Source organism: Sesamum indicum, linkage group LG8 (assembly GCF_026168435.1).
Source record: "Sesamum indicum cultivar Baizhima isolate 11 linkage group LG8, ASM2616843v1, whole genome shotgun sequence".
Taxonomy (NCBI): domain Eukaryota; kingdom Viridiplantae; phylum Streptophyta; class Magnoliopsida; order Lamiales; family Pedaliaceae; genus Sesamum; species Sesamum indicum.
In genome coordinates, this window is record NC_142664.1 from 16,931,527 (window position 1) to 17,003,615 (window position 72,089).

General features: G+C 34.8%; 2 protein-coding genes, 1 long non-coding RNA gene and 1 pseudogene across 10 annotated transcripts; 2 read left to right on the top strand and 2 right to left on the bottom strand.

Moving 5' to 3' along the window:
- The first annotated feature begins 1,918 nt into the window (after window positions 1-1,918).
- On the top strand, window positions 1,919-2,634 carry LOC105167828 (uncharacterized). Its single transcript, XR_848286.3, has 3 exons — window positions 1,919-2,008; window positions 2,165-2,274; window positions 2,495-2,634. It is a non-coding gene; the product is annotated as an uncharacterized LOC105167828 (long non-coding RNA).
- A 22,025-nt stretch (window positions 2,635-24,659) lies between these two features.
- Window positions 24,660-27,505, bottom strand: LOC105168566 (UDP-glycosyltransferase 90A1 pseudogene; annotated as a pseudogene).
- Window positions 27,506-39,095: 11,590 nt separating this feature from the next.
- On the bottom strand, window positions 39,096-47,544 carry LOC105168567 (DTW domain-containing protein). 2 transcript variants are annotated; one of them, XM_088884158.1, is made up of 8 exons: window positions 47,153-47,543; window positions 46,171-46,311; window positions 45,887-45,979; window positions 45,212-45,338; window positions 43,819-43,904; window positions 40,217-40,297; window positions 39,681-39,760; window positions 39,096-39,551 (listed from the first exon to the last, which is right to left on the bottom strand). In XM_088884158.1, exons 1-8 carry the CDS (start codon window positions 47,477-47,479, stop codon window positions 39,332-39,334), a joined length of 1,155 nt encoding a protein of 384 aa, XP_088740284.1. In that variant the 5' UTR covers window positions 47,480-47,543; the 3' UTR covers window positions 39,096-39,331. The 2 variants fall into 2 exon arrangements, with proteins under 2 accessions (XP_088740284.1, XP_020551340.1); XM_020695681.2 differs by having other exon boundaries at window positions 39,409-39,573; window positions 47,153-47,544.
- Window positions 47,545-55,887: 8,343 nt separating this feature from the next.
- Window positions 55,888-60,659, top strand: LOC105167829 (folic acid binding / transferase). 7 transcript variants are annotated; one of them, XM_088883981.1, is made up of 5 exons: window positions 55,899-56,022; window positions 56,330-56,530; window positions 58,400-58,821; window positions 59,425-59,982; window positions 60,150-60,659. In XM_088883981.1, the coding sequence occupies exons 3-4, from the start codon at window positions 58,437-58,439 to the stop codon at window positions 59,940-59,942; spliced, it is 903 nt and encodes a 300-aa protein (XP_088740107.1). In that variant the 5' UTR covers window positions 55,899-56,022; window positions 56,330-56,530; window positions 58,400-58,436; the 3' UTR covers window positions 59,943-59,982; window positions 60,150-60,659. The 7 variants fall into 7 exon arrangements, with proteins under 7 accessions (XP_011085953.1, XP_011085950.1, XP_088740107.1 ...); XM_011087648.3 differs by lacking the exon at window positions 60,150-60,659 and having other exon boundaries at window positions 55,894-56,022; window positions 59,425-60,064; XM_020696089.2 differs by lacking the exon at window positions 60,150-60,659 and having other exon boundaries at window positions 57,671-58,821; window positions 59,425-60,064.
- The last annotated feature ends 11,430 nt before the right edge of the window (window positions 60,660-72,089 follow it).

Genomic DNA, 72,089 nt, shown 5'->3' on the forward strand with positions numbered 1-72,089 from the left:
AAATAAATTTAAATTTTTTAAAAATAAGTAAAATTATAATACATAGTTCACAAGGATGTTTTAATCAGTTCACTCAAAAAAATGAATGAAAAACTAACAGATGAAGCTAATTGGTAGATGACTATTAAAATAAAAAAAATTGGATACAAACTTGTATAACTTTAGTTTTTAATTATGTTTGATTATAGGGTTAGGTCCTCCTTCGCCTGATATATGTTGAAGCACGTGTCCACCTACTAGTTTAATCACTTGATACTCAATCATCTTTCGAGCATACAAATTAAATTGAACACTACAAGAAAACAGGGTATTAGAGACCAAAATTTAGAGACGGAACAAAATCCGTCTTTATCATAGACGGATTTAGAGACGGAAATCCTTTTTATGATAAATTACTAATAATTTTTATTTTAGAGACGGATTTATAATTTCGCTATGTTCCGTCTCTATTTCCGTCTCTGATACTGTTAAATGATTGCTTAAAAATTGAGATTGCTGAGACTTGGTTATTTCCGTCTCTGTTTCCGTAGTTAATTTTTTTTTAATTTAGCCACGGAAATTTCCATCTCTGATGGTGTAAATAGGAATTTTTTTATTTATTAAAATATTAAAACACAAAAATAAGAAATTTTTTATTTATGTAATAATAATTAAGTTGTAATTATATAACATGATAATATATATATTTGTATAATTATAATGTATTTTTATTTTTAATTAATTACAATAAAACTAAAAGTAAACTTTTTATTATTTTTTTATTTTGTACATATTTTTATTTTTGAATTTTTTATATATTTTATTTTATATTTAATATTTGATAAATTTTATAATCAAAATTGACCATATATATAATTATTAATCAATATCATATATTTTATTTTGGATAATAATAAATTATGGTACTTTTATTTATACATTTAATCTTTATATAAAAATAAATTTAATCAACAACTTAGTAAATTATATTTTTTTATAATTAAAATTATTATTTAATATGACATATATAAACTTTATGTTATATTTTAATATATATTTGTATTACGTTATATTTTTCTTAAATTAACAAGTAATTCATTTATAATTTTTTATTATTTATAAATTTATGTCAAAATTTAATAATTTCTATGAATTAATCAAAAAATTATAATAATAATAATAATAACAACAACAATAATAATAATGATGATGATGATGATAGTTGACAATTCTAATTATTATTTTATTTTATATATAATGAGATTAAAAAGTTTAATCAATAATTACGATATCTTAAAATCGGGGCACCTGATTCAAACGAAATTTAAATATATACAAGACTATGTCCATTAGATCATATCGATATATACAAGACTATGTCCATTAGATCATATCGGACGGTATTATTTAAAATCACATGGTCTGATTTAACGATACACCTTCTTGAATGATTACTCTTCTGTTTCGAGTACGATATCTCGACATCCGTATATCCAATAAGTCTAAAACTTTACCAAATGTATTTTTTTGTAAGTTTTATCATACCTAACGGTCTGATCTGAATTTTGATGGCTAGATTAACCCATGTTGTTCAACAATATAAGATGATAGTTATATCAATGTTATACTAACATTTCTAAATATATATAAATTTTGCAGATTGTGAACATATATTAATTTCAACTATATCTATGTAAAAATTTTATGATTTATGTCTCATAATTTAAAATAATAATAATAATACTAACAACAATAATAATAATATAATAACAACAACAACAATAATAATAATGGTAATAATAATACTAACACTAATAATAATAGTAGTAGTAGTAGTAATAATAATATAATAATAATAATACTAATATAATAATAATAATAATAATATAATAATAATAATAATAATAATAATAATAATAATAATAATAAAAAATAATTATGATTATTTGGTTCATTTTTCATATAGGGCCAAGACATATACAAGTCTAAACAAGTGAGAGATAAGCAAATTGTCCGCATACTCGGGAAGGTGGTGTTTCTTCCTTCACTTATATTGACAGTTATAATACTGGTTCATGTCTAGGATGTGCATCTTTTGTATATTTCTGCGTCTTTCGTAATATCATACAGCTGGTCATGAGTTTTGGTGGCATCAGTACTAAGAGTCTAGTAATTATATCTGCAGGCGCCTACAATTGCTGCAGCCGCTTACTTGAGAATGGCTGGAAGGCCACCTGTTCTTCCATCCAGCAACCTCTCATACTCAGAGAACTTCTTATATATGCTTGATTCATTGTAAGTGCTGTACTTTTGTTAGAGATAATTTTTGCCGACAAGATCAAATTTGTGTAAATGCTAGTTTAAGTGGATTTACTTTTTGTTTCCACTTATATTTTCAAGTTTGCAGGATATTGGTTTTAAGTAACTGCAGCATAAAACTACACTAGCAAGTGTATTTTCTCTTTGAAACTTATCCGCTTAATCTAACCAAGGGTTTTGATCATGGAACAAACAGGGGCAACAGGTCTTATAAACCTAATCCACGGCTTGCTCGTGCTCTTGATATTCTTTTCATATTACATGCAGAACATGAAATGAATTGCTCCACTGCAGCTGCAAGGCACCTTGCTTCAAGGTTGTATCTTATTGTCTTCGTGAACATGGGAAAAAAAATTTTTGGTTTGTAACTCATGCAAATTGTTGTGTGCAGTGGTGTTAATGTGTATACAGCCCTCGCTGGTGTAGTTGGAGCCCGTATGGCCCTCTTCATGGTGGAGCCAATGAGGTACTTGCATTTACTGTTTGTGAAGCTGCCAGGAAAATTTTGGTATTCAAATGGGATGAACGAAGTACTTACTAAAGACAAACATAGTACTTATGCTATCCTTACAAGCCACATTAAGTCTGACAGTGTTTCTTTTCTTGTATATTTTGTAGGCCGTGCTTAAGATGCTGAGTGAGATAGGAAGCATCGACAATATACCAGATTTCATTGAAGAGGCTCCGAAGAGGGAGGCATACCTACAAGAACTAATTCGAAAATTACTTCAAGATGTGGGATACACAAACCATCAATTTGTTGGTAGGTCGGGACAACAGGAGCAACACATTCCAGGAAAGATAATTAGTTTATTTTTTCTGTTGGTTGTTTATCACTTAGTGTATGTTGATTTGGGTTGTACTTTGACATATGTTTGTTGACTTGGGAGTCGAAATTGATATTATTTGGTAGTATTTGGATGATGACATTAATTATATTAGTGTTGTATTATGAGTATCTTTTTTGTTAATATTTGTTGTTCTTGTTTGGAAAATTCAGATTTTGGCATTAATGGAATGTATATTTGATGCTATAATGACTCGGATATTAATTTGGGTACAGAAATTAAAAATCTGCCCAAAAAAAACCAAAAAAATTAGAGATGGATTAGAGACGAAAAATTTTGAAAATTTAGAGGCTGAATCAGAGACGGATTAGAGATGGAAATTTGTAAGGTTTTAGAGCTGGATTAGCGACGGAATATTTTCTTCATTTCAGAGACGGAATTAGAGACGGAAATTATTTTACCTTTATCGACGGAATCAGAGACGGATTACAGTTAAATTTTCTTCTCTTTTGGCGACAGAATCAGCGACCGACGTTTCGGTCTCAGATTTCGCGACGGAATATTTCCGTCGCTAAATTATTAGCGACGCGGCCTTCTGCGACGGACTTCCGCGACGAAATTTTCCGTCTCTAATTTGTTTTAGAGACGGAAATCCTACTTTCAGAGACGGAAATTTCCGTCTCTGATGCCCTGTTTTCTTGTAGTGGAATAAATAAGGATTAAATATAATTTTCGTCGTGTAACTATAGCCCAATCTCATTTTAATTCTTTATCTTTCTAGGGTTTGGATTTGGTCCTCTATGTAATTGAATTGCGCAATTTTAGTCCTATTTTGGCCGGAAAAATACCAAGGCTGCCGGAAATTTACACGTGGCTCCTACATGGACATTTAAATTAGGGCTGAGATCTCATTGGTTGAAATTTAAATGACTTGGCAATTTTCGAATTTTGAAAAAAAAAAAATTACATGGCCGTCGCGAAATCACATTCCGTCGTTGTTTTCTCCTCCATCACGCTGACCCACGATCGCAAACTGGTACCGTTAGATTCGCCTGCTCATTGCGGTTCTAATGGTACTAGTTTCAACAATTTTCATCAACTAGGAGAAAAGATACATCCACTTGAAGCTCTCGATCATCGTCCGCCGCAAAAACCATATTCCGCCGCCGTTTTCTCCGTCGTCACGCCGACCCACGGTCACGGACTGGTACCGTTGGATTCGCCTGCTCATTACGGTTCTAATGGTATTAGTTTCATCAATTTTCATCAACTAGGCGAAAAGATACATCCACTTAAAGCTCTCGATCGTCGTCCGCCGCCGTTTTCTCCGTCTTCACGCCGGCCCACGGTCGCGGACCACCACTATTCGCTTCCTCTCGTCGTTGCGAGTTGTTTGAGACCAGTCCCTTCGTTTTTCATCAATTGTGTGCAAAGATCTTGTAATTTTCATCTTCTCGCCGACATTGTCCGTCGCGCCGCCGTCCGCCGGCCGTTTGCTGAGTGTTTGGCAATGTAAACTTTTTTTTTTTAAATTCGAAAATTGCCAAGTCATCTAAATCTCAACCAATGAAATCTCAGCCCCAATTTAAATATCCACGTAGGAGCCACGTGTAAATTTCGGCAACCTTGGTATTTTTCCGGCCAAAATAGGACTAAAATTGAGCAATTCAATTACACAGAGAACCAAATCAAAACTCTATAAAGATAAATGACTAAAATGAGATTGGGCTATAGTTACACCACAAAAATTGCGTTTACTCCGAGTAAATAATGCCATGAAGGAAGTATTCAATCCGTGGAAATTTCATGGAAAGCTCTGAAATGCGATATGCGAACTCAATGTATATCTTCAACATTTTATCTCTCTAAAACTATATAGACCTGCTGTCTCCTCTTTACATCTTTCAAAGAACATTGATCATCAATTCCTCTAAAAATCTTTGTCTCCTCCACGCCATCAATTGTTAAGCAACGCATATACGCGATTCAGTGCACAGTTCCATGCTGCTCCATTCACTGCAACACTCGATGGTTTTTTGGCCTTTCCCATGTACTCTTTTCCGGGAACATACCCAGCTGTTTTCACCACGGTCTCTCATCTTGTCCACCTCAATGCCGATGTTTTTCATCAGGGCTTTTCCTTGGTCATTCCTGTACTATTGGCCTTCCTGCAGCTGAAGTATCAGGGCAATCAAGAAACTCCATTCTCAACTCACCCCAAGACGACAGGACTTGCGGTTTCCGCTTTTCTTTTGCACTACTTAGCCTACCGCGTGCAGCTGCGGCCTTGGGCTCGTCGTTTTTCGCCTGCCTGTGTTGGTGTTCTTCGGCATTGCATGGAGGGGTTTGGTGACCTGTCAATGGCGTCCATGGCATCGCTTCTCTTTGCTGATTCCATCAGGCCTTTTCTGTATCTGTTGTTTCTTTGCCGGCCAGCAGTTGAGCTCCTGTGGTGGCTGTACCTCAAGTTGTTTGTGGAGGGAAATGAATTTGAGGTTTGCATACGGCAGATTCGAGTCATTCGACGGTTCGTCGGGAATTTGTGTGGGATTACTGTTAGTTCTTCTTCGAACCCGCGATACATACTCCCCAGGTGAATCTAAAACGGAAGCTTTATAATTAATTAATTTGAAAGAATTTACTAAAATTTTACATGTAAGTATATCAAGTCTTTAATTTTTTTAAAAAAGTTTGTTATTAAGTTTATATATCATCTTATTTGTAGAGTTAATAAAATTTTTTTCCAAAAGAATTACGAAGCCCTTTGTAATATTTAAAGAGTTTATAAGTTCCCTTCATGCTTGACCACCGTCTTAGTCTAATGGTTAAAGTAAAGATTTCATAATTGAGCTCGAGGCCATGAGTTCTAGTCCCATCTAATTAATTATGTATATTTGTATCATTTTTTGTGAGTTTATTGGAATTGATTCCATTATATTTTTCATTGTATTGATGTATTTATCGATGTATTTGGTTAAATGTCATATTTGTTGTAGAGGGTGTAGTATCTACAAAAGCCTAAGTAGGTTGCATGAAATTTTATATCTTGCTTCAATTTGATTTTTTTCCCCACTACTCACATTGATTTTGTTTAATTGTAAGGAATAGTATTTATTTAGCATAATTTTTAAATTCTTTTTGTAGTAATTATCATTAAATATGTTGTCCTAAAAAAATGAAGAATGTTCCTGACGGAAATTTTGGTCGTAGTTCTTTCTCCATGCTGCACCGATGTAGTGATTATCATTGCATATATGGTCGTAAAATCTAAATGTACCATCTATTTCAAACACATATTTAATCACTTAACAGGTGTTTGCAATATAAAATAATAATATATGAAAAATGAGAGTTTTTTTTGTCAATTTGCCAAATTCAAAATAATCCTAAGATTGTTTTCATTGAAATAATGTAAGTTTTATCAAACATATTTTTAAACTAGGGAAGATATTTTACGGATTAAATATAATTTACTTCAAATTATCTCCTTTATTTTGAAAAATAATATAAATTACCTTCATATCAACAGTTTAGACATGAATTTTTTTTCTTCATTTTTCAAAATTTAGAAGGTATTTTACTATTTTTTTTATAGAGTAAAATACTCTTTTCTCATTATAAGAAGAGTGTAAATTGATTTTACCTAGTAATTTACTATCCAAATTATACACATTTTTGTATTTTAACACTTAAATATTTTTCTTTTTTTGTTTTTTGTAATACTTTCTTGTATGTACTGAGAACACCTTAATTTTGGGTAATATGTTACAAAACTAACAAACATCTATTCTTCATTGGGAATAATTTTAGTTTCTATTAGCACTTGTGTGCTTTACCGCTTATGGCGGATTTCTTGGCCTGTCGAGAAAACCGCTTAGATTAAGCAAGATTTATTGTACTATTATATTTTTTTACTTAATGAAATTTACCTTTACCGAAAAAAATAATTTTAGTTTTTGTATCCAAAATATACTCTTTTTCAGTTTTAATACTCCAGATTTTCAAATCATTAGACTTGGTATCCAAAATTTTTAATTTTTATTCGCCTGAGCACCCTCCATTAGATTGATCATTAAAACAAATGGTCAATCCAATTTTGGAGGAAAAATTAGACGGGATCTTGTCTATATTAGAACATATTTGGCTGTCATTTTATTCAACACACCAAATATTTTTATTTTTATTTTTGTTTTATTATTGAGGACAATAATGTAAAAAAAAAAAACCTAGATTCTATTAAAATAAATACTAAATCGTGATGGAAATACCAATTCAAATGTAGAGATAGTCGTCTAATAATAATTTAAGAAAACTAAGAAAATCTTATGTTCAATCACTAATATTGTTTCCGAAAAATAAACAAAGAAAAATTGAATAAACTACTCAAAGGATGATAATGTACTTTTGAGTGAAATAAAATTGCATATCCATACTTTGATATATTATAGCGTTGTTTGTGCACAAAATAAAAAATATATTTTAATTATTATTTTTGGCTGAGAAAATTTTGTTTATAAATTTATTAAAAAGTCACAAGAAAAGCCAAAAATAAAAAACATTCGTTAGAATAATTAAAAGAAATATATGAAAAATTATAGCATAAACCCTCGATAAATTAGAGTATGACAACATTTGCGTTGTGGCCAAGCAACAAGAAAAAAGAAAAAAAATGCTTTTTCAGTAAAATTGGTATTTTTTTAAAAAAATTAGATTAAATATGTAATTTTTTAAAATTATTTTCATAAATTATAAGATTGAAATTGAAAAGAATTAAAATAGAATTTTTTTTGTGTGTTGAATAAACAGCCTTATATAGATAAATTCCAGTCTAATTCTACCTCCAAAATTAGATTGATTGTTAGTATTAACGGCCAACTTAACGGAAGCCAGAGGGTACTCAGGTGGATGGCCATTAAAAACTTCAGGTACTAAGTTTGCTGACTTGAAAATTTGGGATACTAAAACTAAAAAATGAGTATAATTTGGGTATGAAAAGTGAAATAATTCCATTCTTCAATAATTAAACATTTACTAGAACCCAATATATTTATTAAAATAAAATAAAATGTAAAAGGGGTTCACATCAACTTTTTGGGGGCTTAATTATTTTAGTATTATAAAAAAAATTATATAAATATAATTTATATATAATATATTATAAAAGTATATTGCCTCGCGAATGTTGACATTAAAAATATATATTTTTCTTAAAATGTGCATGTCGTGGATCTCATCCACGACATGGATTCAATTGAATTCATGAACTCAATATTTTTATATTTTTATTTAAATTTATTTTTTATAAATTAATTATATTTAATTAATTTATAAAAATATATTAAAATTTAAAAAATCATAATATTAAAATTATATTAATTTTAAAAATATAATGAACTATACAAATATAATAGTGTATATTTTTTTTGTACAGTCCTAAAAAAAAATACGCTACTACTTATTAACAATATAAATTACATGAAAACTCAAAACTTAGGTATCAAGTCAATTTCATTAAGACCCATGAATTTAATTTCATGAACGTGTGGGACATTCCAAGAAAATGCCGACATAAATAGGGCAAATTGTAATTTTCGTCCAGTTTTTTAGGGGCGGTGGTGTTTCCAGTCCAGGTCGTTTTCAAAATAGAATTGTAGAACAGTAATTAAAAAAAATGGCAATTTTAGGATAAATTACCCTAAATCAGTCGGAATTGTGCACGTTTGGGGCACGTGAGTGTTTGAAAATTGGGGGAAGCATACGTGGCCGGTTAAATAGATTACGTGTAAAAAAAAGGGAGGGCGACATGACGTGGCAAGCTGACGTGGAAAAAAGGCCACGTCAGCTTGCCAATGTGGAAAGTGTTGGAGGAAAAACAGAGGGCACGTCTTTCTCACGTGCCGTCGTCTTCTCACCTCTTTTACAGAGTAAGGTAAAGAAAGAGGGGTAAATTTCCCCAGCCAAATCCCTAAATTGTAAAGAAAGAAAAAAGAGTAAAAACGAAATTACTGGACTTTAGCACGAAGGAAAAGGAGTTTTCACTGCTGTAGAATCGATTGTGGGAAGATGGTCGTCATTCGCGCAGACAGGCATGTGAATATGCCATCGCCTGCTTATCGTAAGTGGTTCCTCCATTTTTTTTGTTATTTTACTTGCATTGTGCTTAGTGCTCTCAAAATAGTATTTAAAGTAAATAAAATTGGTATTCTGAAAAGGGGAAACATGGTCCCCTGAAGATGACTGTTCTTTGTTGTTTTGTGTGTGTGTGTCTGTTTATTTATTTATTTTTTTTTGTATTGCTATTTTGTAAAGGGGAAACGTGGTCCCCCATTAAATTGCTATTATAATATTGGTATTGGTATGGTGTGTTGTTTTCTATGTTGCTTAGGTTTCTCTTTTTTGTATGCTCTTTTTACAGATCCTGAAACAGAATCTATAACAGTAGCTGTGTTCTATGGGGGTGAACTTAGAAACATGCCTGTTGCAGCTTGCATTGGGGGGAAATTACAGAAATTTGATTATGTGAATGTGACACATATGAACAGGCAAAATCTTGAACTGTTTGTTGAAAAATGTGGGGTTTCTGGGGAAGGAATGAGGTTTTACATAATTAAAAATGGTGGCTTTAAACTATTGTTCAGTGATGAAGACATACTAGAACAGGCTTTAGATCACATGCAAACCAGAGAATTTACAGTATATATTGAACATACGCCTCCAGAACCTAATGAGGTTGCTGTTGAAACTGGTCCAGTGAGGGGGAAAAAGGGTAAAACAAAGGCAAAGGGGAAGGGGAAGGGGAAGGGGAAGGTGATGGAGAAGGAGAAGGGGAAAACTAAAGTAGCGGAGGATGATGACATAGTATTTTTGGGAGTTGTAGGAGGAAATAACATGAATGCTGAAACAGGGGGTGAGGAGGATGATGAAACAGGAGGAAATGACATGAATGATGAAAATGATATAGGAAATGACATGAATGACGAAAATGATGAAAATGATGCTGAGGAAGACAACTCTGAAAATGAATCAATTGATATGGTGGCTAGTGAGAATGATCTCGATGAACATAGACAGTCAGATGATGAGGAGAATGGGCCTAATTTTGTTGCATTCAATCCAGATCAAATGTATGATCCTGCACTTGAGTTGGGAATGATATTTAGTTCTAAGAAAGAGTTCAAAAAAGCAGTGCAATCACATGCAATAAAAAATAAAAGAACTGTCAAATTCACTAAGAATGATTCCTTCAGAGTCTATGCTGTGTGTTCTGGGGAGGGATGTGAGTGGAAAATACATGCAACAAAATTGAAGAATGAACAAACTTTCCAGGTTAATCTGTACAAGGATGAGCACACATGCCCCTAAGTGAGTGGAGTAAGTCACATTTTACTGAATTGCCAAAATGTGATATGTTACTTAATAATTATTGTGATAGCTTCAATGCAAACATAATGGATGCAAGAGATAAGCCTATTCTTACAATGCTAGAATGGATAAGGGAATATCTAATGCGAAGATTGCAAGAAAACAGGGAAAAAGCATCCAAGCAGTGGAAAGGAAATCTGTGCCCCAAAATTAAAAGGTTGCTGCAGAAACACATTGATAAAATTGGTGACTGCATCCCTATTAAGGCCAATGATAGATACTATCAAATTTCATGTTATGATGGGAGTCAATTCTCAATGGATTTGGAGAGGAGAACATGTACATGTAGATTGTGGCAGTTGTCAGGAATCCCTTGCAAGCATGCATGCAGTGCAATTTTTAATCAAAATTTGCAGCCTGAAGAGATGGTTCACTCTTACTACAATGTGGATACATACAAGTCAGTGTATGATCCTGCTATACCCAGTGGTGAAATGTTGTGGGCTGAGACAGACTTCATTCCTCCGTTGCCTCCAAACTTTGGAAGGGGTCCTGGAAGACCTGCTGGAGCAAGAAATAGAGAGCCTGATGAAGGTAAAGAAAAAGATGGAAAGAAAAAGCAGAAGAAACAGATTAAACTGAGAAGGCAACATGTCAAACATCACTGCAAGATATGTGGTGAAGAGGGGCATAATGCAAAGTATGTGCCTTATATAAGGACATGCAAGAACCTGGGCTTGATAAGATTGAAATGAATGCTTTATTTTCAAAGGTGACTCAATATTCACTTTTATTTTTATACACGATCTGTTGTATACATATAAACTAATGTACTCTTTTGTATATTAATTTTCATTTTCAGGTAGGTTCATCATCCACAAGCACTACAAGGAAGAGGAAACATTCTGTCTATGAAGATCCAAATAGGGTAAGTATGCTTACTTTTTTACGGGTGTTTAATCATATTGTACAAATTGGTTGACCGTGTGTTCAATGATATTGAATTAGGTGACTATGCCTGCTAGTGATAGTGGAGTAAATGATCAACCACCAATTTTACCTCCAATTGTGGAACTACATGAGCCAATGCAGCATGATGTGGAGCCAGAAATACTGACAGAACCTGGCCCTACACCCACTCCACCATGTGTTCAAGGGCCTACAATGTACGAACAACTGCAGATGGCCAACACAAACATGTCATTCCGACCCCAAGTGACATTGCAACCGAGACTCAACATCAGGGCACCTCCTCCAATGACTGGTACCAGTTTCATGCCTTCTTTTTCAAGCAGCCCGACAGCTCCTATTTCCAAGACAATAGTGAAGGAGCATGGGAGAAAGTGGGTTGACACCTCTAGCTGGCCTTCCCAAAGTTCTGAGGATCACGGGCAAAAGTAGTTTTTGTGCACTTGCTTTTGTGAATCAGTTTTTGTGTTGGGGTGGTAGGAATGGAGTTTTTGTGGATAGTGTGTTGTGAATTAGTTTTTGTGAATGGAGTTTTTGTGGATAGTGTTTGTGAATCAGTTTTTGTGAATGGAGTTTTTGTGGATAGTGTTTTTTGGTTGTGCAAGTGTAGTGAAATGTCATGAAGTCAAATACATTGCAATGTAAGAATTCTTGGCAGAAATTATGATATGCAGAAATTATGAGTTATGTTTTCTGTTTGCAGAAATTATGAGTTATGAGTTATCTATTACTTTTCTGTTTGCAGAAATTATGAGTTACGTTTTCTGTTTGCATTGGTTGCATTGTGCAAGTGAAGTCAAATGCCATGAAGCAGGGGTATTTAAGTGTTCTATTTTTCTTTGCATTGTTGAAGTTTTGGTGTGCAGAAATTTTGCCAGAAAGTATGTATATTACAGTCCAAATGGTAACATATGAATTTTTGGTTTGGTTTGCAGGAAATATTGAAGTTTTGGTTTGCAGGAAAAGTAATGTGCAGAAACAGGATTACACATAACCAAATGGTAGCATATGAATTTGTAATACAATTAATTGAAAGATGAAACTAAATACTAAATACTAAATACAATACAATACATTGAAACAGGGGAAAATTCCATTACATATAACCAGTGATACAAGTATTTCAAAAATACCAAATACAATACATTCAAAGCCTAACCATCTTCTTCATCTTTTACACCCTACTAAGCCTAACCATCTTCTTCATCTTCTACACCCTACATTTTTCTTGTTGCTTCTTCGAACACAATCCAACACTCACCCAAATGCACATTATGTAAACAACCAACAAAACAACTGTCAGTCTCCAAAGTCTTCCATGTCTGAAATTTAGTTTCAAAATTTCAGCTTCCATTTCATTCTTCTTGCGCAATAAACCTGGGATAATTGTACGCGCCCTTCTACACATTGGAGGGTTCTCCGAATAAAAAAAACCACACCCACCCATCTACAATCAGTTAAGAAAATAAAAAAAATATAATGAGGAGAAAATTCAGCAAAGTGGAGATGAACAAAAAAGAAAAACAAACTTACATTGTAGTTTTTACATGAATGGAATCTCCTTCCAGGATTGATCTCAGTCCATGAGGTCCGAAGCACTGCCCTCTTTCCACAATAGCAAGCGACAAGAGATGAAACACTGCTCATTTCAATTCCTTGCTCAATTTCTCCCTAAATCGTGCCTTGGGAGCGAATTTTTTCTTGCGTGCCAAAGATTGGGGGTAAGCGAACTAGGGTTCTTGCAAAGATCAGGGGTAAGCTGTGAATGCGTTTTCCAGAGCAAAAAGAGCGATTTTAATAGGCAAGCTGACGTGGCCTTTTTTCCACGTTAGCTTGCCACGTCATGTTCCTCCCCCCCCTCCCTTTTTTTTTTTACACGTAATCTATTTAACCGGCCACGTATGCTTCCCCCAATTTTCAGACGCTCACGTGCCCCAAACGTGCACAATTCCGGCTGATTTAGGGTAATTTGTCCTAAAATTGACAATTTTTTTTAATTACTGTTCTACAATTCTATTTTGGAAACGACCTGGACTGGAAACGCCACCGCCCCTAAGAAACTGGACGAAAATTGCAATTTGCCCACATAAATATTTTCAAATTTGGGTATGCTGGTCCCCTCCACACATTCCACTTTCCAGCTGGAGTTATTAGAATCTAACCTAATATAATGATAATGTATTATCTTGGTTAGTTTTTTTGTTTTTCAAATAAAAAAATATCTCTATTTTCTAAAACGCTCATACGATTGGAATTCAACCTGCTGTCTGCTCTTTACATCTTTCAAACAACACTGATCATCAATTCCTCTTAAAATCTTTGTCTCCTCCACGCCATCAATGGCTAGTAATGGCAAGCAACGCATATACGCGATTCCATGCACAGTTCCATGCTGCTCCATTCACTGCAACACTTGACGTTTTTTTGGCCTTTCCCATGTACTCTTTTCCGGGTACATACCCAGCTGTTTTCACCACGGTCTCTCATCTTGTCCACCTCTACACCAATGTTTTTCATCAGGGTTTTTCCTTCTTCATTCCTGTACTATTGGCGTTCCTGCAGCTCAAGTATTAGGGCAATAAAGGAACTCCGTTTGCAACTCACCCCAAGAGGACGGGACTTGCGGTTTCCGCTTTTCTTTTGCACTACTTAGCATACCGCGCCCAGCTTCGGCCTTGGGCTCGTCGTTTTTCGCCTGCCTGTGTTGGTGTTCTTCGGCATTGCATGGAGGGGTTTGTCGACCTGTCAATGGCATCCATGGCATTGCTTCTCTCTGCTGATTCCATTAGGCCTTTTCTGTATGTGTTGTTTCTTTGGCTGCCAGCAGAGGTGAGCTCCTGTATTGGCTGTACCGCAAGTTGTTTGTGGAGGGAAACGATGAATTTGAGGTTTACACGCGGCAGATTCGAGTCATTCGACGGTTCTTGAGGAATTTGTGTGGGATTGGTGTTGGTTCTTCTTCGAACCCGCTATATATACTCCCCAGGTGAATCTAAAACGGAAGCTTTATAATTAATTAATTTGAAAGAATATACTAAGATCTTACATATAAGTATAGCAACTCTTTAGTTTTTTTAAAATGTTTATTATTAAGTTTATATATCTTCTTATTTTTAGAGTTAATAAAATATTTTTTTAAAAAATTTAGGAATCACTTATTAGTATTTTAAAGAGTACTATAAGTTCACCTTGCACTGAGCACTGTCTTAGCCTAATGGTTAAGGTAGAGATTCCATGATTGAGTTTGAGGCCTTGAGTTCTAATCCCATCTTATTAATTATGTATATTTGTATTATTTTTTGTGAGTTTATTGGAATTGGTTCCATTATATTTTTCGTTGTATTGATGCATTTATCGATGTATTTGGTTAAATATTGAGATATTGATCCAATCATATACTTATTCAAAAACAAAAGCAACTTTGAAAATTGAGATTTGATGTAATTATGTACTTATCATTTAAAAAAAAAAGACAATAAAAAGTCAGATGGTTGTCAAAGGTAAATTATTATGTTAATTAATTTTGAAGTTATGACTGATTATCCAGAAATCTGAAGTCATGAAAATCAGTAATCTATAGATTGTGAATCTTAGAGCTCGCTCTCGCGCCTTTTATTATAATAAATTCTAATATTATAATGATCAGTAATTAATTAAATGCTTGACACCTTTTATTATTATAAATTGATTCACCCTTCCATCTTTGGATCACTTCTAGTCAACCGAATCCTTTAATCAATAAAAACAATAGGAGACGAAATGAAAAAAGAGAACAAATTAATCTTGAGTTTGGTTTAATTGCTTTTGGCCTAGCACAATTAAATTAATTTAATTTGATTCGATTTAATTATTTAATTGAGTGATTTAATTAATACAATTGGGCTTTTTAGTTTATTTAATTAGATTAAATTAAACTAATGGGTTTTTGTCGGGTTTTAAAATAATAAGGAGAAGTTTAAAATATTCATTGAAAATTTATTGAGCTTTAATTAATTTAATGGTTAAATTGAAATAAATTCGAGGCAATTTAAATAGAGCCTAGCTGATTTTGAAGAAAACATGATAAAGAGGAGTTGAAACTCCTCATGGTGGAGGAGATTGAGGCCGAGTTAGTCTCTTGGGGAGCTCCACTCAGAAATAAGAGGTTTATATACATTAATTGTGTATTAATTTTATAACTATACAATTTTGTCTTCGATATAATTTAACTTTTGAAGAATTAGATTTTTCTCTCATCTCTCTCCTCTAGCAAGAATCATTCCCTTCTTCTCGCCCAACCCTCCATACAAATTCTTTGTAAGAATAATTAGGTGGCCCAAATCACTGAGGCCCAGTCCATCACTCTTGGAAGGCTGATCCCTTTAAAGGTTGCCTGACCCAAATGCTGTTATCCACTTCCCTTGCCCAACCATCCACCCAACCCGTTTTTACTTGGTTTGATCGTATATCAATCCGCCCCCTCATTTCTCTGTGTCAAGCCCTAATTCCCTCAGTTCTCTCTCTCGCCTCTTTTCCTCTCCATTCCCTGCCTTCTGGTTTTTTTCCCTTTGTGGTCTTGTGTTATAACCTTTGTAGTTGATCTTGTGCCTTTGTTGCCTCTGTTATCTTGGCTTAGTGGCTGATCTTAATAGCCTTATTGGCTATAGCCTTTGTCTTGGGTTGCTGGCCTTAGTGGGCTTTTGGGTTCCCTCTTTTGGATTTGATTTCAGAGCCTTCTTTTATTTTTTGTAATATTTTAACTACTGTAATCTTTTGTTCAGATCTGTAACTTATTAGTATTCTGTAAAGGTTTTTAATTTAAGAGTTTCAAACCCATTTTTTTATTTCTGTAATAGTTTTGATAGGTTCTTTACATGGGCATGATCTTGAAGTTTGATACCCAATAGTGGTATCAGAGCTATTGTCGCTTGGTAAGTTCGTTCCTTTCAGCAGCTTTTATTTTTTGTTAAATTTTCTTCTATTCAAACCTAGACCAAACCCTTGCTATTTCCCTCACCTAGCCGAGCCTTTGAGGCTGCGGGTGTTTAACTTGAGGAATAGCTAAGGCACCCTCTTTATCTACAGTTCTTTTTAATTTGATAAATTCTTCTGCTTGCTTATTATTCTGTGTTTGTGATTATTTTCTGAATAAATATGGCTGGCTATAATTTGCAATCGTTTGACGGTGAATTTGATTTTTCAATATGGCAACAAAAATGAAAGGAATTTTAATTCAGTAAAAAGTTTTTAAAACTAGTGATGGAAAATATTTGATACTGTTTCTGATGATAAAAAACTTAAAAATGATGAATATGCTTACTCTTCTATTATTCTCAATTTGTCTGATGTTGTAATAAGAAAAGTAGGAAAATAAAATTCTGCTAAAGAATTATCGAAAAAACTTGAAGAACTTTATACTGAAACTTTTCTTTCTTGTAAACTTTTTAACTAGAAAAGTTTTTTAGATATAAGCTTGACCTATCTAAAAATATTAAATAAAATCTTAATGGTTTCACTAATTTAATTCAAGACATTAAGTTAACATATGATCACAAACCTTCACTACCCATTTTCAAAAATCTGTGGTCCCCCCTCGCTAGGCCTACCATTTCTATCTTCATTGGGAAAGTTCTCCATAACTGGATACCAGTTGACAGCAGACTCAAACAAAAGGGCATCTATCTCGCCTGTAGATGTGTTTGGCATTTGATGGACGAGGAGACTATCCCTCACTTTTTCCTTCATAACAAGATTTTCCTTGAAGTCTGGAGCTTCTTTGCCTCCAAATTTCAACTCAATATTCCTGTTATAGACAATTTTTTCATGACCCTTCAAGTTTGGAGAAGCAATATTTCTAATTAGCTTCACATCAGAGATATTCTTCTCCCGCTTATCATGTGGAACACTTGGATTTGCAAGGATGCTGCCATATTTGAGGGGACTTCTTTCGAAGCTAATCGTATTATCTCACAAACCCTCAATTATCTTCATCTTCTTGGTAAAACTAACCTTATGAGAGCTACACACTGAAAAGGGAACATATCTGTTGCATCTATTTTTAAAATTTCACTCCCCCCTCATAAGATATCATCCAAAATCTCAATTGTTATGTGGATTAAGCCAGATAGGGGATGGTTCAAATTGAACAAGGATGGGGCCACAAAAGGAAATCCAGCCGTTGTAAGGGCAGGTGGTATCATCAAGAATCATCTAGGTCAGACTGTCCTCGCATTTCAGGAGCATATTGGCCTCATCTCCAACACAGCAACAGAACTGAAAGCTATCTATAGAGGTGTTAAATTGTGCATTGATAGCAACATTAGGAAAATTTAGGTGGAAACAGATGCCAACATCACCCTCAAACTCATGTTGTCTCCCCCCAAGGGCCATAGCACCTTCAAAATCTGTTGCAACAAATTAGAAATCTTCTATTCCAAATTGAGTTCAAGATATCACATATTTTTAGAAAGGATAACCAAGTGGTCGATTATTTTGCTAATTAAGCATGTTTCAATCAACATCTCACCATTCTATCCCTTGATAATATCACAGGTATTCCTAGATGTTTGATTAGACTCGACGCTTGCTCCTTGACTGCTATTAGAATCAGAAGTACTAGTACCTCTAATTTCAATTAAAATATTTTTCATGAAATTAGGGGTACTTCATTACTGATTGGTTCTTTGCTGATGCTTGTTGTCCTATCTGAGCTTTTTCTGTGATATTTATGTGATTGTATCTGTATGGATTCCTTGGAGGTTACTCATTCATATGGTTGACATTGTGGCCAATGTTTGTCTGGATACCTTCTGATTTTGTTACTTTTGTTGTGCTCGCTTATCTGATTTTTTGTTGTGTCTTTTGCAGGTCTTATGAACCCCTTTCACAGGTTCCAGGACTGTCAGCCATACAAACATGATCTCCACACTAATACTAATTTTTATTTATTTATGTTTTTGGAACATTAGATACATTTTGGCTTAGCTCTTTTGCATAGATTTATTTGCAGGTGTTGTGCAATCCACGATATGGTAGGATAACAAAAACCCTTTTGACTCGCCATATTTTTTCTAGTACACCTGTTCTTGTCTTTTGTTGTTTAATGTTGCTCTATTTGTAAGGGAGTAATACTCTTGTTCATGGCTTTTGTAGAAATTCTAGAAAGGTAGCTCTCCCCACTGTAATTATTTTTGTCAGTTTTAATATAGAAGGACTGAGGACTCCAAAAAGCTCTCCCCACCTCTAGGTGGTTTTTGTTGGGAAGAAAAAAAAAAGCTATGATGTGAAGAAAATTGAAATAAGAGTTGATGAATGAGTGAGTTCTTATGAAAAGTAGAACAATTGTTACCTTCGACTGGGTGGGTGGGTGGGGGGGGGGGCGGCAACCTGCCTTTATAATTACTACAAGAAAATATAATATAAGTGATAATTTTAAAGTTATCGTTAATAATATATATTAAGTGATAATTATTTTGATCTTGTCACTAAATAATTATCAATGATACAAAATGTGTATAAAGTTGTCAATAAATTAATGACAAATCTATAGTGACAACTTAGTGACCTACATAAATAGTGACTAACTATTATTTGTTGCCATTAGATTGTCACTATATATGAGTCACTAATTGTATTTAGTAATAATTTTGTGGATATTTTTTTTGTCATTATTCATGTTAATAATAATTTTTATAAAATAATAGTTATTATTAAAATCATGAAATTTCTTATTGTGACAAAGTAAATAATCCTGTCGTTAAATATATAATTAGTGACAATATTAAGATTGTCACTTGGTTTTTGTTATCACTAATCTTCTATTTTCTTGTAGTGAGTTGAAGTTCTCCAACAAGGGAGAAGTCTTGCCCCCCAGGGAGTCGAAGAGATGGTTCATGAGGATAGGCTTCCTCAGAATGTTGGGGTTGGTTAGAGGATCTTGAGGGAGTCTTGCTTGGTTGGGAGAGATCATGGTAGGATAGGAAGTCATCCATATCTCGACTTCTTGGGAAAGGTTGGCCACATACGAGGCCTCGTCAAGTCCTTGTCATACTCCACGTGTGCACCTATATCATTCTGGTCCGAGTAATTTGCTGTTATCTAGGAGGGTGTCCTTCTAGTGTCCACGGTGACATTGGGAATCCTACCCTCTTCATGTCACCAAATTTCATCCCCAAGCCCCTGTCCTCTTAGGCCGAAGTTGAATGGGAGCTCTAGGGGTGCTTTCCAGCCTCACGCTTGGTTGGATTCTTTAATTTGTGTTGGGCTCTAGTATGTAGGCTGTGAATTGGGCCAGTCATTTTTGGCCATATCAATATTATGATAAGATATGAAAACAAAATGATGTTTTTTATTTGACAAATAAAAATCTTTTGAAAATATATTAGGGTAAATTACAACGACATTACATGAGATTTGACATAATTACGAATTAAAAAATTACAAACCCCCTAACTTAAGGGTCTTCTAACAATTAGCCCAATCCGTAAAATAATGATGGATATTCGTAATTATGTCAAATTTCAGAAAAAAAATATTGTAATTTACCCAATATATTATGGTTAATTACACCTGCTTCCCCTAGTAGCATTAGAATATACAAATTTCCATTCTTACTGTCAAAATTACATAATCTCCCCTTGTTAGTTTGTACCCCTTACCAATCCACTATGTTAGTCAAACTAAGGAATGTTGTTGATGTTAAAAAATTATGTAAGTTGCGTATTTTGGCTTTGAGGTAGGATTTTTATATGTTGTGCTAACTATAATATAGGTTTAAGGATGAATTCGTAATAATTATAACTAAAAAGGAGGCTATTTTACCCAGTTGATATATGATGTATATGATTGCTAATCATCCTTCCAATGTCTGAAAGCAAAGGTAGAGAAGGTTGGCGGAAAATGGGCAGATGAGCTCCTAAGCATGCTCTGGGGGTATCGACATCAACTGCGGACAACCCTTGCAACTTGACCTATCCGTGATTCCGACTGAGGTGGGAATAGAGAAGTTTGAAGAAACCTGATTCCTAGTTGAAGAAGATAGGCAATGAGCTCACATGGAGCGATACAATCAACATTGTTGGAGCATATATATAATCGCAAACTGAAAATTAGAGAGTTCCAAGTCAGAGACCTCATTCTCAAAAGAGAGGACATCCATCCTGAACCCAGCCCATGTTCTTAATTTTAAGTATATATACATCAAATATTCTTGATACGTCGTACAAGATCCCTATCTAAATACTTGTAGCAGGTTGTCATCCAAGTCCATGTGCATCCCCACTCAAAAGACACTAAGCTGACTGAATCAGCCCTCTCACGACCTCCAGAACGCATACTAGCCTCCTGGCCGCTTAGATCACTTGATAAAATTCAGTACCTCACTAGAAAACCCTACCTGCACCACCCCTACCTATAATTTATTCCATACAATGATTATTTGTTTTAAGTTCACCTTGGAAGTATGTATTTCCTATCCGGAGAGGCTCTTGCGGTAATCCTAGATAAATTGTTCAAGAACCGTCGAATGTGCCGTATGTCAACCTCATATTTGTCACTTCCTTCCACAAACAACTTGAGGTACGGCCAATACAGGAGCTCACCTGCTGGCCGCAAAAGAAATAACACATACAGAAATGGCCTAACGGAGTCAGCAAAGAAAACCGACGCAACGGATGCAACCGACAGGTCATGCAACGCCGAAGAACACCAACACAGGCAGGCGAAAAACGATGTGCGCAAGGCTGGAACTGGGCTCTGTAGGCTAAGTAGTACAAAACACAAGCGGAAAACGCAACTCCCCTCGTCTTGGGGTGAGTTGCAAACGGAGTTTCTTGATTCCCCTGATACTTCAGCTGCAGGAAGGCCAATAGTACAGGAATGACGAAGGATAAGCCCTGATGAAAAACATCGGTGCACCGGTGGTGGAAGAGGTCGACAAGATCAGACACCGTGGTGAAAGCAGCTGGGTATGTATCCGGAAAAGAGTACATGGGAAAGGCCAAAAGAACTTCAAGTGTTGCAGTGAATGGAGCAGCATTGAACTGTACATGGAATCGCGTATATGCGTTGCTTGCCACTACTAACAACTGAAGGCGTGGAGGAGAAAAAGATGTTAACAGGAATTGATCATCAGTATTGTTTGGAAGATGTAAAGAGCACACAGTAGGTTGAATCCTTTATATATTTATAGAGAGATAAAGTGTTGAAGATATACATTGACTACAAAGAGCTTTCCTTGAACTTTCCAAGGAGGAAGTCTGTCCACGTACAAGTGTTTAGGGTTGACAAGTGAGCAAACATAGTACGTAGGCTCTATAGTTCAAATGAGACAGAAGGTCTATTATTTAATGTACGTGTTTAGGGTTGACAAGTGAGCAAACATAGTACGTAGTCTCTATAGTTCAAATGGGACAAAAGGTCTATTATTTGGATTGAATACTTAGCCTTGTTGGTATCTTATATATATTTACAGTTTCTAATGATTTGATTGGTTTTGGTACTTGTTTGAGTGCCATGCTGGAGGGCAGGTTCACATGGCGAAAAAATGTAATATTAATGATAAAATATAACTGATGATTTTAAATTTGTTATTTATAGTATATATATATATATATATCAAGAGTTATAATACTTTCGATATTATTAAAATATAATTATTGGTTATAAAAAATTATGTATAAATAATCACTGTAAAAAATAATTAGTAACATATTTAAAGTAATAATTTAGTGGCAACACAAATATAATAATAATAAATAATTATTGCCGCTAGCTTTTCACTAAACATGTGTTGCTTATTGCTTTTAAGTGGTAATTTTACTCACAATTTTTGTCATTAGTTGTTACTGGCAATGACAATTTTCATAAAATCTTAAACTATAAAATCTTAAATCAGACTTAATTCTCTAAGGTTGGTAATTAAATAAGAGCGTGACTTGATTTGATTTGCCAATGTCACAAACCTCTCCAAGTCAGTAGTCGTCTTTGCACATCTTTTTTAATCAAATTGCCACCAAAAGGGCCAAACAGTTCAGTGGGATCTCATTTCTTTTGCTTTTCGTGGAAAGACTTGTTTCACTTCGTTCATTCATCAATTGATATGGCTTGAGGCAGCTGTTCACTATATTGGGCATTGATTTTTCCTATCATATTCAAAAAAATATAATATTTCACTATATTTAATTGTTATGATTAAAAATATATAATCATAATAAATAATTTTCGATCACAGTCACGTAACAATTATTGACTGTAATTTTTGCGAGTGTGCGAAAATATTTGTCATGGTTAATAGTCATAACAAAGACATTTGCTATGGTTCATATTCATGGCAAAAATAGTTTCTATGGTGGATAATATAAGTTTTTATATCGACTTCTATTTAATAATGGTTAATAATAAGTATTTACCATAACTTTAGTTCATAACCAATAAAACTGTAACCATTAATATTTTTTAATCTAGTGTATGGAAAGTTATAATAGTAAACTATTTTACGTAATGAATCTGAGAGTGTATTTGGTTTGGGTGAAAAATAGAGAATTAAAAGAGGTGGAAGTAAAAATGAACGTATAAGAGATAATCTTGTATTTTTAGGAGGAAGAGATGGACGTGAAATAAAATCCGGTGTATATGAAACTCTTTCTGAGCCCAATTTTGTTTCCGTCAAAATTGGGCGGAAAAGTGGAAGTAAGACTAAAAAGACAAAAAAGTACAGTTGTATTTTTATTTACTCTATTACTTATATATAATTTATCTCCAAATACCATACATAATTATCAAAGAAAAAATAATAGAATCACTGAAAAACTATTGCATCGAAGTCAACAAAAAGGTAAACAATCTTGTTAGTAATTTTTATTTATTTAAACTAAATAGTTTAGAATAAATTAACAATACTCATTTTGATGAATATTTAAATATTCTTATTCTTATTTGATAAATATTTTTATTAATAAGATCTTAAAATTTTTGATATACTAAAATTATATTAGTATAATATTAATTTATTTATTTTATCATACAAAGTGAAGAGAAGGGTAATTTAGTAAAATTATAAGAGTTAATCTTTTCTTTTCTATCTGTATTTCTTATACAAAACAACGAAAGTATTTGAAATTTATTCTCATTTCAATTATACCAAATAACTTAAAGAAAAACTATTATTCTTTTCCTTCCATTCTCACTTTTCTTTTCGTTTCACTTAAACCAAACAAACTCTCATATTCAACTAAATAAGAATTAGAAGTGTGAGTTTAGGTATTAGGTTTAGAATTTGAACTCTTCCCTTCTTTGTTTTCATCAAGAGGTAGTTTATATAGTCCTGTACTTGAGTTGGTAAGTGTGGGAGATTATAAATTTTGCTACTCGGCTAATAATCTTTTTTTATTTTAAAATAAATATCATAATAAATTATTTATTAATCATGTATAAAATAACTTTATGTTCATATAAATATCACATTTATGTAATATGCAATATGAATAAATCAAAACAAAATCAGCCTGCATGGGCTATATTAACATTTGGTGTATTATATTGAAACAATTAGGCCCTATGGTGGTAAATGACGAACATATCCCCGAGAAATATAATACATGGCCTCCCCAAAAATTGGTCTGAGAAATAAATTTTCTCCAAAAATATATAGTTACATTGATATAAGGCCTACTACATAAGTTTAAAATAATTAATTTACATTATTTTCAAAGTTTACTACATCAATTTAAAAGAATTGGGGATACCAAATTACCTAATTGTCACAAATTATCTCCACAAAAATAATAAAATACTCGTATAATACATGAGCACTTAAATATTAATGTCCATATATATATATATATTCATATCACAAAATCATATTGCACGTACTCTTGCATGCTGTAACATTTATATATATACACACACATGAAGGTATGAATAAAAATTGCCGTCTAGCTTTTCTTTTCCATAGACAAATTTTAGCTTGAATTCGGTTTAGTGGAATGTGAATTAATTATATACTAAATATATATATTATAATTCTTTTTAAATAACATAAATTATATAATCTATATATATTACAAAGAATAAAAAAAATAATTAATTCAGAATAAAAAGTTCAATTTGATAAATGAGGTCATGTTATAAATAAATTTAATTTTTTTAAATTAGATATGATCAAATTTAATAATCACATAATAAATATGATATAATTATTATAAAATTATATTGCAATTATAGAACAAATATATTAGGCACGAGAGTTAGATCATACACATGAGGATAAGAATATTTACAAGATGAACTCCATATTTAATGTGATATAATAACAATGAACATTTTATCCAAAAAGGCGTTTATCAGAACGAATTCAGCTCATTGATGAGCTGATCCAACGCCTTCCACGGTGACCCGCCTTCTTCCACCGCTTTCACTGCAGCGTCGCCGACCTCCTCCGCTTTCTTCCTCACCTCCTTACCGGCGCTACCTTCCATCAACTCCTTTGCCGCCTTCGCCAGCGCCTTCGACTCCACGAACCCATTGCAGCCCTTAACCCTCAGCCCCACCCCCGCCACGTCCACCACCATCCTGGCGTTGAGCGGCTGGTCCCACGTCATCGGCCACGCCAGTATCGGAACCTTCCCGCATATGCTCTCCATAACAGAGCTCCAACCGCAATGGCAGAGGAACCCTCGGATAGTCTCGTGCTCCAGTATTTCTCTCTGATCAACCCATTCTTTCACCACTGTACCCCTACTTTTCACTCTCTCTTCAAACCCTTCGTCAAGCTCATTCTTCCTCACGAGCCACAAGAAGTTCACCCTTGATTTCTCCAACCCAATCTGGATCTCCCGGAACTGGGCCTGCGATATCTCCACTTGAGTCCCGAACGCCACGTACAGAACTGGCTTCCCTGCTTCTCGCATCTGGTCTAACCAGGAAATCCACCAAGGTGTTTGATAATTTGCCGTCTTGATTTTCTGTGGCTCTGCCATGGACAAGGGTCCGAGGCACCATGCTCGAGGACCGATCTTGGAATTCCAGAAGTCATTAAAGAATGATTCGAGCTCGTAGAATGTGTTGAAGACCATGCCGTGGCTTTTCGAGTTTGCCCTGAATTGCTCGATTGTAATCTCGTAAGCTTTAGTACCCTTCACCCTCTCAGGATCTATAAAAATGGGATCGAAATCCTCTCGTTTGAGCTTAATCTAAGGGAAATCAGCAAGTTTGATCCCTTCTTCCCCTGCAACAAAGCGGCCCTCGGACACTATTGCATTCCCAGCGACCCCTCTGGAGCCTTTGAAGGTCGCATGCCCTTTTGATCAACAGGGGATCGATATCGTTGGTCCATTTCCTCAAATAGTGGCTCAAAAAAAATTCTTGATTGTTGCGGTCGAGTACTTTTCCAAGTGGGTCGAGGCGGAAGCTTTGGCAAAAATCTCTGAAAAAGAGGTAATCAATTTCATTTAAAAAAATATTATTTGCAGGTTCGGGATTTCGCGCGTTCTGGTATCGGATAACGGAACCCAGTTCCAAGAAAAGAAGATCGTGGCGTGGTGTAAAGAACTGAAAATCCAACAGAATTTTACGGCGGTCGGGAATCCACAAGCGAACGGGCAGGCCAAGGTCACGAATCGAACCCTATTGCAATATTTGAAGACGCGGTTGGAAGGAGCGAAAGGGGCATGGGTCGAAGAGCTACCTGGAGTACTCTGGGCATATCGAACGACCCCACGAACTGCCACGGGTGAGACCCCCTTTTGTTTGGTATATGGCAGTGAAGCTGTCATACTTGCGGAAATCGGGGAAGAGACAGCTCGAGTCACCCAATATGAAGCAGAAGGAAATTCTCAGGAACGGTCATTTGACCTTACAGTGATTGAAGAAGGTAGAGATCGCGCGTACGCAAAGATCTTGAGGTACAAAAGTATGATGACCAGAAATTATAATCGAAGAGTGCGACTGAGGAGTTTTCAAGTCGGCGACCTAGTATTGAAGAAAGTTGAAGTGTCGAAGCATGTTGGAAAGCTCGATCCAACATGGGAAGGCCCATACAAGGTAGTGGAAATCCGACGGAAAGGGACATACATCTTACAAGACTTAGAAGGGAAGAATCTGCCGCGACCTTGGAATGTGCATAATTTGAAGAAATTTTATGCTTAGATGTATGTAAGCTACCTAGCAAGGCCTTGCCTGAAAAAGGCTTGTAATTGTCTGAAAAAGACATTTCAATAGTCTGAAAAAGACGACCTGAAAAAGGTCATTTTGCATCTACAAGTTTTGTTGTGTTCTTTCAAAGTTAACCTTAGAAGTAAAAGGTTCATAAGCGACCTGAAAAAGATACGCAGGATTTCTAACCTGAAAAAGGTTCATAAGCGATCTAAAAAAGATGCACAGGATTTCTAACCTGAGAAAGGTTCATAAGCAATCTGAAAGAGATGCGCAGGATTTCTAACCTGAGAAAGGTTCATAAGTGATCTGAAAAAGATGCGCAGGATTTCTAACCTGAAAAAGGTTCATAAGCGATCTGGAAAAAGACGCAGGATTTCCAACCTGAAAAAGGTTCATAAGCGATCAGAAAAAGACGCAGGATTTCTAATCTGAAAAAGGCTCATAAATGATCTAAAAAAGACAGCGGTCTGAAGGGGACTGTAGGTTTTATAATTTAAAAGATATATACGCTATCAGAATGTAGGATTTTTGTAATAAGTCTGTGGAATGACCTGAAGGAAGACGCAAGTTTTTAAATTTAGCAGAAATCTTCGTAGATATACAAGAATACAAACTGCTCGAGGATCGAATGAACAAAATATTTAGTACTGATAATCATTAGCTTACAAAAAGGGAATTCATCCTTGAATCAACACTGTCAGTTCGGAATACAAAAACAAGAGGTGTTTACAAAAATTATTCATTCATCCCTATACATCTATGAGATGGGAAATGAGGGTGGTAGTTCGTCCATCAAAGGAAGAAATTCTGGAAAAATCATCAACAGGGGCTGGGCCAGGAGGGTATGGTTCGAGATTTTTGTCTAAGGATACGTCCAGCTGGTCGAGATCAAAATCTTCCACGAACCCTTCGAGCTTCAGGATTTGGCCCTGGCACTTCTCGAACCCCTCAGCCATAAAGTCTGATGCCTAGTTCTCTACAGCCTCTCGAAAAGTCCTAGACTTCATAAAGTTGCGAGCACCATTCAAGCGAGCTTGATCTAACATATTCTTGTGCTCCTGGCTCTGCAAAAATTGGCCGACCTTCAGTTAAACCCTGCTCCCTGCCTGCGTCTCACGAGGCGCCTATCACACAGCGCGTCGTGTGGCTAGTGGTCCGCTGACTACGTCCGCCAATACCTCCGCTCGGCACTAATGCAGCACGCCGAATATATCAGAGTCGGGAGGAACAAATCACAAAACAGTAAATTGCGCACGCGGATTCAGAAAACCAAATTGCATTGAACTGAAAATGCGTATACAATGATCAACGATGCTAGAGCAAGGGGTTCGCCTTGAGGGGGACTCCAACACGTCACTAAACCAAGCTTCTTGAACTCATTCCCCCCTATAATAGGCTTAAAAAAATAAATCCTATCGTCTATATTAGACACTAGGAAAGCTGAAATTTGCAACTCAAGAGGCGTAACGTCCCCTTGAGGAATCTAAACAACAGAAAGCAAATAACAAAGCAGTAACAAGGCAATAAAAGACCTACACCTAGGACTCTAAGACTAGTTGGTTGTCCAGCGTCTATCGATGAAGGCTGAGTGGTCGGCCATGTAGAACGGTTGAGTGGCCGAAGTGCGCGTCACGGGGCCTAGTGAATGGGCAGCCCGTGACATTCTCCCCCACCTGAGATAGCAACGTCCCTGGCGCTACGGAAGCATGGTACGCTTCGACAAGAGGTAGAAACGCCTTTAGGTTTGTCACTCGCTGCCAAGTGTTCTCCTCGCTGCTGCATCCCCTCCATTTCACCAAGTACTCTGTGTGGTCTTTCTTCGCGGTACTCGTCACTCGGTGATCTAGGATTGCTTCAGCCACCTTCTCCTTCGTCTTCTTCAATTCGAGTTGTGGGCGGCTGGGTTGATTGCGGGTATCATCTTCCTTGTCTGCTGAATACATCTTCAATTGGCTGACATGGAAAACGTTGTGGATCTTCCACCACGGCGGCAACTCCACCTTGTACGCCACCGTCCCAATACGCCTAAGGACAGGCAAAGGACCAACATATTTCTGCATCAACCGAGGATCTCTCCACCTTGATGACTTTGACAATTTCTGATTCGGGACCTTCACCAGCACCAGGTCTCCCGCATTGAACTCAATGAAGCGGCGATTCTCATCTGCATACTTCTTCATCCGCTTCTGAGCTGTCTCCGGGCAACTTCTAACGATATCAACATTCTTCTTCCACTCCTGGGAGAAACTTCGAGTAAGAGGGGATCTCACACTTTGGGGAATATCAAGAGTGTGAGGAAGGAGCGGTTGCTGCCCAGTAACGATTTCAAAAGCGCTCTTGTTGGTGGTGGAAGAGCTCTTTTGAACATTGAAATATAGCTGAGCGACACCCAAGAGCTCCCAATCCTTCTGCGTACCTCGCACAAAGTGCCGAAGGTAGTCCTGCAACGTAGAATTAAAGCGTTCTGTCTGACCATCGGACTATGGATGATAGCTCGAGCTCATGGAAGGTGTGGACCCGAGAAGTTTGAACAACTCGGTCCGGAAGACGCCAATGAATCGGGAGTCACGATCACTGACAATATCTTTTGGCAGTCCCCAATGCTTGACGATGTGCTTGCAAAAGAGATAAGCTGTCCCTTCTGCTGTAACGTGTTTGGGTGCTGCGATAAATGTAGCATATTTTGATAAACGATCTACCACGACGATGATAGAGCCTAAGTTCTCGACCTTAGGCAATCCAAAGATGTAATCCATGGAGACGCTCTCCCATGGACGCTTTGGGACGGGAAGTGGTTGCAGCAGACCGACCTTCTTCTGATGGTCTGCCTTGTCCTGCTGACAAATCAAACATGTGCGGACATGCGTCTCGACATCGTCCCGCATCTGTGGCCAATGATAGGCCCTCCGCACCGAAGCAAACGTGCGCTCCTGTCCTTGGTGTCCCGCCCAAAGTGTGTCGTGGCATTCAGAAAGAAGTGATTTCCGTAGGTCCCCGCCTCTTGGAACGTATACGCGGTTTCCCTTGGTCATCAGCAATCCATCCTCGATCTAAAAGTGTCGAGCCTTGCCCTGCTCGACAAGCCGAATCAGGCGTCGCGTCGCGGGATCTCTCGATAGTAACTCCCGCACCTGATCCTTCGTAGAGATAGCAGCCGCGCTAGAAGAGAGCGCTGCTATCGACTCCAAGTTCGCCAAGTCCGCCCTGCGGCTCAAGGCATCAGCTGACCGCTTCCTAAGCTCCACAAGCTTAGGTTGCGGTATTCTGTCCGGTGCCCTAACGGGCGGTCTCGTGCCAGGCACCAACTCGATCTCGTGATCCACTGCCCTCTTCGGTGGTAGTTTTCGAGGCAGCTCGTCTGGCATCACGTCTTCAGACTCCCCCAACAGTTCCTTACTACCGCCCGGGGTGGGCCCTGACACCTCTTCCATCTCTTCAAAACAAAGGGTACCCAAGTAGGAGATCTCATCCTGCTTGTGCCCCTTCTCAAACTACATGGCCGACAAGTTTTTCTCTCCTGTACGTCCGGCCAAGGTAGGGATGACACACGGCTTCGCTCCCAACATCATCAGCGAATCGACATGAGGTAAGGCAGCAGTGCGTGTATCCCGTAGAAATTCAAGCCCAAGGATAAGCTTGAAGTCGTCCATTGCCACAACAGAAAGATTGGTCTTGCCCGCATAAGCACCAACCTTAATCAACACAGACTTGGCTACACCGGCAATGGGTTGTGCAGTCGAGTTGATTGCCTTTACACGCCCAACTCCTTTCTCCAGCGCGAGCCCGAGTCTCGCCACTTCGGCGCTCGCAAGGTAGTTGTGAGAGGCTCCAGTGTCGATCATGGCTCGAATCGGCTTGCCATGAATCTTCACATCCACGAACATCAACCCTTTCTTCCTAGGAATCTGGGGCTGAACTTCTTCTTTCTTTTTCGGCTGTTCCACAGTAAGAGCCGGGATGGTCCTTTTCGCAAGGGGTGGCGCAACTCTCTTTGCCGCCACCGTAAAGAATGTGTTGCACCATTGGTTTACGGCCCCCAAGTTGTCCTCATACTCCTTCGTGTCATTCTCGCCACCTGCCTCTGCTTGTGGCTCCACACCCTTCGAGGATGACACCTTGTCGGTAAAGGTCGTTGCCAATGCATTCAACACCTGTCTCTTCGGGCAATCCCGATACATATGCGGACCATCGCAGATCAAACACCCTCTCCTCCTCTCGGGTGCTCCCTGCCTGTTCTCCTGGGGCTTGTTCCTGTCTGAACTGCCCTGTGAGCCATTCTGAGAGTGGGGCCTCTAGTCTCCCCCACCTCTGCTGAAATTACTTCTGAACCATCTCGTCCCATTCGACTTTTCCCGCTCAGGACTAGGCGTTGCCTGCCTATCCTTCTGAGTCTCTAGGTTGAAATCTGCCAGGCGTTCGGCAGCTATAATAGCCGAACTCAAATCAGTCACTCGTTGCCTCTACAACTCATTTCTCGCCCACTGTTTCAAGCCTTCCATGAAAGTGAACAGCTTGTCCGCCTCCGACATGTCTCGGATGTTCAGCATCAGCGCTGAGAAAGCTTTGACATATTCCCGCACGGAACCAGTATGTTCAAGCTTTCGCAATGCCCTCCTGGCATTGTACTCCACATTCTCGGGGAAGAACTGCTCTCTGATCGCCTCCCGTAGAAGAGCCCACGTGTCGAGCTGTATTTGATGAGCTTGGATTTCCACAAACTTGGTCCGCCACCACAGCTTTGCGTCACCAGTCAGGTACATGGTCGCAGTCGCAACCTTCCTTGCCTCGTCCCACACGTCTGCCGCAAGGAAGTACTGTTCCATGTCGAAGAGGAAGTTCTCGACCTCCTTCGCATCACGCTCACCGCTATAGGCCTTCGGTTCTGGTATTCGAAGCCTAGCACCGGGGTCGTGAGCAACCATAGGTGTGCTACCCACTGCACGCTGGAGCAGCCCAATCTGAATGGACATCTGCTCCATGTCACGCCGCATATCGGCAATGCTGTCGTTTTCGAAGACGCCAGCCATCTCCTGAATCACCTGCCGACATTCGTCCAACTCCGAATTCAGCACCGTGATCTCAGATTCCAGGGAAGAGACCTTCGTCTCTAATTCCGCCAACTGGGAAGAGACCTTCGTCTCAGCTCTCTCGCTGGTAGAAGCTGCGGCATGTCGTGGGCTTTCCAGATCTTGCCCCGATGCCCTCGCAGCAGTAGCGGTGCGCCTTGGAGCCATATCGGCAACGAGGCTCTGATACCACCTCTCACGAGGCGCCTATCACACAGCGCGTCGTGTGACTAGTAGTGCGCTGACTACGTCCGCCAATACCTCCGCTCGGCACTAATGCAGCGCGCCGAATATATCAGAGTCGGGAGGAACAAATCACAAAACAGTAAATTGCGCACGCGGATTCAGAAAACCAAATTGCATTGAACTGAAAATGCGTATACAATGATCAACGATGCTAGAGCAAGGGGTTCGCCTTGAGGGGGACTCCAACACATCACTAAACCAAGCTTCTTGAACTCATTCCCCCCTATAATAGGCTTAAAAAAATAAATCCTATCGTCTACATTAGACACTAGGAAAGCTGAAATTTGCAACTCAAGAGGCGTAACGTCCCCTTGAGGAATCTAAACAACAGAAAGCAAATAACAAAGCAGTAACAAGGCAATAAAAGACCTACACCTAGGACTCTAAGACTAGTTGGTTGTCCAGCGTCTGTCGATGAAGGCTGAGTGGTCGGCCATGTAGAACGGTTGAGTGGCCGAAGTGCGCGTCACGGGGCCTAGTGAATGGGCAGCCCGTGACACCGCGTCAAAGGCAGTTACGAGATCTGTTTGAGCTGTGGATCTGGCTTCCTCTAATTCTCTCTCAGAAACTTCCAGCTTGGAAGCGAGCTCCTTCTTCTCTTGGGCATCGGACTGTAGGGATTCGATCAGTGATTGTTGCTCTAGAATCTTCTTCTCCATCTCCATAGTTTTTGCTTCAAAGATGATCTTATCGTGTCTCCACATTGAGCATTGGAGGGAGAGGTTATGGGCAAAGGCTATGGCCTGTTGCAAAGGAAAGGGTTAGTTCATGAAAATCAGTTCGTGAGAAGGGTAAGCTATTGGTTACCTGAGTCATATTGTCTCCCGAAAGGCTGTTTACTACCTTATCCTTCATGTGGTTTATTCGGGAGCGACCCCACGAACGCATAGAATTGGCCATGCCTAGATACATGGCGGCACCAATCATATTAAGATAATAAATTAATATAAATATTTTGATTTATACAACAATTAAGAAATAAATCCAATAAGTAATGTAGCAAAACTAAAAAACTTGAATCGAAGAAAACAACCAGCAAAAGGTAGTTATGGATAGCCATGATAAATGATGAAGTTAAGAAATAATTAATTAAATAATTTAAAATTTTAAAAAAAAATAACATATCAAAATTATGTGGGACAACAAAAGAGTACTATCACTGAATATAAGGTATAGATGTAGACATATAAAGGGGTGTTTTAGTCCAAAATGAAAAAATATGGACCTAAACGGAAGAAAAGCCACAACTAAGTGCACCAGCCGCACGTCCATGCCACATTCCATCAATTGTTAACAGAAATGTGTTTTTTTGTTGAATTTTCCAAAACATGAGGAGGTCTTTTGTCTATTTCAAAAAATATAAGGGATTTTGTAGTTATTCTAACAAAACACAGGAAGGTAAAATGTATTTTAACCTTACATTAACTACTCAATCGAGTTTCTTTAGAAAATTATTCCATACAAATTACATGTACTCAAAAATTAAATTTACTCCCATTTTATTTACGTTTATCATTAAATCAAATTAAAATAAACATATTAGTATATATTTTGCATGTATATATAATCACCGTCATCAATATAACATATATTGTACAAAGTGATATTTTTAATTTAAGTTGCAAAAAATACGCATTGTTAATTAATGTATTAGAAAAAGCTATCAGATAATTTTTGTACATAAAGTTATAAGACAATAATAAATTTTAATACAAAAAATAAATTATGAATTTTTCTAAAATAAAAATATTATTAAAAATTATGCACGCAGATACTTCGTTCTACCGTATTTAGTAATAATAAAAAGAAACCAAATGGTCAAGGTGTGATGAAAAGTTAATTTAAGGGGTAAAGCGTTGTACTTTATAGCGTTAAAAGGTATATTCGCAAATAGTTTTTTAAGAAAATACGTATTTTATAAATTTTATAATACATGCACATACTCAATATTAAAATTAACAAGAGAAGATAGGATTTTATTAGAACCCTCAATATTGATAGGACATTTAAAAATAAAAAGAAAAAGCTTGTAAAGAAGAATGAAAAAAATGCAAACAACCCCCTTATGATATCGCAAATAAGTAATTATTTTCTTATGGAAAAATAAATAGCATTTACCTTCCTATATTTTTTAAAATACAAAAATTTACCCCCTATGATTTTTAAAATGAAGCAATTTACCTTCCTGTATAAGGAGGTAAATTGCTTCATTTTAAAAAGTACAGAGGAGTAAATTGCTATAATTTTTTTTATAAGGGAGTAATGTGCTCATTTTCAATATCACATGAGGTAAATTGATGTTCACCCAAAGAAGAATTATAAAAAATTAAATTACATTCAAAATAGGAAAAAATGTTAGCTTTTTTTGTAGCCAAATCTCATTTGTTATATATATTTTTCATTCAATTATTTGGAGAAACATGAGATTGGATTTCGCTCCATCGATTTCCCAAAATACCATCTGGCCTTGAGATTTGGTATGGGATATAGTATGACTATTTGGACTAGTATTTCTAATTTTATGACCTATAAAACATTTTATAAGTATGAGACTTAAACTTTATTTTATAATTATAATTTGAATTTAAAGTAAGAATATTGATAGTACGGAGATCATCAAGGAAAATGGTAAGATTTGAAAAGGCATTAAAATAAACAGGACTATTGCAGGTTAATTACATACTCGTCTTTTTTTATTTTTTTGTAAAATTATTTTAACTATTAGTTTCGTCGTCTAAACGAACAGCAACTTCACATGAAACCTACAATGTATTGACACTTCAATAAATCAACTTGGTGCGGTGTCCGACACGTATTGAACACCGTCATGATGTCGACATACCTCTGACATAGGTAGGAAGGACACAGCATTTGCATGTCCAAAATTATTTTTTTAAAAAAACATAATATCATACACGCACACATTAAATAGTGTATCTGACAGTAGGGGTGGCAGACGAGTCGAGCCAGCTCGAGCTCAATCCTATCTGGCTCGCGAGCTTTTTTTATTTTTTTATTTTTTATATATATTTTTATTTTTAAAAGTTTTATATATTTAATTTCATATTCAATACTTTATGAATTTTATACTCAAAATTGATCATATATTATAATTATTAATTAATTTCATACATTTTATATTAGATAATAATAAATTATGGTACTTTTATTTGTACATTTAATCTTTATATAAAAATAAATTTAATCAACAACTTAGTAAATTATAATACTTTTTATAATTAAAAGTATTGTTAATATGACACATATAAATTTTATGTCATATGATAATATATATTTGTATTGTGTTATACTTTTTTTAATTGACAGGTAGTTCACTTATGATTTTTTTATCAATTTTTGAATTTTATATTTAAAAGATACATACTACGCATGATGCAATTTATTTTATTACTTATAAATTTATGTCGAAATTTAGTGATTCCTATGAATTAATCTAAAAATAATGATAATAATAAAAATAATGATGGTTGAACAATTTTAATCATTTATACTATCATTTTGTTATATATTTTAATGAGATAAAAAAGTTTAAACAGTTACTATGATATCTTAAAATTCGAGCTTGATTCATAGAAAATTTAAATATATATAAGATTGTGTCCATTAGATCATATCAGACGGTATGACTTAAAGTCACATGGTTTGATTTAACGATACACTGTCTTGAATGATTACTTTTGTGTTTCGAGTAGGATATCTCAACATCCGTATATCCAATAAGTCTAAAACTTTATCAAATATATTTTTCTGTAAGTTTGATCATATCTAACGGTTTGGTCTGCAATTTCATGGCCCGATCAACCCATGTTGTTCAACAATATATGATGATAGTTACATCAATGTAATACTAGCATTAACGAATATATAAATTTACTGTAGATTGTGAACATATATTAATCTCAACTATAAAATATTTTTATGCATTTCGATTGCATTATTTCAGATCATGGATACTTTTCTATAATTTTAAGTTGTTCAGTATGAATTTTTTTTGGTATATTTTACTAACTATATTACTACTAAACTAATTCGTAGTTTATATTGATAACAATAAAATAAAATTTAATACTATATTTTGGTATATTTATAATATAGTATATATTATGCAATCTATTTTATTACTTATAAATTTATGTAAAAATTTGGTGAATCAGTCCCATGATTTAATCTAATAATAATAATAATAATAGTAATAATAATAATAAAAATAAAAAAATAAAAAAATTATCAAGCTCCAGCTCGTCATGTAAGAGTCCGAGCTCGAACCTTATTCCTGTGAATCGAGCTCGAGCTTGCTAAAAAGGTGAACTCGACTCGTTGCCACCCCTATTTGCTAGTACGTACAAAGACATGAGGAATGTTCTTTTCCCTTACAAATTTAAGAAGTATGGTAGCTAAGATTAAAAATAAATAAATAAATACTCAATTTGAATTATCACTTTTGAAAATTGAGAAAGCACATTTTTTCCTTCCTAACAGTTCTACTCCTCTCATTTTTTCGATCTTTCTTCATCAATTGCTTATTTCACCAGGAGAACTCACCAGAAGAGAAGTACAAATATATTTCAAGTTCTATTTGTTTATAATAATGAAGTAATTATACTTACATATATATATATATATTTGTAAGGTTATGTACTTGAAATTAAGAACTTAGACTTAAAACATGGTGTCAAACATTACATATTCTAATTTATGAGAATATATTTATAATAAAATATATATTATAGTCATGTCGGGCATATCATAACATATTTATGATGTTTTGAGTCACAATGTCTATATCGTATCGTATTTATGTCCATGCATCATAGTGTGAAGCACACGTGAAGCCAATTTTTTGGGGGTGGGGGAATTGGGCTTCCCCTATACGAGTGGTGCTTGATTCTATAAATGAGAAAGTGGTCATTACATCATCGTATCATGCTTTTGATTATAGTTTTTCCTGATTTTGATGCATGAAATATGACCCGAACTATTGCAAAAACGTTTTTCAACAAGCCTAAGGAGTCTTGGAGATCTCTTAAGGTGAGAAGATACTGGCTCCCGATCCTTATCTTGTTAAGGGTGTAATAGCTATTTAAACAAGACTAATATGCAGAATTTATATTACTTCTTACTATACTTAATAATTGAAAATTTTGAAAATAGATGCAAAGTTTATTGTTCTGAGCCTAATGGAAAAACTTGTTTTTCAGTTTATATAGTGTAAGCAGATTTAAAACTTAGCTTCTTTCCGTACTGATTTTTGGAGGCTTTCAATCAAACAAATTTTTATCTCCCTACAGTTTTTTTCCCCATGGTGATCATATTCTAAATTTCTTGGTTATCTCCAAACGAGGAGGATCTAGAATTCATTCTTTATATGAATTTATCCATATCAATAGATTTTCATAGCCAATTCTTCCGAATCAGACAATAATTTATTACAGCAAGTGAAGTTAAGTAAGCCAACTTACAACATATCTAAGTCAGCCGGGGGGTAGAGGGGCAATTTTGTAAACTCAATCAAACAATCACCAACCGATTGGAGGTAAAGTTAATTTGAGGGGAAAAATGTTATAGTTCGTAGTTCAACGGGTACATTCGACTTGACAAATAAGTTGAGAGGGAAAACGTTATAATTCATAGTTCAACGGATGCATTAGACTTGCCAAATAATTTGAGGGAAAAGTGTTACACTTTGTAGTTCAATGGGTACATTCAACTTAACAAATAATTTGAGAAACGAAAGTATATTTAACTCTTTAAAAAAAAAATGCAATCTATCCCTCTATAATATGAGAAATGAGCAAAAAATCTTATGAAAAAAAAAATGAATTACCCTCTGTGTTTTGAAAAATGAAGCAAATTACCTCCATATTTGAATCTAATTTACTTTATTTTTCAAAACACAAGGGAGTAATTTGCATTTAACCCTAGAAAAATAATTTTTTTATTGTAAATGAATAAACTCAATATAAAAAATAACAAGAGAAGCTAGTAAATCGAACAAGAAACAATTAGAAAAAATAAAACTTAAAAGAAAGAAAAAATCAAATAATATTCAAGATAGTCAAATCTAGCTAATTAATTATGCGTAGCAAAAAGTTCCCAAAATATATTAGAAAATTTTTTACAATTGCAATGTTGAACCCGTAAATGTCTTACAGCATGTGTCGTTAAATGTGACTAAAAGAATTTAATTGACACTACAAGAAAATGGATTGATAGTAACAAAAAAAAATTACGTTCAGGTAATTCGCAAGTAAAATTCTAGTTGTTAAATCACATTATTTAATACATTGCTAACAAATTTAACAATGAATTGTTTACTATATATGTTAAATAATGTAGATTGGCAACGAAAATTTTATTTGTGATTTAGTTTGACGCTAACTTTAGCATCATATTTTTCGTAATTATTGAGTTATTTTATGATAATTTAAATTCTTCTTATTCAAACAATTTGATTGCTTATGTTGTCAAAGTTTTCAATCGAAATATTCGGTGCCAATTAAGACAATTATTGTAATGGATATGCGACAAAAACAACCAGATACATTCATTGCAAGAGCCATTTGCAATACTTTGCTGTAAGTTGATAGCAAAATTCAATGAAATGTATTTATCAACTCTGTGCTGCACGGACATATTACTTTTGTATTGAAGTTATCTAATATTTAATAATAATAATAATAATAATAATAATAATAAATTTAGAATAAATTTTATTTCAATTAACTAATACTTTTAATATTAACATAGTAACCATATAGTCTTTTTATTTGCAATTGGAATATTATATATGAATGGCATAATTAAATATACCTTAATTTTTTGTAACCTTTGTATATATGGTGAATGGTTTAGAATAAAACAATCCCATGATATAAGTTCATACCAGCACTTTATTTATGAAAAGTTAATCTTCAACTTGGAATAATAGAAACTGAATTACATGAACTACTTTGATCATATGATTCTTAGGTGCAACATACTTTTTTAAACTTCAAAAACTCATAAATACTGAAAAATATATAATCGACTCAATAACCAAATTTTACCAAGCATACCCCCTCATTGTTTGTAATTTTTCAAACGAGGGAGTATTCGTAATTATGACAAATCTTAATTGTAATTTACCCTTTATTTCAAATATGTTTTTTCCACATTCCTACCATCCAAATGCACCTCATTTTCATCAATACCTTCTTTCCACATGCAGCTCTACTTGATGTGCTGAACCCTTTGATTCTATACATTTCACTTCTCTTAAAATTCCAAAGTAGCAGCATGGTTGCAGGAAGTATAAATGTGGCGACCTGGTCACTGAATTCTTCTCTAATGTATAATCAGTAAAAAGCTTCACAGTTCGTTTGATCAGCAGTTACTATGGTGGGAGGGGACTCAAAATGGGAAAAATGCAGCCCCCTTCCCAAATGCAAAAAATGTATTATAGGCTGTTTGTTAGCAAATGTCTCTGTTGTGCCTTTCCCTACGAGAGATGGACCTGCCCATACGGAGTCTTCTAGCAGTGAGAGCTTCTAATAAAACCTCCAAGGCTTTCTCGACGGCTTCAGCCTGTTTCTCTAATCCAAAGGAACTAAATTCTGGAACGAGTTGGAGCTCATAGAGAAGGCCTATTGCTGCAGCTGCTGTGCATGTACGATCCCATGACGGTTGGGGTCTGACCTCAAATCAGAAACCAGCTATGCTCGGTATCAAATGATAAAGATTTTTAAGGCCAGCAACGAAAGTTTGCAACAAAATTGTTGACGAGCTTAAGAAGGTGATGGAAGAGACTTTACTTGTGTACCTTAGTTTATGCATCAAAGATACACCTGTGTTCAGAGATATGCAGCGAAGTTCCTGCCCCCATACTAATTTAGCTCGATCCTGCAGAAAAACCAGCTAATGAAGATCATTCTCCATAAATCTTGAGTTACTGATCAGAGTGCAAGTAAATACTGAGGCTGTGTTACCATATACGAATGAAATCATAACGTGTGCTTTTGAAAGCCATTCTCCAACAAAAGATCCATGAAACAGAGCTGAGTGTAGTTTCAAGATAGTACTATATTTCACCTTGGTTACGGGTAAATTCTAGAATCCTAATATTTATGCAGTCAGCATTTATGCATCTTAACTGACATGGCATAACTACATAAAAACCCATTAAGAAGAAAAGAATACATTAGCTTGTCTTTGAGGCTTATATATCTTTTTTATTTTAGTTCCATGAGTCAGTCCACAACTTAAGTTAGCTCACCTTTGATCTTTATGTGCAGTTGAATACCTGTGAATTGAAACCACAAAGAGAAATATCAGGGAAACAAAGTATATGTGTCACACCTGCAAACGCCTGAACATTGCGCTTGAATTGCTCCAAGTGCCATCTATCAAAATGAAGTGCATGATGCCATCTTCATTTGCCTGTGTAATTAAGGGAGCAAAGTTTTGCCTATTAGTTCAAGGACAATGAATCATCCATTTATCAAACAACCAAGTGTTAGCAGAAGTGTGGTGATCTCTTCTGTAGGCATGCATTATTACATTGCAGTAAACAATTTTCGTCAGATAATGAGGGTCATATGCCTTTAAGTCTCAACCACCAGCACAACCTCGACGACCAAGCCCTCATCACCTAACTTCATAAGTTTTTTGTAAGAATTCGACCCAAAAAAGTTCAGTCAGTTCATACTATGAAGAGGGCCTCACCATGTTGTGAAAGCTTATCTACTATATAGGAAATATTTAAAGAGGGCCTCATTCTCCATTCGCTTTCCTAAAGCAGTGCAGCACTTCTATTTCCTCAACCTTCCTTAAGAAAGCAAACTCATACAAGTCAGAGTTTGATTGTTCCTCTTGATGCAAGAGCCCACAAGAGTTGCTTCACCAGCAGGATGGCTCCATAGAAAGAGTTCCTAATGATTATCTGGTTTTCGGTTTTCTGGAGAAACGCAGTTTAGGTTTTCTCGAGTTACCAGTGAAATTAGGAACCAAGGCTCCCATGGCGTGCTAGATCCTTCAAAATATGTATGAGTCCAAAAACCACAACTTGGGTATGTTACGGACTAAATTTTAACAAATTGAAATTCTACTGAAGTGCAGGAAAAGTGCACAAAGTACGAGAAACACTCACAAAACAATTGTAATAAGCGACTTATGCGATGCAATACATGCACAAGGCAACTTTGTACATGTGCCAACTGCATATAGAACCTTGGCAGAAAAGCACATTAAGCAACCTATGATGAATACATGAAGAGTGAACCTCTGTAAATATACCAAATGAATATAGAAGTTCAAAGGATTCAAGTGGTGAGTGAGAAACCAAGGTTTCACTAAAAAAACATCTACACTATTATCATTATTCTTTCATAACTATACACCATGAGAGATCTTCATAGCTTGATACTTCTTCCCCTTTCATCTTCTCATTGGCTTAAATCCTTCCATATCACATCTTTCACAGTTCTTTATTTCCTTGTACTGTGGCTTTTAACTCAAACTTGCAGAGCAGACCACCAGCATCCTTCAACTCCTATTGTATCCTGCTCTTTGACTATTAACTACAGCACTCCTCACTTTGACTTGTCTTATATATTTTTGAAGTAATACAATGTCCCTTTATCAGTTTCACCAGTAATTCCTGTCACATATCTTATAGCAGCAGATGGTATAGAATCAGCAAGCCGACCAACCCCAGCCCTCGCAAAAGAAAACATCTGCCCAGCAGTCACCCTGCGCCAATGCCTCCTTACCAAGTTGCTGGACGCTGGATATAATAGCTCATGGTTTTCAATACTAACAGGATTCTGTCTTCGTTAAAAGGCTCTTAAAAGTTATCTAATATGATGTGACACGGTACTATAAGAGGCTAGTCGTATCTTTCTATTCCAAATAGCCGCTATGGTTAGAAAAGAAAGAGATCTACTGACTAAAAACACATTTACATGATCCTTACTTTGGGTTCTAAGGGATGAGAGGAAAAAAGTTGCTACTCAATCTTTCAGAAATCTCCGCACCAGTGATACATGGGAGTAGGGAGCACAACTGATAAATTCTTGGGGCCTAGGTGCATGGTGCACAACTTATGCAAGGGAGGTGACAAGATGCATGTTTGCCTATCTAAGATTAAAAAGAATGAATCATGGCTATCAACACCAATTCAGAACCATCTTTTTCAGAGATCAACTCATCACATAATTTGAACGTTCAATAGGATTATCTGGCATGTTTGTGGTTATTCAAGAAACTAGAATTGATTTTCAGCAAATAAATAAAAAAAAATTATATATAACTTGCTGTTCACATCTGCTACTGCAAAAGAAGAAAAGAAAATGAAGAGAAGAAGAGCAGGAAGGAAGAGGAAAAAGAAGTGGAAGAGGGGAACATGGTTAATTAAGCTAAGGAGGAGAATACATATGGTAAGAGCTTAACCTACCAAAATTCAATTAAGACAGTAGTCATAAGATAATCAGTATATTGAATATTTAAGTTCCTTAAGTTGTTTGGTTGATCCAAATGAAGAAAATTTCAAATACTTTTCCTTATTTGACACAGTAACAATAGAGGGATGGGAAGATTACTTTTTATAGTTTTACCAATGAAACCTTTTTTTAATTTCCATCATAGATAATAGATAAATTAGTACTATATAAATTTTAAATTACTCATCATAAACTCATACATCAATTAATGGGATAATTACATTTATACCCCTTGATCTATGGCCTGTTTATACAAACCATCCCTTACTTTTTTTAAAATTACACACATACCCTAAAAATGTTAGCATCTTTGCACAAACTACACCTATTTTTTGGCTGTCAGAGTAGTTTCTGTAATCATGCAAAAGATGGGGGTAGTTTGTGTAAATAGACCATAGGTCAAGGGGTGTAAATATAACTATCCGTTAATTAATTTAAGAGCTCCTCAACACTAGCAACAAAAAGTAAGAATAGAAACAAAATATGTTTCTAGTATACCCACATCTAAGAATTACTGGGCTTCAATTGATCTTAAACCACTTACTTTAAAAATCAAATAAAACAACCATAGTACCTCAAAATATAGAATTTGAACTCACTCAATTCTAGTTGGATAAGTTGCACTATGGAAGCAGTAATGGTGGCTGTATCTATACTCTTTTTTTCTTTTCTTTTTTTTTTTTTTTTTGCCAATGATGTCTTCACGAAAAAGAATAATACATAGACATTATTTTAGCACGAGAAGAGATACGAAAGTAGAAAGATTGATAGAATAAAAGACTTTGGAGAAATTGCATTTATGGATAATATGGTAGATGAAAATCAAAAGGAGAGTTCTTTGTATTTTGAATCTTATACTTCAACCTTTTTCACCCAATTTTGGACAAAAATGAAACTAGGTTCCAGGGGTGTTCCATCTAAAGCCTGTTTTACTTACCCTCCACTTATTTCTTTAACCTACTAAAAAGTTTTTTTCTTGTTCTCCTCCTTATACTCCCATTTTCCTTAAAAATTCACTTGTCACCCAAGTCCCAACCAAACTAGCTCTTAAGCATGTTACTTCAAACATTAGTTGTGCCTTCTGAAAAATTCAAAATCACACCATCTGTCAGCCTCTGTCACATTCAAGCTGATCAATTTCAAATGTGTAACTAGGTTTCTTTGTGATTTTCTTTTATTTGGTGGAACAAACCAGTTCAAGTAGTTAACTTATGGCTCCAGGAATCAAAGTTTATGGATAATTCCATCCTTACAGACAGATGGGTTGAGTCTTGGGCAGATCAAGATTTCCATTGACAATCAGAAGCGAGATTGTATATTATTCGGAAAGTCCTCCAGTTTAGCTTATACTATTAACATGCACAAATTTGTAGAAAAAGAAGTATCATTTGCTATACGACATATCACCTAACTCAAGAATGCATTAATGAGATCCATATAAATGGATACTGCTTGGCTTACTGGATCCACAGCACAGCCAACACCATCCTTAACGGATTCAGTCGCTGCATTCTTATTTGGATAAAGGCACCAAACCTTGTTTCTGCCTGCAATCATGTAAATTCCAGTCAGATGGCTCTGATAATTCAACACATAGAACAAGAAATAACACACACATGCCAATGCGACTAAATGTTTTAAGTATAAAATAAGTAAGGATATAGAAAAGGTAAACGTTTAGTAACCACAATTATGTTAAGCAATTAAAGTTCCAGACTGTCATGAGTAACTTAGTAAATCATTTAAGATTTGACACTTCAAAGAAATATATGAGCAGAAACAAATTTGAAATACTATCCGTTTACATTTCACTTGCTTACGTAGAAATCGTGATTTGTACTTTGTAAAAATATCCAAATGATAATCACATGTCTATATCATTCCAACGACATTTCACTTGAAATACTTTGACTAAAATTTTATTAAGTTGGAATATGCAAATTTATTTAAAATGGAGAGCTCCTATCTTAAGAATATAGATTCTACGTTCCACATCCTCTCCAATCACATTTATGCCACTAAGCACTGTGGAATGCATTTTGGTAATTGAAGACCAGGGACATCACAATAACTTAATGATGCACAATTTTGGTGAAATTTACTGAATTTAAATTCACTCATCAATTATTTATTTCTCACTAGCAGTCTAAATTATAAATACTTCAAATGGTCGAGATAATATTTCAACCTCATTGACTTACAAAACATGCAATGTATGGAATCTCTATCCCTGTGATTAGAAAAAATTATCAGATGTAGTATATCAGATGGCCCTTGGGCCATAAACTCAATCTATAACAGCATATGATGTATTTAACTAAGTCCTACTTAAATATCACTTTCACTTAGATTATACTATATGAAATACGGATTACATGCATCTCATGGAACTTTTCGAAAATATAACTTGCAATTTTGTAATACTTCATAATAGAACTACAATATATCATACAATAGAGTTTTAGAGCATAATCCCGACAGAGGCTAACTATTAACTTCAAAGAAGACATGCGCAAAAGTGGAATGGGGAGTGCAAGAAAGAGAGTGCGGGGGAGAGAGAGTTAGTAATGTTAGTCTATATAAGGGGAGCAAGTGGTGGGCAGAGCACGAAAGCATAATAGGAAAACTCAATTTCAGAATAGTGCTAATTTTAATAATTATTCAGAAGCTCCTTCAAAAAAGCTATTCCATTAATAGCATTGCAATAACATGGTGGCATATTACTAGAAGAACAAATTCAAAATTTCCATATATATGTATTCCACTCATAGCAAAGCCAAAGATGAAATAAGCAGCATTTTCACAAAACTTTTAGACTAGTAGTACACACAAGATAAACTGAAAATTGCATTACCTGCATGATTCAATTCATTCCACATCATTTCTTCATGCTCAACTATGCCAAAGAGGCACAAACTTGCAGCTTGAACACCATAAACTTGCCATAATAATTTCCCAGTATTGTTCTGTCTTAAGAAATCCTGTCAAAAAATAGAAAATGTAATAACTCAGGATCCTTTTTAACTGGCACAAAACTAAAAATATGACGAGAATAGAAAGGAGTACAGCTGCCATTGGAATCATTCTCGCAAAATGAATCCACTTTTTCAAGGAGCCATTTATTCAAAGGGCATGTTTCCATAAATGTTTTGGGAAAAGATTTCCTTCCAAAAAGTAATCCTATCTTCAAACTTCCGATTCTAATTCTTCACATATTTTCAAAACCCATAACCTATTTTTGAAAGGTCTAAAGCCCATGATCAGAATACACTTTTTACATTTGAAAACAAGTAAATTAGATATGTTTAGTCAAAATGAAATGTCAAAGAAACCTGCCAACAAAAATGGGCAAACTTTCTTAATAATATGTTTTCATTTTTTTTAAACATTCCCCAAATTAACCTCCTCGGATTATTTTCAAAAATTATTTTCACAAAATATACATGAAAATTGATGAGAACAAGGCATCCAAAGTGTTCTAAATTCAAAAATAGAAGGCAAAAGAAGCCATAAGACTAGAAACTCAAACCTTCGGATGCATATACAACCAGATACGCAATCTACGCCAAAGGGAACACATTGTAACTTTTGAGCACATGCAGTCTTCCCGCGGAAGCCAGCACTACAAGATATTTTGAAGAGGGAATATAACAAATAGTTACAGAAATAGAATGCATATCCAAATGAAAGGATATGGAACTATTAAATCATGACGAGTAAAGAAATAAATCAATCTTTCAGAAAAAAAGAGCCCACCATTATACTTGTAGAAATGTACAAGGCATAAATTGGATAAACTAATAAACAGTGTACCTTCTGGCAAAGATAACCCCTACTTCCAAGTAACCGGCAAGCTATTTGTCGAGCAGAAAAGAATTGGAGTTTTTCTTCAGAATTAGCTAAAGATGCATATTTTGCCCTATGCTTCTTGTCCTCATGCACCTTGAAGTCTCCCTGAAAGCAAGCAAACAGAATAAGTGCGTAATGTATAGAATTACAACTGAAGCAGACCTGTGCTCAGGGGTAACGACGAGCAAACCGCAGTTTTATTATTATATTTAACTCATTTGTGGGTTGCCGGACCAACCAACTTGTAAAGCATTAAGATCACTGCACCCAAATGCTGGAAAAGGTAATGACTTAATATCCAAAGAGGTGAAAATGACAATGCAAATTTAGAAATATCTATTGTACCTGAGCAACAAAATGGTAGCTTCGTTTTTCACTGTAAGTTCCTTATCTTGATATCACCAATAATCTTTTTTCACTGTAAGTTCCTTATCTTGATATCACCAATAATCTTTTTTTCACTGTAAGTTCCTTATCTTGATCTCACCAATAATCTTTTCCATTATTATCTTCAAAATGTCTGGAACCAATATATTTATAAAGGTGTTCATTGCGCACACGAATTAGAGATGCCAAATTCTACAAAAACATTTTTGCAATTAACTAAGCATTAAACATATTGAGCTCCAGCACCTTCAATCAACAAAACTAATCGCTGAAAGAAACCAAATTCTGGTGACGGAAAGAAGCCAAAGGTATTGCACACAGCAGAAGCACACAGTCTCAAAATTGCAGTTGAAGAATGACGAACAAAAACACAAGAAAATCTTCACACTCCGCCGTCTAGTTCACCATAACCACATCATTACAGCCCGAACTCAACTCTTGGCAACTCCTTTCCAATCACTCCTGAACTGATAAGCAAAATTGCCATCTCCAAAACAAAAATAAACCACGGAACCACACTTCATTGACATGGGTACGCATGAAAGTTTTGAGTTCTCACCGAGAGTTTGCCGTGGTTGCCATCAAACGTCATCTCAGAATCAATGTCTTGTTCCAAAAGCTTTAAATCTTGAATAACTTGTTTAACCATCGAAGGAACAGGCGAAATGGTACCCCAACCCTGCCATTCTTGCAGGCTAATGGTAGCTTCAGCGTCTGTTGTTCTGCGGGCTCCTGCTGGCAATGTGGATGGGCTTTTCGAGGAGAAAGGCTTCGTGCCCATCTGAGATTTAAGAGTCTTGTTGAAGAAATTGCAGAATTTTTGTTGGGGTTGGAAAAAGAAAGGGGTTTTACAGCTCAACAAGGGTCTAGAAGTAGAAGGGAGCATGGCTCGTTATTCTTGGGTGGCTTTTGAATATCGGAAACCTAATCGAGTTTCCTCGAGTTGCAATTTGGTACATGTCTATAGGCATTCATTTTTCTTGGTTTTTTAACAAGTAACGTGAAATCGATAATTTTGTGGCAATAGAAAATGGGGTGAATAGCAATTTATTCTCATATGATATTATAAATAAGTAAATTATTTTTTTATAAAAAAAAAATAATAATTTACCCTTTGTATTATGATAAAATACTTAATTTTAAAAAATATAGAAAAGTAAATTATTATATTTTAGATAACACACGGAGATAAATTGTTATTCTCTTTCAAAGGAGAGTGATTTAATCATTTGTAACATCACAAGAAAGTTGCTTCCATTTTTTCATTGAAAATATTTACGTGATCAGTTTAATTGGCGAAGTTGAAATAATATGATCAAAGCGTTGTGGGTTGAGTCTCATCAATTTATAGAGTATTAATTTACTTTAAAAGTAATAGTTGAACCACGACGATTTAAGTTTTATTATTGAGTGAGACTAGGCCTAGCTCAGTTGGTTTAAAGTCATGGGTTCAATCCCTATTTATGCATGCAATGTTGTTTTTACTGCATAGTAAGTGTTGTTTCTACTACTGACCAAATTGATGCAATTCCTGGAGCTATATGAAGACCAATCTGGCAAAAAAATCAATCACTCCAAGAGTTTCTTTATCCCTGGTAAGAAGGCCAATAACATTGCCCACAAAATCAAATCCATTACAGGCTTCAACTTCAAGTGTCTCCCTATCACCTATCTTGGAGCTCCTCTGCACAAAGGTCATAAGAAGAAAATTCTTTTTGAACCCCTTATTGACAAAATCAGAAACAGGATCAGTGGATGGGAGCATAAACATCTTTCACAAGGGGGTAGACTTCAACTTATTAAAAGTGTTCTTTCCTCCATGCCAGTATATCTTCTTCAAGTTTTGAGCCCTCCTATTGGCACTCTATAGAAAATTGAACAACTTTTTGCTAAATTCTTTTGGGGATCCACTACTGACCACAGAAAAATTCATTAAGTTAAATGGGCTTTCATCTGCTATCCTTGTGAAAAAGGGGGCTTGGGCATCAGAAACATTAGAGATACTGTCACAGCCTTCACTCATAAACTCTGGTGGCGGCTGAGACAAAATAATTCTCTATGGGCCAGCTTCACTATCAGTAGATATTGTAAAAAGTCTACACCTGCCTCTACTAAAGCTAAATCGAAGGACTCTAACATTTGGAGAAGAATTTGTAGCATGAAAGCCATCTCTCAGGAGCTGGTAATGTATCTTTCTAGTATGATTGTTGGCTCCCTGCAGGCACCCTTCATTCCCTCATACACCCCATCAGAGCGTCTAATGCCCTGGTCAAGAATTTTTGGACCAACCACACTTGGGACATTGATAAATTGAAGGAAGTTGTTCCTCAGCTTATCATGGAGCTTATTTTGCAGACCACCATTAATCCTCAACATCAAGATTCTATGCATTGGAAACCATCCCCTCACGGCTCCTTTTCTACTAAATCAGCTTGGGAGATTACTAGAGATCACAAACCTTCCCTACCCATCTTCAAAAATCTCTGGTCCCCCTCGTCAGGCCTACCATTTCTATCTTTATTTGGAAAGTCCTCCATAACTGGATACCAGTTGACAGCAGACTCAAACAAAAGGGCATCTCTTTGACCTCTAGATGTGTTTGTTGTTTGAAGGAGGAGGAGACTATCCCTCACCTTTTCCTTCATAACAAGGTTTCCCTTGAAGTATGGAACTTCTTTGCCTCCAAATTTCAACTCAACATCCCAATCATAGACAATTTTTTCATGATCCTTCAAGCCTGGAGAAGCAATATTTCTAATCAACTTCACATCAGAGATATTCTTCCCCCATTGATCATTTGGTACACTTGGATTTGCAGGAATGCAGCCATATTTGAGGGGGCTCCTTTCAAAGCTAATCGTATCATCTCTCAAACCATCAATTATCTTCATCTTCTCGGTAAAACCAACCTCATGAGAACTATACACTGGAGAGGGGACAGATCTGTTGCTTCTCTTCTTAAAATTTCTCTCCCGCCTCATAAGATATCATCCAAAATCTCTATTGTTAAGTGGATTAAGCCAGATAGGGGATGGTTCAAATTGAACACAGATGGGGCCTCAAAAGGAAATCCAAGTGTGGCAGGAGCAGGTGGAATCATCAGAAATCATCTTGGTCAGGCTGTCTTTGCATTCCAGGAACATCTTGGGCTCATCTCCAACACTGCAGCTGAGTTAAAAGCTATATACAGAGGTGTTAAATTGTGCATTGATAGCAACATTAGAAAAATTTGGGTAGAAACAGATGCCAACATCGCCATCAAGCTCATTTCGTCTCCCCCCAAGGGTCATGGCACCTTCAAAATTTGCTGCAATAAATTAGAGAACTTCTATCCCAAACTGAGTTCAAGATATCACACATTTTTAGAGAGGGTAACCAAGTGGCCGATTACTTTGCTAACCAAGCATGTTTCAATCAACATCTCAGCATTCTATCCCCTAATAATATCACAGGTGAATTAAAGGTTTGATTAGACTTGACGCATGCTCCTTCCCTGCTATTAGAATTAGAAGTTATAGCACCTTTAATTTCAGTTAAATTTTTGATTTTTCAATTAGGGGTACTTCATTATTGTTGTTTCTTTGCTGATACGTGTTGTGACCAATGTCTCTATGGATACCTTTGGCCTGTTACTTCTGTTGTTTTCCTTTGTCTATTTGCTTGTTGTTATATCTTTTGTAGGTTTTTTGAACTCCTTTCACAGGTTTAAAGGCTGTCAGTCATACAAACTTGATCTCCGCGTTAATACTCATGTTCATTACTTATCCTTTTGGAACATTACACACACTTTGGCTTGGCCTTCTTGTACAGATTTATTTGCAGGTGTTGTGCGATTCATGATGTGGTGGGATAACAAAAAGCTTTTTGACTCGCCATAGTTTTACTAGTTACCTGTCTTTTGTTGTAAGGGAGTAGTACTCCTCGTTCATTGTTGCTCTATTTGTAAGGGAGTAGTACTCCTTGTTTATGGCTTTGCTAGAAATTTTAGGGAGGTAGCTCTCCCCGCTGTAAGTATTTTGGGAATTTTAATATAGAAGGATTGGGGACTCCAATAAGTTCCCCCCACCTCTAGGTCGTTTAAAAAAAAAAAAAAGTGTTGTTTCTACTGTAATAATATATGTTGATTAGATGTAATTTATTTGATATTATTGATGAGAGTATGATTGTTGTAATGTTCTTTGTTAGATATTGATATTCGACATAAATGATTATAATCGACTTATTTTAAAAAAAAAAAAAGTGAGATTATTTTTTTTATGTCTCGTTCAGTTTTGGCCAGGTATTTATTTTAAAATTTTAAATTTAATATTATTCATTACATTTATTTATCAATTTTTTTTTATAAATTCAACTTTATACATTTTTTAACTCTACAAAAAGTAGTAACACAATTTATATCAATATTTTGTATTAATTTATTTAAAAATGTTGCACATATAGAATATGTTGCACTTACTAGCAATATTTATTTATTAATTATACATATTGATAATTAACATATATTGATTAGTGATAACTATAATACAATTATAATTAATTCACTAAAAAAAGAAAACAAAATATTTACTTAGTGTTTATATGAACTTAAATATTACGAGTTCAAATCTCACATAATATAAAATGACAAAAGTCTATCTATAATAATTGATTCAATAAAGGATGTATCTGATTTTACGTAGAAACTCTAAATAAAAGAGAAAATGAAAGTAAAGAACTATTATACATTTGGCTCCTTATATACACACATGCGACCAACAACCAATCAAAGGATAATTACACTCTCGTCTATTAAAATTTGATATAATTGTGAGTAGATTATTTGTAGTTTAGAAAATTATATCTTATACTCCTGAGGTTTGAATCTGTTCTAACAAATAAGTCCTTATATTAATAAAAATTCACCGATTCTGCTGATATTAACAAAAGAATTAGAAAATAATTCTATATTTATCTTTAATTGACTTATTACTGATTTATTGCAGATCAAAATAAATATTTTTACGACTAAATTATCTTCATACGTCTTCGCACGTTACTGCATATGAGGAGATATTTTTTCACCATTATAAGGTGATTTAGTCAGAATAAAAAATCGTTTAACTTACAGTGAGTCACTAATAAATCAACCGAGGGTAAATATCAATTTCATTCAATTTTTTTTGTTAATATTTACAAATTCGGTGAATTTTAACTAATGATTGGACTTTTCTTGTTAGACAGAAGCAAATCTCATGAGTGCTAGGTGTAATTTTCCAAAAGCACAACAAGTTTACATGTAATTATACCAAAACTCAAGGGAAGGAGATTTAAAATTGAAAGGTTGAATGAGTTCTCTTTGGCTTTCTAGTAGAGGTTTTCTTGTTCAAGTAGAAGAGACATCTCATCAGTTACTTCCACAAATGAAAGTAGCCAAGAATGTTCAAGGATTGGAAAGTAGTTTTTGCATAGAAAATCTTTTAAGCGTTTAGTGAAGAAGGGGCCATATATTTGACTAATCTTTTAAATTATAATCCAACCTGGTGAGCACATTGTTAGAATCCTGGTGTATAGTAATATGTCCCATGTGATATTGGAAATGAATAAATTACTCCCCTGTGAAAAATAAATAGCAATCTACCTTCCTGTGTTTTAAAAAATAAAGCAATTTACCTCCTTAGGCATGGAGGTAAGTTGCTTCATTTTTTAAACTATAAGGAGGGTAAATTGCTATATTTTAAAAAATATAGAGGGGTAAATTGCTATTTTATTTTTCATAGAGAGACTATTTGCCTGGTTTTCATAACACAGATAGATAGAGTACAATTTACCGTTAGAATCCTTGGAAGCCAGTGGTATGCTTTGCAATTGTGTTGTATGGAGGGCTTAAAATACCATCACCTATCAGCTTCATGGGAGAAGGGAAACTTCGTCATAGAAGCTTCATGTATAGGTAGTTCACAGAATTCACGAATATCCTCCAAGGACATGAATAGTTCACACTATAGACTCTTTAGCAAAAATATATTTTTTTTATTTTAGATAAAGTTGCTAGTGCGCTTCTATAAATTGTAGTGTTTCCTTACTGTATTGTTTTAGCAATAGGTCAGTCAATAGCAGTTAGTTAGCTAGCTAATTGGGTAGTTAATTAGTTTGTTGCTTAACTATTGTACTTAAGTTGTATTTAAGACAGTTTGTACTTTGCAACCGATATAGTGTCTAAGATTTTTCTTGCTCTCTCTGCTTTACACTGTTCTTCTTCAACAAACAAGTTCATAGTCATGGCGTCTTTGCTCATATTCTCTCTTGTACATGGTATCAGAGCCATTTTTTTTATGGTCACTGGTACTTTCCCTCACTCATACACTCTTTTAGCATAGCAAGATTACGCATGCATGGCAAGCCCTTTAAAAACAAAAAACCAAGAAAAGAAGCCACTGGTTGACAATGGAACCAACTTTTGGTCATCAAGCAGATCGATCAAGATCGCATTAGGCGCCAAGATGAAACTAGGTTTCATCAATGGAAAAAATCCTAGACCTTCTGAAAGTAGATAAGAATTCGAACAATGGACAAGAGCGGATTGCCTGGTAATTTCTTGGCTATTGAATTCAATGTAAAAGGACAATGTGGAATCTTTCCTCTATATTAATACAGTAAGACAACTTTGGTTGTGAATTAGAGGCAAGATACGGGGCGAGCAATGGGCCCATGATATATCAACTTCAAAGGGAAATTACTTTGGCAACACAAGGATCACTTACTTTCTCAGCCTACTTCAGTAAACTCAAGAAACTTTGGGACGAAATTGAGTTGCTTGGTTTCAATCCCATCCTGCAGTTGTGGAGCTTCCAAGGAAGTTACAGATCTAAGGGTTGTTGATTATCTTATGCAGGTCTTGATGGGGTAGAATGACTCCTTTGATTTTAATGATGGAACCCTTTCTATCTGTAGCTAAGGCCTATTCAATGATAATGCGAGTTGAGCGTCAAAGGGAGGTCAGTTTAGTGTTCTCAAATACCCTGCAAAAATTGGAAATGCAAGTTAAAGGTCTAGAAGTAGGTAGAGACGGGATTGCAAGGAATTGGTGGAAAAAGAAAGTTGCACCAGATCTGCAACAAATGTGGTAAAACAAGACAGCTTAGAGAATAAAAGGATATCCTGACTGATATAAGGCCCTGATAAAGCAACGAAAAAAAGGAATAGTAAGAAAAGGCTTATGTGCAACAGAGACTCCCAGTATTGAAAAAAAATCTGTACAAGTTGTGGTAAATGAAGAAGCCATCTATGAACTTGTGAGAACTGAAATTAGACGAATATTGAGGGAAAGTGAGCCACAAGACTCCAAATACTCTAGCTATGATAAATTCCCAGAGTCAGCAGCTATACTTTCTTTGAAGAGACAAAATGTTGGGTTATAGACATCAAACATGTGTAATGATAAGTATTTTTTTTATAGTACTATTACTACTAACCTAATACCTTCATCCATCTTGCCGATGCTACTAAACTAAAACTAAGAATCATAGGAGATATTAAACTGCATAACCATATTTTAGTTTCTCATGATATTTTTTTTCTTATTAACAATATTTTATTAAAGTTTTATGTTATATATATTTTATTAGTTAGTGGGGATTTTGAACAAAAAATTATATAAATATTTCATATTAAATAATTTTAAAAAATTTATGTATCTATTTATCTATCTAGTTGTTTGGTAAAGGGAAATAATAATAGTTTGAAAGAATAATAATTTTTCTTTAAGTTATTTGGTATGATTGGAAGGCAAGTAATCTCAAATACTTTTTGTTTCGTACGAGAAAATAGATTAGGAAGAAATACTAATTTTTATAACTATGCTTATGAATCCTTAATTTATTGATAAATTCTTTTTCTTTATTTTGAATTAAAAAATAAATAAGTTAATATTACACTAAAATAATTTTTAATATACAAAAATTTAAAAATTTTATTAATAAAATTATTGATTAAACAAATACAATAATATCTTTTATTAATTAAAAATTTCATCAAGAATAAGAATATTTTTTATTAATAAAAAATCCATCAAAATGAATATTGTTAATTTTGTCCAAATCATTCAATTTAAATAAAATAAAAATTACTAATTGTGCTCTGAAATAAATAAAATAAATTCAGACATCAAAACTTTTATTGGTATTATCAGCAGGAATGAAATATAATAGAGTATATAAAAATAAAATATAAATTTTTTAATTTTTTGTTCTTAGACGTTCACTTTTCCACTCAATTTTGGACGGAAACAAAATTGCACTCCGAACAGGTTTCACATAAATCCAGTTTTACTTCTGCTTTATCTATTCTCCTTAATCATACACCAAACTTATTCTTATACATTCATTTTTACTTTCAGTTCTCTTATACATTCACCCTTAACTAAAATACCTATACTTACTTTTTTTTTTTAAATATAAAATAACTACTTCTTTAATCATATTAAAAAATGTTCTATTGATTCACATTAAAATGAAATTATTTTAGTTTGATAAGTTATTTAAATTATTTTTTATTTTTATTTTAAATAAAATTTAAATTATGCCCACACATCGAGTGTGCTCTTTACACTGTGCTGGTAGAACTGTAAATGATTTAGGTCGAACCGAATAAATCATTGATCAAGTTTTTTTGACCTCTTATCGAGCTTCGAAAGTTGCGATCAAATTTGATTTGATTATTAATCTAATCAAGTTTAGATGAAGCAAAACTCGATCAAATCTGATGTGAAATCGAGTAATTTAATATTTTTAAATATATATTATTTCCATGCTAATTGAATCGAACTCAAAGATTTATCGAACAAATATCTTATTCAAGTTTGATTTAATAAATTTAATAAACCATATTCAGATGAATTTTTATTAATTAATTTCAATCGAGTATTAAATAATTTTTTTTTTTTTTAAATATACAACGCCTGAAGTATGTCACAAAATAAACTAATGGGAGAGTGCATTCATGCGACTCAACAGCCACATCAGGTGGTGGAAGGGTATGGGCCTTTGCGTCAGGGGTGTGCTGAAAACGGTTAAACCGATCGAATCAGACCGAATTGAATTTTCGATTCTGACCGAAAATCGAATCGAAAATTTCAGTTTAGTCTTTGGTTTTTTGTCACTGTTCCGGTAGCCGAACCAAATAAAAAAACCAAAATTTTAAATAATATATTAAATAAAATATATTGTTATATATATTATATTATATTATTATATTTATATATTAATATTATAATATTAATATATATAATTGTAGAATATATATAGAACAGACAAACAGAGAAAATGGAAAGAACAGAGAAAGAAAAGTAAAGAAAGAAGAGAACGACCGACGGGCCAGACGAGCGGAAGAAAGAAAAGAAAAGAAAGAACGACCGACGACGGGGGCCTCCTCTCTCCACGGGTACTCCATCAAGTAGGGTTTGCTCTCTTACAAAGAAATTTTTTTTAAAAAAATTTGACTTGTAATTTTGCTTTGGAGGCGTTTGATGAAATGTCCAAGTTAAAAAATATATAGATTTTTGTCTAAGTTGAAGGTGTTTGCTTGTTTGACGAGGATTAACAACACATTCCTTTACATATATATTATTTTAAAAAAAGGGTTTTTTCGGTTTTTAAATCGAAAAAACCGAAATTGGTCGGTTTTTAATTTTCGGTTTTCAAAATCGAAAATTCGATTCGGTTGGATTGGATTAACCGGCACACGCTATTCTGCGTGGCAGAGCAATCAAACGGGCTTTTTCATCTCAGCCATACCCACTCCACGTCCGCACTCCCTCCAACCAATCTTCATAGATTATCTTTTCCACGCATTGAAACGCTGCTTTATCCCCTTCTCTTTTTTCGTTTTGCTCTATATATTACGAGGAGAGTCATTGGAATTGAGAGCGTTGGACGCGTTGAGAAGGGCCGTTCATATCTTGGTATGTGTCGTCTTCTTCTCTCCTCGTTCTTTAGTGGTTTTGTTTGTGTTTCTTTATTCTGTGTTATGTGTTTGTGTTGAGTATTAGTTTTCCTGCATGCGGATTTGAGAGGAAGAGTTTTCTTTTTTTTAGTATGATGAGGTTTTTTGGATCTTTTCTCTGAAGGGTTTGGAATTTCTTTAACTGAATTTCTGTGCTCCCTTTTGATTTTAATGTGTTTGTGTTAATGCCCGGAGGTTAAGTATGCATTTTTTTTGTTATCTTGGGTTTATCTCATGGGAATCATTCTTTAATTCTTATGATTGTCTCTGCTTTTGCTAAAGGGCCTGACTTTATTTTTAAAAATTAGAATCAAACAACAACCGTTATGCTGTTCTGCTTCACTTTCTGGATTGTTTTGAACTCATTTCGATCTTCGATTCTATATAATCTAGTTTGGAGTGGAAGGGAGGAAAAAAATTAGGACTTGTTCTTGGGAAGTTTGAATCTTTTCTTTGTTTTTCTGGGTTATGGATCCTCGTATCACATTTTCAAATTTTAGAGCCCTGCAATGAAAGAGAGAATTTTTACTTTTCATCGCCGGTAGCTAAGCTACTGCATGTTTTACATAGATGAGCACCAATTTAGGAGCCCAACAGTATGTAATTTGTATTGTGTTCCTCGACCTCTTCAATTTCTAGGAGTGTGTTTTATTAGATAAAAAATGGTGAAGCCATGATATCTCATGAGATCCATGTTACAGATCTGTTGTTACTCATTAAGGTATAGCATTTGATTTGCTCGTGTTGCGACTGGTGATTTTGCCTATAATCAATCAAGTCATTATGCTTTGCGCATTTGGTACTCACTTATTTGAGATTTAGGAAATTAGGGTGTTGGTTGGGAGATACACTATGGTCAATGAATGGTCTTGCAGAAATTGATGGATGCTTTTGTCTTATAATTTGTGTTTGTTATATCGACTTTTCACCTAAAGTTATTGTTGATCAAATATAGAATTGGAGAGTAGAAAATTGTGATAAAGATGTTTCTTAAATGCTTAAGCACATGGAATACATGTGGTTTGAATGGCCTGCACCAATAAATAGTTGCATAGTATAGAGACATGTATTGATCTAATGGCTTTTCCTTCCTTTCAAGGATTGTGAATAGGGGTGGCGGATGAGTCGAGCCGCAAGTTTTTCGAGCTCGAGTCGAGCTCAAAATTCAACTCGTCATCCACCCCTAGGCGGGACCCTGGTCGGAAGGATGACACTGAAAAAAAAAGAAAAAAAAAAGATGATTTTGCAATTGAGTTATAAATGCAGGGATGCAAATGATAGATACCCTATTTTGGCATATCAAAATTTCCATTGGGTTGGGATTTATTGTCCTCCTTCCATCCTTCCACCCTGGTTAATATTCTTAGCACTCTGCGCCCTCAGTTTATGGTGCATGGCTGTTCAACTTGGAAGTTATACTCGAACGATTTGTCTTTATGTCAAAATTTTTTCCCCTAATTTACAGTCTCTTTTTTTCATAATTTTGATCTTTTCAGTTTCTTATTCTTCTCAATTGCAGTCTGATGGTGACAAGAGTCAGCCGAATAAAAGGATTTGGGTTTGAACTGCATTGCTATAAAACAAAACCAAAAATGTTTTCACACGGAGGATTTGTAGTTAGGATATTAATATTAAATAATTATTCGAATTTAAACTATTAGACCAGATCAGTTGTAATTTTGATTTCACAGTTTAAGGATGTTGAGAGCTGACCCGTCATTCCCTACCCCTCCCTTTTTGTTTTTTTCTCTATCTTTGGTGAAAATCTTGGGTCCTATTAAAGTTGAAGAAAATCATAGCCACAGACTCTTAACCCTTTTTGGTGCAGCTTGTGAAGGTCAGTTTCTTGTGTAGAATAATGTAAAATGCTGAAGCAAATGCTGGCTTGCTCCAAGGTGTATGTTTCTGAAAGCAGGAATAGGGCTGCTCTGGAAGCAGTTGAAAGGGCAGCAAAGCTGTTTCCAGCGGCCCCCATTGTCAACAAGTTTGAGGATGTGACTTACAACAGAGTTGGATACACACTGGTCTCAGAAATGGGAGAAAACCCGAGTTCATGTCCACTGAAGAATGCTGTTCTTGAAATGGTGAAAGCTGCTTTTCAGGCCATTGATCTTCAGATGCACTGTGGGAGCCATCCCAGGCTTGGTGTTGTGGACCACATCTGTTTTCATCCCTTGGCTGGTGTGTCTTTGGATCATGTTGCAGGGACTGCTAAATCTTTGGCAGCTGATGTTGGCTCAGGGTTACAAGGTTTGTGTCTTTGATAAGAAGATGATTTTCAAGTTCCTCTTCTTGATTTCAGAATATTATGCTAGAATTTTGTTCTTGGTGTCTGATTTCAGTTTCATAGCAATGGTTCATAATTGTTGATTTTGAATAGGATGTGTTGAGGGGATTCTGGAATTTGGATTTTTGTGGTGGAATGTGGTTTAAATAGTAATTTCTTTTTTCCATTTCATTGTTCTGGGTGAAATTTGTCGACAAGTAGTGGCATGATCATTCAGACAAAGATTAGTAAAAGGCACCATCTATTTTGATGTTCTGCCATAATCTAGAAGAGAAAGCACACGAAGAGCACCTGATAAAGTTGAAATGCTTGAAAATGATTCGGATGATTTCACTTGCAACATAGGTGCTTCAGTCACCGGTTTGAGAAGTAACAAAATTACTATCAATGTTAAATTTGGGGGAGAAGTTTGACTTATTATTGCATGCAATGAGGTATGACATTTTTTTGAATATATACTCGTACGTGTTAATTCAAATCAAGAATAGAAAGCATAATTTCATCTGCAATCTTCTAGTTTACATTCACCTTTTAGCTTTGTTAATGATCCTTCATGTAGCCTGCAGTTGCTACCTTCTTGTATGGAGCAGCACATAGTGAGGGAAGATCCCTCGATTCAATCAGAAGGGAGATGGGCTATTTCAAACCAAATTCGGAAGGAAATCAGTGGGCAGGTGGGCCACAGTCAGAAATATTGCCACTGAATCCCGATGAGGGCCCTGCTTGTGCTGTTCAGAGAAAAGGTGTTGTCGTCGTTGGAGCCACCAATTGGGTCGATAACTATAATGTTCCAATATTCACTCATGACATGGCTGCAGTTCGAAAAATTGCAAAGAGCGTCAGCGGCAGAGGAGGTGGACTCCCGTCGGTGCAAGCTATGGCTCTTGCTCACGGTAAAGGTATAATCGAGGTGGCTTGCAACCTATTAGAAACAAGTAAAGTTGGTGGCCATGAAGTTCAACTAGAAGTTGAGCGGCTCGCTAGGAAAGAGGGCATGGACGTCGGAGAGGGATATTATACTGATCTTTCGCAGGAGAAAATTATTGAGAATTACTTAAAGCTGGCTGATCATTCTTCCCTCTAATGCTCAAGATGCCTCTGATACACATTTTCATCTTGAAAAGGTGATTCATCGAATCTCTTGATTTCATTTCATGAACAGAACATAATTTTTTGCTAATCCAATATTGAACTTGTGTTTGTTTTTGTTTGATGGACTTGATGCTCACATCGGCCTCTTGCTCCTGTCGATTGCATTCTGATACATCCTGGATGTGCATTGTTCTCTCAGAGCATGATTTCGACGCACATTTCTTGGTCGTTGGCCTAATCCGTGTCAACATTACCACACTATCTATAAATCTTATAGCTATAAGAACTTCCATCTATTCCTCTGATCCGTACTGTGAAATAGTTGGTTGGTCTCATAGCTATAAATTAGAATTAGAATTAATTAATAATTAAATAACAAAATTTAATATAATAAAATAAATTTATTTTTTAAAAAAATTCAAATATAAAATTTTGGGACGGATATTGCAGCAAACCCCGTCACAGAAAAACCATATATGAAAAATTATCCACTTGGAAATTATGAAACTAATATAAATTTCGCACCAAATTGTGACAAGATGGATGTCACACAACCCGTCTCAAAATCATGCCGTCCCAAAATTTTGGGACGTCAACCATTGAAAATTTCAACTTAAAACTATTCCATCTTTTGGGCGCTTTTTGATGGGCACTTGTCTCAAAATTTTAGAGAATTTGAAACAGATAACGTCTCAAAGTTGTTGCAGAATGTTCTGATTTTTTAATCATCCTAAAAGTCAGTGCTAAGTCGTTGCAAATTTTAATTCAACAATTATCCGTCCATTTGCGATAGTCAGTGCTGTTGCTATTCCGTTGCAAATTTGAGATGGAAACTTTCTCCAGTTGCAAATTCTTTCGAACACCATGTGCAACGATGGAAAGTCAGCCGCCGGTTGCAAGACCCATCTCACAAAACGACACCTCATCGCAATATTTTTCATATCCTTTGCAAAAATCTATCCCAAAATATAAATACATTCTCCCAAATTACAATTCAAAGTCAAGCTAAGTTAAGCAAACCGATCACAAAAAGATGAATACAATAGCCATTTTTACCAGATGTTTTGGACTAGTTAAAAAGATACCGATTTAAGAATTATCAAAAACTTGTTTAATTATGAAATGACGAATCCTAGTATAAATAAAACAAGAACCATTTTAATTCAAAAATAGTAAAACATTTTAAACCAAGTAGCCTATCAGCCTATGTAATGATATTTATAAAATAACATCAAATAGTATTGTCAATAGGATCGCATTGGAGCGTACATGGAGTCTCTTGTTTCCCATATCAAAACGCCTTTGTCCCTAAGAGGCATATCAGTCATCACATGAATAACAAGTATTACATACTCTTTCAATATTAATCATACTATATCAAACACATTCACACCAATAGAGGATTACGTCAAGAAGACCCTCTTTCTTTCATATATCTTCATTCTTAATTTGCTTGATATTTTAAGTTCACAATTTGTCAACTTAACGAATAATGAACTTAGGGGTAATTACATTTACATCCGTTGATTTATGACCTTTTTACGCAAACTATTCCTATATTTTAAATAATTATATGTACACTTATCAAAATATCATTATCACTTGTATAAATCATTCCTTACTTTTTTCAAAAATTACACACACACTCCCTAAAAATATTAGCATTATTACAGAAACTACCCCTATTTTTTTACTGTCAGGGATAGTTTCTGTAATTATGCAAAAGATAGAGATAGTTTGTCTAAATAAACCATAGGTCAGGAGTATAAATGTAATTATCCCTAAACTTATATCAACCGATATCAGATGATGACACTAATTCCACAATCCCAATTCTCAGTTTTACGTATTTTTATTAAAGCAAGTTTATTTTTCTTTCATCATAATATGTAATGCTGATTTAGCTTAGAAAATTTAGGTCCAATTTGGGTCAAGTTTTACAAAATTATGAGAAAGTCCAATTTTTTTGCAGTTTTTCACATTTTTAGTAAAGCACGTTTATTTTTCTTTCATCCTAACATGTAGTGCTTATATAACTTAAAAAGTTTATCATCTAAATGCTGCGGCTTCGCCATTTCAGCCTACTTTTCGATCAAGTTTTGTGAAATTCTGATAAAAATCAAATTTTAACTGTTTTATGCGTTTTTATTAAAGGAAGTTTATTTCTCTTTCATCCTAACATGTAATTTTTTTTTAGCTTAGAAAATTTATCATACGAATGCTAAGGTTTTGGCCTACTTTTGTGTCAAGTTTCGTAGAATTTTGAAAGAGTCGAAAATTTTAGTAGTTTTAAGCGTTTTTATTAAAGCATGTTTATTTCCCTTTCGTTCTACCATATAGTTTTTATTTTAACTTATAACATTTGCAATACAAATGCTAGAGTTTAAGCCTACTTTAGAGTCAAGTTTCGTGAAATTTTGAGAGAGTCGAAATTTTAGTAGTTTTACACATCTTGATTAAAGTAAGTGAATTTCTCTCTCATGAACATGTAATTCTTATTTAGTTTAGAAAAAAATTTACTATACAAATGTTAGGGCTTAAACCAACTTTTGGATCAATCTCCTGGAATTATGAGAGCATCCAAATTTTAACAATTTTATGCGTTTATACATATTAAAACAAGTATGTTTCCCTTTAATCCTATCATGTAGTGCTTATTTAGCTTTTAAAATTTAAGGTACCAATTCTACGGTTTAGGACTACTTTTCGGTCATGTTCCGTGAAATTCTAACACAGTCAAAATTTAAGCACTTTTACAAGTTTTTATTAAACAGGGTAATTTTTATTTCATTCTAACATGTAATGCTTATTTAGCTAAGAAAATTTACAATACAAATGCTAGAGCTTATGCCTACATTTGGTCAAGTTTCATGGAATTCCGAGATAATCGAAATTTTAGCAATTTTATGCATTTTTATTAAATTAAGCAAGTTTATTTCCCTCTCATCCAAACAAATAGTTCTTTTTTAGCTTAGGAAATTTAGCACATAAATACTTTGGTTTAGGCCTACTTTTAGGTCAAGTCTCGTGGAATTCTGCATTAATCCAAATTTTAGCAATTTTGCGCATTTTTATTAAAGCAATTTTATTTTTCTTTCATCCTAACATGTAGTGCTTTTATAGCTTAGAAAATTTACCATACAAATGTTAGGGTTTCGGCCTACTTTTGGGTTAAGTTTGAAGGAATTCTAAGAGAGTCGAAATTTTAACAGTTTTAAATGTTTTAATTAAACCAAGTTTATTTCTCTTTAATCCTAACATGAAGTGTTTGTTTAACTTAGAAAATTTACCATAGAAATGCGAGAATTTAGGCTTATATATATTTGTGTTAACTTTATTGGAATTCTAAGGCAGTAGACATTTTAGCAGGTTTATACTTTTTTATTAAAGCAAAATTATTTTTCTTTCCTCGTAACATGGAATGCTTATTTATATAAAATTTACGATACAAAATGCTAGGGTTTTGGACCTACTCTTGGGTCAAATTTTAGCAGTTTTACGTGTTTTGATTAAAGAAAAGTTTATTTTCGTTTCATCCTGCAATGTAGTTGTTATTTAGCTTAGGAAATATATCATACTAATGCTAGAGTTTAGGCCTACTTTTGCTTCATGTTACGTGGAATTGTAAGAGAGCCAAAATTTTAGCAGTTTAAACAAGTTTATTTTCATTTCATCAAAATATGTACTTCTTACTTAGCATAGAAAATCTACCAAACAAATGCTAGGATTTAGGCATACTTTTGAGTCAATTTTTTTGAAATTTTAAAATAGTTCAAAGTTTAGCAGTTTTACGCGTTTTTATTAATATAATTTATTTTTCCTTCATCCTACCATGTAATTCTTATTTAGCTTAGAAAATTTACATTACAAATTTTAGGGTTTACGCCTACTTTTGTGTCAAGTTTCCTAGAATTCTAAGAGAGCCGAATTTTTAGAAATTTTAAGCGTTTTTATTAAAGCAAGTTTATTTTTCTTTCGTTCTACCATGTAGTTTTTATTTAGCTTAGAAATTTACAATAGAAAAGCTAGTGTTTAACCTTTGTTTCACGGAGTACTGTGATAGTCGAAACTTTAGCAGTTTTATGCGTTTTTATCAAAGCAAGGTTGTCTAATTCTCATCCAAACATGTAGTTCTTATTTAAGAAACTTTCCGATACAAGTCCTAGGATTTACGCCTATTTTTGGGTCATTTTTCATGAAATTCTGACACAAATGAAATTTTAACAGTTTTAAGCATTTTTATTAAAGCAAGTTTGTTTTTCTACATCCTAAAATTAATGCAGTGCTTATTTAGCTTAGAAAATTTGCAATACAATTGGTAGGGGTTAGGCCTACTTCTGGGTGAAGCTTCGTGAAATTCTGTGATAGTCCATATTATAGCAGTTTTAAGCATTTTTAGTAAAGCAAGTTTGTTTTGCTTTCATCCTAACATGCAGTTTATATTTAGCTTAGAAAATTTACCATACAAATGCTAGAGTATCGGATCAAGTTTTGCCGAATTCTGAGAGAGTTGAAAGTTTAGCAGTTTTACACGTTTCTAGTAAGGCAAGTTTGTTTCCCTTTCATCCTAACATATAGTGCTTATTTAGTTTAGAAAAACATACCATCCAAATGCTATGGTTTGGGCTTACTTTTGGGTCAAGTTCTATATAATCTGAAACAATCAAAATTTTAGTTGTTTTACATGTTTTTATTGAAGCAAATTTATTTTTCTTTCGTCCTAACATATAGTTATTATTTAATTAGAAAATTTAGAATATAAATACTAGGGTTTTGGCCTACTTGGAGAGTCGAAATTTTAGCAGTTTTAAGCGTTTTAATTAAAACAAGTTTATTTTCCTTTCTTTCTACCATGTAGTTCTTATGTAGCTTAGAATATTTATAATACATTCTCTAGAGTTTAGTCCTACTTTTGGGTCAACTTTCGTGAAATTCTGGTGGAATCAAAACTTTAGCAGTTTTACATGTTTTTATTAAAGTAAGTTTATTTTCCTCTCATCCAAACATGTCGTTCTTCTTTACCATATAAATGCTAGGTTTTAGGCCTACCTTTGGGTCAAGTTACGTGGAATTCTAAGATAGTCGAAATTTTAGCAGTTTTACGTGTTTTTACTAAAACAAGTTTTATTTCCCAATCATCCTACCATATAATTTTTATTTAGTTTAGAAAATTTACCATACAAATGTTAGGGTGTAGACCTACCTTTGGTCAAATTTCGTAAAATTCTAAGACAAGATAAGTTTTAGCACTTTTACACATTTTTAATAAAGCAATTTGTTTTCATTCATCCTAAAATGTAGTGCTTATTTACTTTAGGAAATTTACTGTACAAGTGCTAGGGTTTAAGCCTACATTTCGGCCATGTTTTATTTAATCTTGACACAATCCAAATTTTGAACAATTTTAGGCGTTTCAATTAAAGCAAGTTTATTTCTCTTTCATCCTAACATATAGTGTTTATTTAGCTTAGAAAATTTACCATACAAATGCTAGGTTAGGCCTACTTTGTGCCAAGTTTGTTGGACTTCTGAGACAGTCCAAATTTTAGCAGTTTTACGCGTTTTTTGTAAAGCAAGTTTATTTTCCTTTTAGCCTAACATGTAAGTGCTTGTTTAGCTTAGGAAATTCACCAACCAAATGCTATGGTTTGGGCCTATATTTCGGTCAAGTTTTATGTAATCTTGAGATAGTCGAAATTTTGTTTGTTTTATGTGTTTTTATTAAAACAAGTTTATTTCATTTTTATCCTAACATGTAGTGCTTATTTATCTTAGAAACATTACGATACTAGTCCTAGGGTTTACGCCTACTTTTAGGTCATTTTTCATGAAATTCTGACATAGTTGAAATTTTAACAGTTTTAAAAGTTTTTACTAAAGCAAGTTTATTTTTCTTTCATCCTATCATATAGTGCTTATTTAGCTTAGAAAATTTACCACAAATGTGCTGCGGTTTAGACCTAGTTTTGGGTCAAGTTGTTGGACTTTTGAGATAGTTCAAATTTTAGCAGTTTTACACGTTTTTAGTAAAACAAATTTATTCCCTTTCATTCTAACATGTAGTGTTAATTTAGCTTAGAAAATTTACCATCCAAATGCTATGGTTTCGGCCTACTTTTCCGTCAAGTTTTATAGAATTTTGAAATAGTCAAAATTTTAGATGTTTTACACATTTTATAAAAGCAAGTTTATTTTTCTTTCATCCTAACATGTAGTTTTTATTCAGTTTAAAAAATTTATCATACAAATACTAGAATTTCGGCAAACTTTTGGGTCATGTTTCTTGAAATTTGGAGAGAGTTAAAATTTTAGCAATTTTATGTATTTTTTCTTTAATCCTAAAATGCGGTTTTTATTTAGCTTAGAAAATATACCAATACTGCTCAGTGATGATATACAAGGTTAGTTTTGCATTTGGCTTATTTTATTGTAATTTTTAATTGTTTTCTTAAAAGAACTCGAATGAAGGACTTATGCTGGTTATTTTATATGGCAAGTTTGACAAGAAGACAAAACAAAAACTTGGCATTTGGATTTGTACTATGACGGTCTGTTTTCTGTTTAAATTATTTAATGTTTTATATAGATTTATCCACATTCCTAGTTTACTTTGACTTCTTTACTTATACAGTTTTAGGCCCATTCCATGTTTTTATATTTTTGGGGTCAAACATAATTTTTATAGAATTATTTAATAACATTTTGTGTACATGATTGTTTGTTGATTATATATTGGATTTGAGATATGATTTCCTAGGAATAGATATTAAATAGTGAACAGTGGTCCTTGTTTTATTCTGTTTATGATTGTGGTTTGAAATGTGGTCCCTCTTGTTCTATTAATTAATCAACCCCCTCCCCGTGTTAATAATTCACCCCTGTAATGATGTACTGAGTGTGTTTGTATTTTTTTATTTTCCTCTATGTGCAGAGTGCTGAATTTCATGATATACACTTTTGGTATGATGGTAGATCTATAGATGATAATAAATCCAGATATGTAAGGGGCAAAGAAAGGTATTTGATGGGATATATATTGATTTTGTAAGTTTATATGAATTAAGAAACATGTATGCCCAATATGATGGTAAGAAAAGGCACAATGGACTTTTACTATAAAGTTTTAGGATTACCATTAAAATTAGGTCTAAGGCGTATTAACAATGAATGCCCTGACATTGACATATATGATTTAGAGAATCAATATAGAGGGTTAGATGTCTCTATTGAAATATATGTAGAAGAAAGTGATTGTGAGCCCATTCATGTACTAGATAAAGGGGTAATGTTTCCAATCAACATGAGGAAGAAATTATGTAGTTGCTAGATGGGGTTAATTTTTAAGATGATTTAGATTACAGTGTTCTTGTGGGTGGTGATAGGCTGGGTTTGAGCTTCAGGGTGTTAGGAAAATGATGAATTGTGAGGGGCAGGGGCAGGGTTAGGATGGAATATGATTTGTGTGTGACGGTGTTGGGAAAAGGCTGAATAATGAGGGTGAGGGTGGCAATTATGAGGGTGGTGTAGAAGGTGAAGATCAAATAGTAATGAAGGAGGGGGAGGCACATGAGCAAGTTCAAATGGAAAATTTTCAGCCTAAAAATTTCTAGATTGAATATTTTTAGACTGAAGATTTTCAAACTGAAAAATTTTAGGCTTGATAAAGGCAAAAGAAAAATGATTACGTTGAAAATCAGTCTTTATCAGAATTTGATGATTCTTCCTATAAGAACTATCAACAGCCTAATCAGGCCGCAAGTAATAGTGAAACCCCAAATTTTATTTTAGAAGACCTTGAAGTATCAAGTGATGATAATATATTCTTGAACAAGAACCCAAGTAAAAGAGATTTAATCCACAAACCGAGAAAGGTAATAAAGAAAAAAATGAAAAAACCAGAATTTCAATCTAAATTGATGAAGAAAATGAAAACTGGTTTAGTGATGAACTTGAAAACTTGCCTAATTCTAATAATGAAGATTTACAATCAAAACATGATTTTTTTTCTAAAGAATCCACAAACAGAAAGACATGTGAATTAGTTGTTGGGATGAAATTTCATAATGCAAAACATTTAGGGTGGCTTAGAGAGATTGGTGCATTAGGAAAGGGTTTAATATTGAATGCATAAATAAAAAAAAAGAAGAGAGAGAAATCAAAGGTGACTGCAAAATGCAAATTTGAGGATTGTAATTGGAGGATTCATGCCTCTCTAATAATAAAAGATGAATTTCAAATCAAATGCATACAAGGAGTGCACATATATACCAGAACATATGATAACGAATTTGCAAAAGCATCATATCTTTCCAAAAGGATGGAATCTGCAATTAGAGACCATCAAAATATTCCCCTTCAACAGTTGAAAGGATCAATTTTAAGAAATCCAATGATGAAGTGAGTAAGCAAAAAGTCCAAAAGGCTAGAAGGGAGATACTTGAAAAAATTAGAGGGAAAGATTCTGCTCAATATGAAAAACTATGGGATTATTGTGAGATATTCAGGACATTTAACTTGGCAGCATGCCGATTATTAAGATAGTTGAGGGTTTAGATCCACCAAACTTTGATAAAATGTATATATGTAAGTCATTGGGCACTTTAAAAAAAGTTTTTTAAATGGTTGCAGGCCACTCGTTGCCCTGGATGGTTGTTTCTTTAAAACCTATTACAATGGGCAGCTGCTGTTGTATTTGAATTTCAACATTGAAACTCAGATTTGAAGAGGAAATCAATTTCTCTCATTATGGCCATTATCAGGCATTGCTATTACAGAAAAATATTTGGCCGTTCATGGTTGTTTCAAATGAGAATTGAAGGCATTCATGTCTCATTTTAATTGCTACATTTAGTAGTGGGTCTTGGCCATGCCTATATATAGCCATACATTTCTCATTTGCAGACACACACAAAAATAAAACTCAAGTTTCAAGTTTATTTCTCTCATTATGGCCATTATCAGGCATTGCTGTTACAGAAAAATATTTGGCCGTTCATGGCTGTTTCAAATGAGAATTGAAGGCATTCATGTCTCATTTTAATTGCTACATTTAGTAGTGGGTCTTGGCCATGCCTATATATAGCCATACATTTCTCATTTGCAGACACACACAAAAATAAAACACAAGTTTCAAGTTTCTTGTTCTTCTCTATTTTGAAACAATCTCCCTCGGTTTCTCTTCCAATACTTTGAGAAATTTGAACTTAGTTTCGGTAACAAGCTTCTAAGTGTTTGTTCGAGGTGTTTTTTCAGTATAGTGCTAAAATCGAAAGACTGTAACCGTCTTATCCTAGGAGAAATTACGTTGAACCCGGTGCACTGCTGATAAGGGGCGTATATTTTCTTCAAGGCAAGTAGCTATTCTGCGATTCGATTAAGTTGATGACTTTAATTGGACTGAGAATTGTTACGATACAATTCTCGTTGTAAGTTTTCGATTTAAATTTCTTGTCGTAAATAGCGTTTCTGATTGCTTTATCTTACTTGTTCCAACGTGGTTTTATTGTTTTTGATTTCTAAAATCCAATTGTACTATTTCAAAACGTCGTTTTGATTACTTGTAATCAAATTATTTTACCAACAATCTTGAAGAAAATATACAGGTTTTGAAAAAAAAATCGGATTTTGTTGTTGGAACTGTTTTAGAAAACGCTATTTTTCAACTCTTTATTTAAAACGTTAGTTTTAGTTTCCTAAAATACTAAAGATGGCCGAGCCGATTTCTGTTGCAATTCCGATCACACAAAAGGTCGACTTGACCGGTTTACCGGATAAGTTTTCGGGCCAATTTTTCAAATGCTGGCAACAGCGAATGAAAATTTGGTTGACGATGAAAGGACTTTTGTCAGTGATTCAGGTGATCAGACCTGAACCTACTGATATCGATCCCAAAACTGCTGAGATAGCGCAGTGGACAGAAAGGGATCAAATAGGCAGAGGAGCGATTTTGTCAGCCCTGTCAAATATGCTCTTCGATGTCTATTGTTCCAATTCTTACACTGTTAAGTCTCTGTGGGATGAGTTGGATCGGAAATATAATACTGAAGAGCAAGGGCTCGGAAAGTATTCTGTTTCCAAGTTCATGAGGTATCAAATGATTGAGGACCGGTCTATAACTGAACAGACTCATGAGATTATCAACCTTGAGCATGCTCTGGCTGATGTTGAGATGAAACTTCCTGAGAAGTTTCTGGTAATGTCCATTGTGGACAAATTTCCCAAATCTTGGGAAAATTTTGGCATGACACTCAAGCATCAGAAAGGGACATTGTCTCTGGATGATCTTATGATTGCTATCAGCAATGAGAAAGAACATAGAAATCAAACGCACAAGATGCCTGTTGAACATCAACCAAGGGCCAATCTTATAGTGGGGAAACAGAAAGTGAATAAGATTAACACGAACTCGAAAGCCATCAATAAAAGCAAGACCTCCAAAAATAAGAAACCAAAAGCAAACAAACCATTTTGGAACTGTGGGCAGGTTGGACACTGGGCAAGCTTTGTCCTAATAAAAAGGCTAAGACTGGGCAGGCAGTTGTCAACATAGTTGTGGGAGGTTCTAGCGGTGCTAGCACCTCAGGAACAACTGATGGGTATGTATCTGTACAACCCGAACTCTTGACTATTTACGAACCATATGATTGGTGGATTGACACTGGAGCGAATGTGCACGTTTGTGCTGATAAATCTCTCTTTGTGTCTTATCAGGCCATCAATGGAAGGAGAGTAAGCATGGGGAACTCCAGTACAGCTGAAGTACTTGGGATAGGAAGCGTGGACTTGAAGTTTCCTTCAGGACGCATTCTGTCGCTAAAAAGAGTTCATCATGTACCCACTGTCAGAAGAAATATTATTAGTGGTTCTGTAATAGTTAGGGAGGGATATGAATTGGTTTTCAAGTTTAATAAAGTTGTAATTCAGCAATTTGGTATTTTTGTTGGTAAAGGCTACTTAGACGATGGCTTGTTCAAAGTTCGAGTTGATAATAATAAAATTGATATTTCTGATTCTATTATATTGAATGTTGAATCTTCTACTCTGTGGCATAGTAGGTTACGTCATTTAAATTTCAATTCGATCAAACGAATGATGAATTTGAATTTAATTCCTAGTCAAAATATTGAGCGAAATCACAAATGCCAAGTTTGTGTAGAAGCTAAACAAGTTAGGAAATCCTATTAGACAGTTGATAGGGATTCGAAAATACTTGATTTAGTTCACACTGATATTTGTGAGTTCAGTGGAGTTTTGACCAGGGACCACAAACGTTATATTGCAGTAGATACTGTTATGTGTTTCTCATGAAAAATAAGGATGAAGCCTTAGACAAATTTATTTTGTTTAAAAATGAAGCAGAAACCCAAACTGGTAAGAAACTTAAAAGACTAAGGTCCGATAGAGGAGGAGAGTATGAGTCGAGTAAGTTCAATGAATATTGTCAAACTTTTGGCATTATTCATGAAGAGACTCCCCCTTATTCCCCTTCGTCTAATGGAATGGCTGAACGAAAGAATAGAACATTCAAAGACATAATTAACAGTCTCCTACTAACCTCCGGGTTACCAAAGTATTTGTGGGGCGAGGCTTTGAATACGGCTTACCATATTCTGAATAGAGTCCCTCTGAAACACAATACGAGTACTCCTTTTGAGTTGTGGAAAGGTAGGAAACCAAGTCTCAAATACTTTCGAGTGTGGGGGTGCCTAGCAAAAGTGCTGATCCCGGAACACAAACGAAAGAAATTGGGTCCTAAGACTGTTGATGCCATGTTCTTGGGCTATGTGGAGACAAGTTATGCCTTAAGATTTCTGGTTATTAAATCAGAAATTCCTGGCATTGAGGTCAACACAGTAGTCGATGTATTCCTAGAAGATGTATTTCCTTTAAAAACAAGAATACCTTCAAATGTTTCGCTTGATGATTCACTTGCCTCCTCATCTATTCCTAAACATGTGGAAAAGATGTCAAATGTGGGGGTTAGTCCTAGTAGTTCTAATCAGACTCATGAGGAGTCAGATGAACCTAGACGGAGTAAGAGAGCTAGGATCGTCAAGGATTTTGGAAGTGACTTTGTCACTTACAACATCGAGGATGATCCAATAACTTTCAAAGATGCTATGGCTTCTTCAGAAGCCAA

Bases quoted from the DNA above. Each gene is read 5' to 3' on its own strand.
- LOC105167829 (XM_011087651.3), top strand. From the start codon at position 58,437: ATGCTGAAGCAAATGCTGGCTTGCTCCAAGGTGTATGTTTCTGAAAGC. The intron at 58,822-59,424 runs GTTTGTGTCTTT...TGTAGCCTGCAG, and splicing joins TGTTGGCTCAGGGTTACAAG to TTGCTACCTTCTTGTATGGA.
- LOC105168567 (XM_088884158.1), bottom strand. From the start codon at position 47,479: ATGCTCCCTTCTACTTCTAGACCCTTGTTGAGCTGTAAAACCCCTTTC. The intron at 40,298-43,818 runs GTAAGCCAAGCA...TTAATTACACAG, and splicing joins TTGGCTGTGCTGTGGATCCA to GCAAATGAAGATGGCATCAT. The intron at 39,552-39,680 runs GTACACAAGTAA...ATTTGAGGTCAG, and splicing joins TCTTTGATGCATAAACTAAG to ACCCCAACCGTCATGGGATC.